General features: G+C 39.5%; 2 protein-coding genes and 1 pseudogene across 2 annotated transcripts; 1 reads left to right on the top strand and 2 right to left on the bottom strand.

Annotated features, from left to right (window-relative positions):
• Nucleotides 1-2558: 2558 nt before the first annotated feature.
• Nucleotides 2559-3393, bottom strand: LOC101128376 (ferritin light chain-like; annotated as a pseudogene).
• Nucleotides 3394-14060: 10667 nt separating this feature from the next.
• LOC101127646 (cyclin-dependent kinases regulatory subunit 1-like) lies at nucleotides 14061-14811 on the bottom strand. The gene has a single exon (XM_055375613.2). The coding sequence runs from the start codon at nucleotides 14783-14785 to the stop codon at nucleotides 14546-14548; it is 240 nt and encodes a 79-aa protein (XP_055231588.1). The 5' UTR covers nucleotides 14786-14811; the 3' UTR covers nucleotides 14061-14545.
• A 35644-nt stretch (nucleotides 14812-50455) lies between these two features.
• On the top strand, nucleotides 50456-69452 carry TASL (TLR adaptor interacting with endolysosomal SLC15A4). Its single transcript, XM_019019084.4, has 3 exons — nucleotides 50456-50637; nucleotides 51410-51521; nucleotides 67895-69452. The coding sequence occupies exon 3, from the start codon at nucleotides 67896-67898 to the stop codon at nucleotides 68799-68801; it is 906 nt and encodes a 301-aa protein (XP_018874629.1). The 5' UTR covers nucleotides 50456-50637; nucleotides 51410-51521; nucleotide 67895; the 3' UTR covers nucleotides 68802-69452.
• The last annotated feature ends 2637 nt before the right edge of the window (nucleotides 69453-72089 follow it).

Genomic DNA, 72089 nt, shown 5'->3' with positions numbered 1-72089 from the left:
TGGTGGCTCACGCCTGTGATCCCAACACTTTGGGAGGTGGAGGTGGGTGGATCACTTGAGCTCAGGAGTTTGAGACCAGCCTGGGCAACATGGTGAAACCTCATCTCTACCAAAAATACAAAAAATTAGCCAGGCATGGTGGCATACACCTGTGGTCCCAGCTACTCAGGAGGCTGAGGTGGGAGGATCTCTTGAGCTGGGGAGGCGGAGGTTGCAGTAAGCTGAGATTGCACCGCTGCACTGCAGCCTGGGTGACAGAGCAAGACCATGTCTCAATAATAATAATAAAATGAAAACATTACCTATTTAGGTACTAATCTAATGAGAGACATCTATGACTTGTAAAGAAGGATTCTGCAACTGTAAGAGCAGAAATAACTCTAAACACAAGAAGTAACACACGTGTTCTTCTTTGGGAAGACAATATGATAAAGAGATATTTCACAAGTTAATTTATAGATTCAATACATTACCAATTAAATTCTCAAGTACTTCACAGCACTTGAGTATCTGTAGTAAACTTTCTAAGAAAAATTATAATTCCAAGCTATATCTTTAGAAAAAAAGGTAGTGTAAGATTTACTCTGCCAAGGCCGGGCGCGGTGGCTCACGCCTGTAATCCCAGCACTTTGGGAGGCTGAGGCGGGCAGATCACGAGGTCAGGAGATCGAGACCATCCTGGCTAACACGGTGAAACCCTGTCTCTACTAAAAAATACAAAAAATTAGCTGGGCATGGTGGCGGGCTCCTGTAGTCTCAGCTACTCGGGAGGCTGAAGCAGGAGAATGGCATGAACCCGGGAGGCGGAGCTTGCAGTGAGCCGAGATCACGCCACTGCACTCCAGACTGGGTGACAGAGCGAGACCCCATCTCAAAAAAAAAAAAAAAAAAGAAAAGAAAAAAGAAAAGATTTACTCTGCCAAACTTTTAAAAAATCCTCATGATTTTTTGGTACTATCCTAAGTAGAGAAAATAGAATGATGATGTCGAATAGGTACAAAAAGTGCTCTAAAAACATTTTAAGATATATCAGTATATGGCAAATCAGACATTAAGTAATAAAAATGAATCACTAATAAACATATTAAGGAACATAGATACGAATATGGAGAAAAATAAATTTACAACAATATTTTTATTACATCCAAAATGTATTTCAAGTTAGTTAAAGTGTTAACTATTTAAAAAGCCATCTAAAAACAAAGCTAGAAAAAAATGGAATCATCGATCTTAGATCATTTTTGGAAGTGAGATAATTTCTTGACAACTAAAGTAATAAAAATGTTCATGGTAAGGCCATGTGCCAGGACGCCTGGCTAATTTTTGTATTTGTAGTAGAGACGGAGTTTTACCATGTTGTCCAGTCTGTTCTCGAACTCCTGACCTCAAGTGATCCACCCGCCTCAGCCTCCCAAAGTGATGAGATTACAGGTATGAGCCACTGAGCGCAGCCTGAACTCAATCTTTATAATGACATCAATCCCACCCATGAAGGTAGAGCCCTCATGGCCTAATCACTTCTTAAAGAACCCATCTCTTAATATCATTACAATGGCAATAAAATTTCAACATGAGCTTTGGAGAGACAAACGTCCAAACCATCGCACATCTGTGTGTGTGTGTGTGTGTGTGTGTGTAAAAATTCTAGAAGGAAACATAAGTAACTTTGAACAGTTATCTTTGGAGAGAGGAATGTGGAGGAAGGAAAAGAGGAAAGCTACTTAAAATTTTGTATCAATATGTACAGTATGGATTTTCTGCCCAGTAACATGTATTACTGATATTTAAAAATTGCCAACAGAGTTTATGTGGGCTGTGGACTCATGGGCCAATTATTTGTTTTTGTTTTTTGTTTTCCCTTTGTTTCTGCGTTCAACTGCAGACTTCTCTGTATATCTTCTCTGTATTTCTTTGCTAAAAAGAATAAGTATTTTAACTTTTATATTGAGTTATATCCTTGTGAATTGACCTGGAAAATGTCTGTGGAATAGTAAGTGAAGAAAGCAAGTTGCAGAGTAAAATTTTTCATTAAAAACAACCTGGGGAAGAATAACTGTTATAACTTCAGATGAGGAAGAACAGAAAACTACATTTCCTTTATGCATAATGAGCAACTTACAAAAATCTAATGAAGTAAAAAAAAATTAAAATATCACTAAGAGGTCATATAAGGCCTGTTTAGTTTCCTATAGGTGCTGTAACAAGTTGCCACCAATTTAGTGGATTAACACAACACACATTTATTATCTTACAGGTCTGAGGTCAGAAGTCCAAAATGGATCTCACTGAGCTAAAATCAAGGTGTTGGCAAGGCTGCATTCCTTTCTGGAAGCTCTAAGGGATAATTCATTTTCTTGCCTCTTCCTCTTCAGAAGAGGTATCTGCATTCATTCCTTGGTTCAGGCCATTTTCAAAGTCAATAATGGATAGTCTAGTCTTTTTCACATGATATCATTCTGACACTCTCCTTCTTGCACTTTTGAGGAGGACCCTTGTAATTACATTGGGCCCACAAGGTAATTCAGGATAATTTTCCTTTTTATTTATTATTATTATTATTTTGCATCAAAAAGCTTTATTTCCATTTGATCCAAGGCTTGTTAGGGTAGTTAAGAAAGCTGCCTAGTGGCTGGAGGGAGAGGCTTAGGCAGAGGCCCTGTTACTTTGCAAGGGGCCCTTCAGAAGTCGCTGGGCTCAGAAGGCTCTTAGTCCTGCTTGAGAGAGTGTCTTTCGAAGAGTTACTCGCCCAGCCCAGCCTCCGGGCCGGCCAGCCTGTGGAGGGTGGTCAGGTGGTCACCCATCTTCTTGATGAACTTCACTTACTCATCTAGGAAGTGACTCTCCAGGAAGTCACAGAGATGGGGGTCCGTGCGAGCAGAACCCAGGGCATGAAGATCCAAAAGAGCCTGATTCAGTTTTTTCTCTGGGGCCATGGCGGCTTTCATGGTGTCCGGGGTTTTACCCCACTCATCTTCAGCTGGCTTCTTGATGTCCTGGAAGAGAGCAAGGCTGCCACGCTGGTTTTGCATCTTCAGGAGACGCTCGTAGCCCTTGCACTTTTCCTCGGCCAATTCGCGGAAGAAGTGGCTCACGCCTTCCAGAGCCACACGATCGCCGTCGAAATAGAAGCCCAGAGAGAGGTAGGTGTAGGAGGCCTGCAGGTACAAATTGACCAGGCTGTTGACGGCTGCGTCCACGTCAGTGGAATAATTCTGACGAATCTGGGAGCTCATGGTTTGTCGGCAAGAAGGAGCTAACCACAAAAACGGTGCTGGCAGGTCCCAGAAGCAGGAGATGGCCAAGAAGATGGTCCTGGAGGTTGCAAGTGGAGAGGAAATAGGCGGGCGGTCGGAGGCTGGAAGAAAGAGTCCCCGGAACTGTTCCGTCCAAACACTGTTGAAGCAAGAGACAGACCCGTGGGACCGCCGAGCAGCAATTCAGGATAATTTTCCTATCGTAAGGTCATCTGATTAGCAACCTTAACTCAACTTGCAGCCTTAATTCCCTGTTGCCATGGAAGGTTACATATTCACAGATTCCAGGGATTCGAGCATGGACATTTTGGGGGTATCACTATTTTGCCTATCCCAGGACCTGAGAACAGTGGCCACTTCTGGGACTATACAGGGATGTTCCCAATTCCAGAGGAACTGGAATGCTAGTAATTTATCTGGAGAGGACAGATGTGGCTTCTTTATAATACCCCCTTGACAGTACTTCAGTTTACTGCAACCTGAAGGAAAACTTGCTATGTTAGTTTAGTACCTGAATTAAACCTGAGAAGCAATAAGATTCCTAACTGCTTAATTCCTTTACCTCTTTCCCTTCTTAATTTTGAGGTGTGTCTGCTGCCCCTGCTTCTGCATCAGTGCTTTTGCTCTTTTTTCCTTTTGTTTTGTTTGTTTGTTTTTAATTTTTTGAGACGGAGTTTTGCTCTGTCACCCAGGCTGGAGTGCAGTGGTGCGTGATCTCGGCTCACTGCAACCTCTGCCTCCCAGGTTCAAGCGATTCTCCTGCCTCAGCCTCCCGAGTAGCTGGGATTACAGGCGCCCACCACCACGCCCGGCTAGTTTTTGTATTTCTAGTAGAGACAGGGTTTCACCATGTTGGCCAGACTGGTCTCAAACTCCTGACCTCAGGTGATCCACCTCCTTGGCATCCCAAAGTGCTGACATTACAGGCATGAGCCCCCACTCCCAGCCAGTGCTTTTGCTCTTTTACAGAGTCCTTGATTTGCTGATACAACTATAGCCTTTGCAGATAGAGAGGGGTCTTCTTCAGATGCAGACCAAGTACTCTGTTCTTGGCACGCCTCCTGAGAAAGTTTTACCATCCCCCAGATCCCCTGCTATAACACATTTCTCCTCATCAACTCTTCATTGACAAAAAGTTTGAGTTAGCAACACTTACTGTGTGCATGTCACACAGATACACATACACAAAATTGACTCTGGCAGTTTACATGGAAAAAGAAACGAGAATACAATTTGGCTTATAATAGAAACCCTATGCAAAATTTAGTAATAGAAGCTAATTTGAGGATAATAGAAGAATTGCTTCTATAATTACATAAAATCATACTGTTCAGGAATATCAATTCTTTTCTAAGGTCTCAAATGCGCATTTTCATGACCAATTATATATTTGTCTCCTAAACTTAATCTTCCCTCCTGATTTCATGGCATTAGTAGTATCCAACCCAGAATTTGAGAACATCAGAAAAAAAATTATCATCCGAAGTGAAGCTAATATGAATCAAAATGAAGGAGATTACTAATGAACAAGAGTGACCTACATAGAGAGTTGATATGCGTTATTAGGGAACTGAGCCCGAACTTAAGTGCAAATCTTCGAACTTCTAAGTCCAGAAATTTTACTCTTTAAGGTAGAGACAAAATTCTGGCTTGTTGTATCTTGGAGGGATGGGCAAAACTTAAGGCTGAGCTGGCTGTTCACGTAGGAGAATCCCTCGTTGTCAAAGGACAGGGTTAGTCTCTTGTTTAGGAGGGCACTTCCTGTATTTGGTCTACCTGGCATTAAGTAAAGGTATGGCCTCATAATAGGCTCTCAGCAAATATTTGCTTGCTGCTTGAGAAGTGTTTTTTCTTCAGTATAATATTTTTTTAACCTGGTTTTGACCTAGGTGACAACCTCCACAATGGTTGGTTCTTAAGGAAATGGTATCAAAAGAATGAGTGCAGGGTGAGGAGGGTTTGGGGTTGGATTAGGAGTGGAAATTTTGCATGGCTTTGGGGATGTAAACACAGGGAAAGGCAGCTGAGAGACACACAATTATTGTGTCATTTTCAAGGCAATATAATGAGCTTCTTTCATCTGAATGGAGCTGCTTATGTAATGTGGGCGTGGGTGTTGGGTTGGGGGGATGAATAGGGAGCACGTTCATGCCTTTCTCCAAGCAGGCCTATAGGAACATTCCTGTCACCCCCTACCTCTTTCTCTCTTCTCCTTTCATTCTACCCACTAAGAGGAAAGACAGGAAGCAACAAAGTCCACTTCAAATCACACTAAGTAAAAAGCCAAGTATCCTTGTGTACTTAGCACATTATTTAAATACGTTGCTGCTGCTGATGACATACCCTGAAAAAGTTACATAATCTGGTTGTGAAATGCACAACAAAGAAAGGCAATATCTTCACTGGCAATTGTCTATAAGTTGCACACTGTAGGGACCAAGGGAAAACATTCCCTTCACCCTCTGAAGGTTTGCTGAAAATCACCGACAAAAGACAGACACAAATTTATTTGATCATAATTTTACATGAATGTGAGAGCATTCACAATGAAAACTCAAAGATACAGGAGAAACTGTCCATTTTTCTGCTAAGGTTCAACAAAGTACAGATAGCTGTGTAGAAATATGATTGGACAAAAAATGTGGGGAAACCAAGTAAGGCCTGTCTGTCTAAATTCTTCTTGGCCTCTGAGCATGCATTCCTTCCTTCTGGGTATGGGGCATGTCCCTGTCTGGAGTGGGGGGGTCTCATGACAGTCAAACAAGGTAGATTAGATAGTTTGTCTTCATGGCCAGTTTCTACACAGAAAGGCAGGGAGAAAGTTAGAGTAATAATTTTAGTTTTTATGGCTGGCTTTGGGAGAAAGGGGTTCTGGCTTCTGACTCATTTTGGGGAAGAGGGATTCTAGTTTCTGTAGCTAGCCTTGGGGGAGAATGAAAGGCCAGCGATAAGAGGGCAGGAGAAAGTCAGAGATAACTGCTCTGAGACCTTCATTTTGGGGTATCATTTTCTGAGACCCTACAACACCTATCTTTTCCTTTGCTCAGAGTTGAAAACCAACTTGCCCATCAACTTCAGAATTCACAAAAATGGGCACAGCAACTGAAAGACAGGTGTTATTATTCTTTTAAAATCCAAAGAAGGCCAATCCCAATGACCTTTATAAAGCTGTATTTCCTGAGTTAATGGAAAGAAAACTTTAGTATTAGAAATTTAATGGTGCCATGCTTTATTTTCTCTTATCCAAATAAGGTTTATTTCATAGCTTATCTTTCTTCTCTGTGTCCTAATTTTTGGAAGTTTTAAGTTTGTAGTACATTTATCCTGACTACAGATCAAATGCCCTTTAGTGAAGAAGAACATATTGAGAAATCACAAATCATTGCTGTGTTTACATTTCTATTATAAGAGTTAAACATTTGTTTTAAGTAAGGGATTATTACTCTTAGTTGCTTCCTAATGAAGGTTGTTTAGCAAAGCCACTTCAAAACTGTGAGAACATGAAAATTTTGCATCTTTCTCACTTTGTATTTTATAGCAGGAATCAAAGTTCAGTCAGTTCTCTAACTTGCAGAGACCTCCAACTTAGGTTAATAAAGAACTAGTTTTTTTGTGTGTATTTTGTCTTTGTTGGGCAATATTTAATGGACTTGCTAATAGTTCTTTGGAAATTGAAGAGTTAGTTATGGAAGACTGAGAGAAGGGCAGGGAAAACATTACTTAGGTGAAGTAGCCTGAAAACTTAGTTCTAAGGCCATAACTTATTAACTGAATGACCTTGGGCAAATCACCTTGCTGAACTGAATTATTGGAATTGCACTTGAATTGAGGAAAAGGTAGCTGAAAAACCCTAACATGGAACAATTAGTATATTGGTCCTGAGCAAGCACTCTGGAATCAGACTGCCTGGGTTCAAATTCCAGCTCGGTTGCCTACTGCATTTGACCTAGAGCAAGTTACTCAACCTTTCCATGTGTAAATTCAGTATCTATAAAATGTGGATGAAAATAGTACCTGCCACATAGAGTTGTATGATGGTTAAATGAGCTGGTATATGTAGAGCACATAGGAAGTTCTACTACTTTCATATAGGAGTTAGTATGCTTACAGTGGTCTTAATATTGAAATCGGTTAACGATCAGTTCACGTACAGGACAATTTGCCACATACGATGCTTGAATTTTTATGATCATCGTGAAGAAAAAGGCCTTATGGATGACAACCAAAACCATCTACACCCACAGAGCTCACTATTTACAATCATTAATGTAACTTTACTACTCCATCCTCCACTCTTTATTTTATTTTATTTTATTTTTTTGAGACAGAGTCTCGCTCTGTGGCCCAGGCTGGAGTGCAGTGGCATGATCTTGGCTCACTGCAAGCTCCGCCTCCCGGGTTCACACCATTCTCTTGCCTCAGCCTCCCAAGTAGCTGGGACCACAGGCGCCTGCCACCACACCTGGTTAATTTTTTTGTATTTTTAGTAGAGGCGGGGTTTCACTGTGTTAGCCAGGATGGTCTCGATCTCCTGACCTCGTGATCCACCCGCCTCGGCCTCCCAAAATGCTGGCATTACAGGCGTGAGCCACCGCACCCGGCCTCATTGTCTCTATTTTTAAAATTTTAAAATGTTTTTAAATTTTTTATTTTTTAAAAACATTTTATTTGAATTTTGGTGGGTACATAGTAGGTATATATAGATATATATATATATTTATGAGGTACATGAGATATTTTGTTACAGGCATGCAATGCATAATAATCACATCATGGAAAATGAGGTATCCATCCACTCAAGCATTTATTTATTCCTTGTGTTACAAACAATCCAATTCGACTCTTTTAGTGATTTTAAAATGTACAATTAAATTATTATTGACTACAGGCACCTTGTTGTGCTATCAAATACTCGGTTTTATTCGCTCTTTCTATTTTCTGTGTACTCATTAACCATTGGTAACTTGCCCCCACCACCCACCACTATCCTCTCCAGCCTCTGGTAACCATCCTTACATTCTCTATGTCCGTAAATTTCATTGTTTTGATATTGAGAGCCTACAAATAAGTGAGAACCTGCAATGTTTATCTTTCTTTGCTGGGTTTATTTCACTTAGCAGAATGACCTCCAGTTCCATCCATGTTGTTGCAAATGACAGGATCTCATTCTTTTTTGTTGCTGAATAGTACTCCATTGTGTATAAGTACCATACTTTCTTGATTCATTCCTCTGTTGATGGACACTTAGGTTGCTTCCAACCAGGCTGGAATGCAGTGGCATGATCTCAGCTCACTGCAAACTCCACCTCCCAGGTTCAAGTGATTCTTGTGCCTCAGCATCCCGAGTAGCTGGGATTACAGGTACCCACCACCACGCCCAGCTATTATTATTATTATTATTATTATTATTATTATTATTGTATTTTTAGTAGAGACAGGGTTTCAACATGTTGGCAAGGCTGGTCTTGAACTGCAGACCTCAGGTGATCTGCCCCCCTCGGCCTCCCAAAGTGCTGGGATTACAGGTGTGAACCACCGCTCCTGGTCTTTCTTTCCAATTGGATGCCCTTTATTTCTTTTTCTTCTCTGATTGCTGGAGCTAGGACTTTCAGTACTCTGAAAGAGACTCTCCTAAGAGACTCTTGCCCAAGAAGAACATAACTGCAAATAACTGTTGCTCATTCTGGGAAATTTTCGAAAAACATATTGACTCTTCTATAGAAAGCATCAAACAACGATTTATACCCCAGATATTTTGAATTCCTTTTCTTAAAATCCTCATCTTGCCTTTTCTACCAATCCTAAACTATTATTCTTACCCAATAATAAGACCCCTAATTGAAAGGCCTGCCTTAAGTCAGATTTCAAACTCTCATAAATATCTTAACTTTCCGTTCCCTGCCCAAGATTCTGTCATGGTTTCTTTCTTTTACTTCAATAAGAATAAAGTCAACTTTGTCTGATCAACAAGTCGTCTTGATGATATATATGGGAAGCCAGTCTTCCACTTGGATTAATGGAATTAGCTCTGGATTTGAGTTAGAAGTTAAGAGTTTAAGTCATAGTTCTGCTACTTGGTTCACTAATTTTCAGATACCTCTTCTGTAAAATGTATGTATATGAAATATATACATATATATAAAAGTGCCTAGTATAGTGTGTGATAAAGGATACTTAATAAATGTTTCTTACATTATCCTTACTTTTCTTTTTGGTTCCCTGCTGGAGAAGGGAAAGTCGGGGAAGTGAGTATACTGTTAGTCTGTTTAAGCCACCATCTCTGGGTAAGTGCTCCTTGGCCTTTAGTAACTAACCTTATAAATACAGCCAATGCTAGTTGAAGACCCTGGGGGATGGGCATACTTCTCTCTGCCAGGGCCACCATAGTTTTCTGAAAGCAGTGCACACAAGACCCAGAGCAAATACTAACTTTTCATACCTGCAGAGAACTAGTAGCTAATGCTTATCGATGGAGGGCTGAGGAGGACCAGCACTCAGCTACTTTCTATACATAAGAACCTTGTGTGTATGCAGGAGGTGTCCTATGTAGGCATTTATTAGGCCTTCCAAGGGTTTTCCCCATGAACATCATCTTGCTCACTGACTCCTCTCTGCTTGCTTTCTCACTTCCTGTGCCAGTTATTGATTCATTGACTCTGAGGTCCATATTCGCCCTTTTTGTCTGCTATGGGAAAATGGGTCTGGGCCCTTTAAATATGCTTCTTTTGCCAGCTGCACAAAGTTCATCTTTGTCAGTAGAAGGTGCTGGAGAGACATTGTAGGAGAAAAGTATTTAATTTCATGCTCTGGTATGCTTGCTCAGGCACTCTCCTGTAGGGCTCTGGGCTTCTCCAGTGTAGGCAGTTTCTCCAGTCCCCAGTCCCCACAGTGCACAGCTGCCAGCAGCATGTAGTGTCCAGCAGCTTCACCTGGCCCCCACCTTGGGTGGTTTTGTAGCAGAGTGCCTCTCATGAGAAACCTCCCTGTAAACATCTTCCTGGGAATCCTTGATGATGGATTTTTTTTTCTAGCAAGTTAACAGAAGGTGGGTTTCAGGCATTAAAGTATGAAATTTCAACAAATTGATTTTTAAAAATAGAATTGACTTTTATTAGCAATTTATGAACTGGGCATCATCCAGTCTACAAAATAGACAGAAACTCCACTGGGCATAGCAGAACAGTCAGTTTTTGTAAGATAACTTTGGCAGGAACAAGGAAGCAGCATAGTGCAAAAGGTGGATTGGTTAACAACAGGTTACTTTTCTTGTATGAGTTAAAGCAAAGGGGATTTTCTTATCCTGCTGGCTCAGGTTGCCTTGGCCCCTTTTGGTTGGTTGCTGTGAATCTCCTGTTTTTGTTTTAGAAAACTGGCCTGTTTGGGAATTTGGCTCTCATTTCTTTCCTGATTTCTTGGAAGGTCAAATCTTACAAGTAAACAGCTTAGGTTTCAGTTTGGTTACATGGAACCTTAGCATGAGTGATTCCATTTTGGGCTGGTCTATTGGGGTATAGTACAGCAGCTCTGTCCAACTCAATTGCCTTCCATAAATTTTATTTAACACCAGCAAGTTCTGCTGGTGAGACACCACAACTTCTCTGTCAGTGAGTCATAACCATGACTTGCTGACGAGGTCTGGATCTCATCCCTGGGTGAGGTAATCTTCCTTGGGAACTCTATTTTGGGACCTGGTGTGTCGACTTCTATATCTGCTGTTCTTATATTCTGTAGTGTTCTCCTTACCTTTTACTAGGCAGTCTCTCATTTCTCCAATCCTCTGTTATAGTTAATAATTGTTTTTTTATTTGTTTTGCTTTGTTTTGTCTTGTTTTGTTTTGTTTTGACAGTTTTGACAGTCTTGACTGTTTTGACTGTTTTGACAGTCTCACTCTGTCACCCGGGCTGGAGTGCAGTGGTGCAATCTCCTTTCACTGCAACCTCTGCCTCCCAGGTTCAAGTGATTCTTGTGCCTCAGTCTCCCAAGAAGCTGGGATTACAGGTGCCTGCCGCCACCCCCAGCTACATTTTTTTTATTTTTAGTAGAGACAGGGCTTCATTCACCATGTTGGCCAGGCTGGGCTCCAACTCCTGACCTCAAGTGATCCACCCACCTCGGCCTCCCGAAGTGGTGGGATTACAGGCGTGAGCCACCATGCCCAGCCAATAATTGTTTATAACATTTCTTTGTGTGTTTTTCCCCTGATTGAACCCAAACTGATATGCTTCTCAAGCCATTTCTTTATCTTATCCTCTTTGATTTAATGTGGTGTACTAGGTTGTTCTTGCATTGCTATAAACAAATACCTGAGACTGAGTAATTTATAATGAAAAGAGGTTTAATTTGCTCATGGTTCTGCAGGCTTTGCAGGAAGCATGCTGCTGGCATCTGCTTGGTTTCTAGAGAGGCATCAGGGAGCTTTTACTCATGTTGGAAGGTGAAGCAGGAGCAGACATTTCTCATAGTGAAAGCAGGAGCAAGAGAGAGAGAGAGAGAGAGCCGGGGAAAGTGCCACAGACTTTTAAATGACCAGATCCCCTGTAAACTCAGAGCAAGAGCTCATTTTATCACCAAGGGGATGGCCCAAGCAATTCTTGAGGGATCTGCCCTATGATCCAAACACCTCTCACCAGGCCCCACCTCCTACACTGAAGATTACATTTCAGCATGAGATTTGGGCCAGGATAAACATCCAAACTACATCATTGGGAAAGGAGACAAGGCCCTGCCCTAAGTATTTGCCAAATCCCCCATTAGAAATAACTAAATCACAGTACTCATCAGTCTTTTCCGGAGCTTTGGAGATTTTGCAGCTTCAAGTACCCCTAATTTCAATGTCTTTTTCTCCTCCTTCCAGTTACCGCTCCTCCAAGGCACAGTTGTAGAGCCTTGTAGTCTGTATTACGGAAAGAGGGTCATAGGGAAGGGGGGCATAAAGAAGAGGAGCTCTAGTTGATCTTCTAGAGAATTTGAGAGCAAACACATCCTGCCTTCACAGAAATTAATTTTCTTTGCAAATTTTCTCTACAAGAGGCAGAAGACCAAGTTATATAAGAAAAATCCATTGTTCCTTTTATTTATTGGGAGCTAGAATCCTGTCTGAATTACTTTAAAAGAGCATTTTGGGCCGTGCGCAGTGGCTCATGCCTGTAATCCCAGCACTTTGGGAGGCCGAGGCGGGTGGATCACGAGGTCAGGAGTTCAAGACCAGCCTGGCCAACATGGTGAAACCCTGTCTTTATTCAAAATACAAAAATTAGCTGGGCGTGGAGGCGCGCTCCAGTAATCCCAACTACTCGGGAAGCTGAGGCAGGAGAATCACTTGAACCCGGGAGGCGGAGGTTGCAGTGAGCCGAGATAGCGCCATTGCACTCCAGCCTGGGTGACAGGGTGAGACTTCGTCTCAAAAAAAAAAAAAAAAAAGAGCATTTTGCCTTCTCTCAGCCATAATTTACATTACAAGGCATGATACATTATCTGGTAATGTCTGGTCACAATGATTGCAATCTCGTTCCTCATTGAGATGTGCTGTGTGTGTATTTCCCTGTTTTTTAAATTTAAATGAAACAATCTCAAATTTCAAAAAATAAGACAGGCTACTAACAAAATACATTTAGAAATAATTTATGAAATTGAGAATGACTAGCATTTATTTATAAAATTGCTTCCCCTTTTTGTACTAACTTTTTACTCGATTGAAGTTATTTTCACATTCTTTTAACCCACAAGGCAGCTGCTATTTGACCATGTCCCTCATTCTGTTCATTACTTATGAGTGTTTGTAATCCTCTCCTGCATCTTCCATTCCAAGGCAACCACTGATCTGTTTTCTGCTGCTATTGATTAGTAAGCATATTCTAGAGTTTTATGGAAATGGAATCATATAGCAGGTACTCTTTTTTGTTTGACCTTTATCACACAGAAAAATTATTTTGAGATCCATCCATGTTGTATGCACTGCTAATCCATTCCTTTTTCAGTTCAGCAAATGTATTTCTCAGTTCAAAGATTTATTTTTATTTTAAATTATTTCAATCTCTTTGTTAAATTTCCCTGATAAGTTTCTGAATTGCTTTTCTCTGTTATCTTAGAGATCACTGAGTTTCCTTGAAGCTACTATTTTGAATTCTTGGTCAGAGAGGTCACATATCATCATCTCATTAGGGTCAGTTACTGGTTCTTTGCTTTGTCCATTTGGAGAGGTCATAGTTCCCTGTTTGTTGTTGTTTCCGGTGTTTATATGTCTATGTCTTTGCATTGAAGGATGAGTTATTTATTCCAGTCTTCTCTGTCTGGCTTTTTTTTTTTTTTAATTGGATATATTTGCTTAGAAGTTGTTTACTGCTAGGTCACTGTCTCCTTTTAGCTCTAGGTGGTGCTTTAAGCTCAAGTTCACCTCTGCTCTAGTAAACAATCGGCGCACTGCCCAATCCAAATGGGGGAGGTCCTAAAGGGGATATCCCAGCATTTTAGGAAGGCTGTCTAGTGGTTCATGCCCAGGGGATCTGTAGGATGAACCTCCTGTAGCATGGTGCTGCTGAGCAGCCACTCTGATTTGGCGTCATGCTGCTGAGCAGCCACTCTGATTTGGCGTCTCCTGCTTATGAGTTTTCAGGTCTGGGGATGGTAGTCCTGCCTCCCGCCTTTGTCACTGCCTGTCCTCAGGAATATTTTTCCCTTCAGGCACTCGCAATGCTTCCGGTGGGTTAAAGCAGAAACATCCTGCCTGGGAACCCAAGATGGTGGGGAAGTTGATTGTACACCTCAATCTTACTTTTTCCAGTGTAGAAACAGGGAGTTGGGGGAAATTGTTTTTTTTTTTTAGATTATAAAAACTTCCTCTTTAATCAAGGCTTTTAACATGAACAGATTTCTTGAATAAAATGGAAAGTTTCCAGTACACTGAAACATAAATCCACAAGTCACCATACATACAACACCCTGCAGGAAAAAACAAAAACAGCAAGTTTACATGATCCCTGTAACAGCCATGGTCTCAAACTCAGATGCTTCCTCCATCTGCCAAGTGTGTTCTGCATACAGAGCACATCGTGGCTTCTGGGGTCACACTCAGCTGAGGCTGTGGGTCCACAGAGCACTCATCTGGCTGGGCTATGGTGGTGGTGGCTCTACTCAAGAAGCAAAGCAGTTACCAGCACATTCAAACAGTGTGTTGAACATCTTTTAAATATCAAAGTGAGAAACAGAAGTCAACATAATAATGTTATCAGAAAGATGTTAGGAAGTAAGGACAGCTGTGTAAAGCTCGAGGCTGAAAAGTAGCTTGCCAGCTTCATTTCTTTGGCTTCTTGGGTAGTGGGCGCCGGAACAGCAAGACGTGCGGTTCTGGTTCATGGATCATATAATGGACCCATCCCTGACTCTGCTGAACGCCAAGGTTCCTCCATTCAGATTCAGACATCAAATGGGTTTCAGGGACCAGCTTGGCTATGTCCTTGGGCAGCATGACATGTCGATACTCAAACTCCTCGTCGTCGTATTTGTCCGAATAGTAAATTTGTTTGTGCAACATGATTGCTTGGTTTGCTAGCCTTCAGCCCTGCACCGCCAACCTCCAAGCAACTCCCAACAGCATGTGCTCTCACCCACTTTGGCCTCCAGTTGGGGGAAAATTTTCTATGCGCTTGGTGCCAGGCAGAATGGGGCAAGGGCACTGCACTGTGGATGTTGAAGTTTGATTCTCTTACCGTCGGCTCAGAGTTTTTTCACTTCTCTGCTGCCCTGGAAACGGTCTCATCTTCCTATATAAGATCTGGGATGTTTCTGCTGATAATCTTGGCAATGTATATTTGTTTTTGGTTTTCTGTGGGGAGGAGAATGAAGCGAGTTGGCTTCTATATCATTATTTTGGAACAAGAAGTCCCATTCTTTTTTATGGTTTAGTAATATTCCATTGCATGATGCATCACAATTTTTTTTTTTTTTTGAGATGGGGGTCTCTCTGTGTTGCTCAGACTGGTCTCAAACTCCTGGGCTCAAGCTATCCTCCCACCTCAGCCTCCAGAGTAACTGGGATTAGAGGCACATACCACGATGCCTGGCTTACATAATTTTTATTCATTCACTTGTTGATGGATATTTGCAATGTTTCCAGTTTTTGGCTATTGACAAGTAAAGCTGCTATGAACATTTGTATACAAATCTTGTGTATATATGCTTTGATTTCTCTTTCATTGGGCAAATACTTAGGTATATGTTTAACTATTTGATAAACTGCACAATTGTTTTCTGAAGTGGTTGTACCATTTTACATTTCCACCAGAAATTCATAATAGTTTCAGTTGTTCCACATTCTCACCAACACTTGGTATGATCAGTCATTTTAATTTTAGACATTTTAATAGGTGCGTATCAGTTGCTCATTGTGATTTTAATTTGCATTTCCCTTAACTAATGGTGTTGAATCATCTGTTAATGTGCTTATTTGACATCTATATATCTTCTTAGGTGAGGTGTCTATTCAAAATTTTCGCCCACTTTTAATTGAGTTGTTTCCTTTATATATTCTGGATGCTAGTTCTTTAACAGATATGCAATTTGCATACATATTATCCCAATCTGTGGTTTATCTTTCTATTCTCTTAGTATTTTTTTGAGGAGTGAAAGCTCTTAATATGGTCGAAGTCCAATTTACCATTTCTTTTATTTTATGTATCACGGTTTTGATGTTATATCTAAGAAATCACTGCCAAACCCAATGTAACAAAGATTTTCTCTTATTTTTTTCTAGAAGTTGTATAGTTATAGACTTTACCTTTGGGTCTCTGATATATTTTCAGTTAATTTTGTATATACTGCAAAGCGTGAATTTAAGTTTCTTTTTTGAATATGGTTGAATATCCAACTGTTCCAGCACAATTTGTTGAATAGACTAGATTTTCTCTGCTGAATTGCCATTGTACCTTTGTAAAAAGCCAATTGACTATATTGATATGGGTCTATTTTTGGATTCCCTATTCTGATCAACTGACCTATTTATCAAACTTTACACCAATACCAACTGCAACTTTATAGAGTAACTTGCTCTTATCCTCATTGTATATGTTCCAAGACCCCCAGTGGATGCCTGAAACCATGGATTTTACCAAACCTCATCTATACTATGTTTTTTCCTATGCATATAAAACTTTGATAATGTTTAATTTATAAATTAGGCAAATTAAGAGATTCATAAAAATAACTAATAATACAGTAGAATGATTACAACAATATACTGTAATAGAAGCTGTGTGAATGTGGTCTCTCTCAAAATATCCCTTTTTAAAAGTTTTATTTTATTTTTAATTGACACACAATAATTGTATTTGTGGGATACAATGTGATATTTTGATACATGTATATTCAAAATATCTTCTTGTACTATATACATCCTTCTTCTTTGGCATATCTGAATTGCCGGCATCACTACTCTTGCACTTTAGGGCCATTATTAAATAAAATAAAGGTTACTTGAACACAAGTACTGCCATACCATGACAGTCAATCCAATAACTGAGATGAATACTAAATGACTAATAAGTGGGTAGTGTATACAGCGTGGATACACTGAAAAAAGAAATGATTCACATCCCTGGCAGGAAGGCACAAGGTTTTATCATGCTTCTCATAATGATGTGCAATTTAAAACTTATGAATCGTTTATTTCTGAAATCTTCCATTTAATATTTTTGGACCATGGTTGACTGCAGGTAACTAAAACCACAGAAAGCAAAACCATGGATAAGGGGTCACTATTGAAGTCAAGTAATATGTCTTCCTACAAATCAAGTAATATAAGTAATATAAGTCCTCCAACTTGTTTCCTATTTTTCAAAGATATTTGAGGCATTCTAGGTTCTTTGCATTTCTATATTAATTTTAGAATCATCCTATTAAGCTTTAAAGACAGTCATGCTGACATCTTATTTGGGTTTGCTTCAAAGAGACGGCTTCAAAATATTGAGTCTTTCAATCAATGAATATGGTATATTTCTGCATTTATTTAGGTCTTCTTTCATTTATCTCAGCAATGTTTTTTAGTTTTCAGTGTGTAGGTATCACATGCACTTTGTCAGGTTTATCCCTAAGTATTTTATATATATATAAAATATATATATATATATACTTGAGATAGGGTCTCACTCTACTGCCCAGGCTGGAGTGCAGTGGTGTGATCATGGCCCACCACAGCCTTGACCACCTGGGCTCAGGTGACCCTCCCATCTCATCCTCCCAAGTACCTGAGACTACAGGTGCACACCGCCACACTAGGCTAATTTTTATTGGATTATTTTGTAGAGATAGGGTTTCACCATGTTGCCCAAGCTGGTCTCGAACTCCTGGGCTCAAGTGATCTGCCTGCCTTGGCCTCCCAAAATGCTGGGATTACAGACATGATAGTATTTTATATTTTTGTTGTCACTGTAAATGATATTGTTATAATTTATAACTTAAATTTCCCATTTTCATTGCTAGTATATAGAAAACACAATTTATTTTTCATTATTTATCTTGTATCCTACAACTTTGCTAAACTCATTTATTCTAGTATTTTTCTTGTAGATTTCACAGGACTTTCTGCATAGACAGGAATGTCATTTGTGAATAAAGACAGTTTTATTCTTCCCTTACAATATGAATGCCTTTCATTTTTGCCCTGTTTCACTGGCTGCAGCTTCCAGTATAATTTTGAATAGAATTGGTGAGAGTGGATCCTTGCCTTGTTCCTGATCTTAGGCAGAAAACATTCAGTCTTTCATCATTAATGAGGTTAACGGTAGGTTTTTCATAAATGCCTTTTATTAGGTTGAGGAAGTTCCCTTCTATTCCTAGTCTGTTGAGTTTTATTGATTAAGTTTTGAATGCTAAACCAATCTTGCATTCCTGGGATGAACCCCACTTGTTCATGATGTATTTTCCATTTTATATATAATTAGATTCAATTGCCTGGGGCAATTATAGGGCTCACTTAGTTTGTTTCCTGTTTCTCAGCGATGATTGTCCATTGCCCAATGTCCAATGTCTTGAAAACTGCTGTTTTACAGTTTTGTCCCTGTAAATTTGGTCCCCGTTACTCCATCTTGACTAGAAGCAGAAGTTCAAATGTTGCATTATTAACGTGAACTCTGGAGAAACTGTGATAAAAAACCTGTCTTTTCTGAATCATAAGCCAAAATGACGTGTATGTTTTCACACTAAATAGCGATAACAGAGACTCAGAAACGCAGCAAATAGAAATGGAAATCCAAGGCTCAAGAGGCATCTGTAAGTTTGAGAAAGTTTGCTATTTCATTTAAACAGCAAATTAAATATATTTTGTAAGGTTAGCAGAAACAGCTCTTTTTAAAATGATATTCATAATTTCTATTCTAAGAAAAGAAATCACTAGCGAGTGTGTATACACACACAGAGGAAGGAGGAAGCAGTGAAATTAAAATTTTTTAAAAAACCAACCTTTACATCAATTGGCGTATCTCATGCAGAGATCCTTTAAATTGAACCTAGGCACTCCCAAAAAGAAAATCAATCAAGAGTGGTATCTTCTTATAGGTTAAAAAGACATTCAATATTCATAGAATTGCTTATCTGCAAAACTTTATTTATTTATTTTTTTGAGACAGAGTCTCGCTCTGTCACCCAGGCTGTAGTGCAGTGGTGCAATCTCCGCTCACTGCAGGCTCCGCCTCCCGAGTTCACGCCACTCTCACGCCTCAGCCTCCTGAGTAGCTGGAACTGCAGTGCCGGCCACCATGCCCGGCTAATTTTTTGTTTTTGTATTTTTAGTAGAGACAGGGTTTCACCGTGTTAGCCAGGATGGTCTCGATCTCCTGACTTCGTGATCTGCCCGCCTCGACCTCCCAAAGTGCTGGGATTACAGGCGTGAGCCACCGCGCCTGGTCAAAACTTTAACTTTAAAGATAAGTATAATCGTTATGAGTTATCCCACAAGTTCAGGAATACTTTGAGAATATATTCCAATTTTTGCAATTCTTATTTTTTATTAATTTACAAGGGGAAGTTAAACCTTTTTAGCAGAAGTGGTAGCTCCAGAAACATCTGGTGTTTATAAACAGCAGCTTGTGGGTGGAGACTATGTCTCCCTAATTTGTCAGCAGTTCAATACTGCATTGATAGACAAGTTGAAGTGGCCTAAAAGCTAGAATTTTGAGAATTATGTTAGCCTAGTTGAGCTTTGGATCCATTGTTCTGGAGTATTGATTTTCTTTTCCCAGGGATCTTAATTTAGTTTAGTTTTAGTTTTCAATAAATTATTTGTTCATTCATATAATGGTGCTTTGAGAGAGGATTTGATATAACGTTTCAGGATCTATTCAAAGGCTCAGACCGAGCAGGAACAAAACACTGCTACAAGGACTTCCTCTAGACACACCTCTTTTCATCTCTGCAGCAATTCACTTTTCACACTATGGACTGGACTCCCTTTGAGTAACCAATAAATCACAAAAGGTGTGTGTAAACTGTTTTTGCTTCAGTCATACTTGACTGTTTTATTAGGCATAGATCCAAGTGTAGGCTACAATCATGATTTTTTTTTTTTTTTTTGAGATGGAGTTTTGCTCTTGTTGCCCAAGCTGGAGTGCAATGGTGCAATCTCGGCTCACTGCAACCTCGACCTCTGTCTCCTGGGTTCAAGCGATTCTCCTGTAGCTGGGATTACAGGTGCCCGCCACCAAGCCCAGCTAATTTTTGTACTTTTAGTAGAGACGGGGTTTTGCCCTGTTGGTCAGGCTGATCTTGAACTCCTGACCTCAGGTGATCCGCCCACCTCGGCCTCCCAAAGTGCTGGGATTACAGGCATGAGCCACTGCACCCAGCCTTACAATCATGATTTTTTAAATCTTAAATTTCATCTCCTAATTTAAGATTTCATCTCCTTTGAATAAAATAAAATCTCAGCTACTGGAGTACATTAATTAATGCACCACTTCATACACATAACAGTTTCCCATGTCAGTCTGAGATCTGACTTACATTTTCCTTCAAAACACTTTCCATTTTTTTCAAAATTTAATTATCTATGGAGCAGCTAAATCTCTCTGCTCAAAAGACCATTAGTAGAATGTCAATGTAATTTACAGAGGTGTTAACAAGATAGCATACCTTAAACTCTGGTTTCAGATTGAATTTAAATATTTATTGAATTTAAATATTGGTTTTATTAATTACCAGCTGTAGGACTGTGCCTCAGTTTCCTCTTTTTTTTGGGGAGACAGGGTCTCACTCTGTCACCCAGGCTGGAGTACAGTGGTGCTATCATCGCTCACTGCAGCCTCTACCTCCTGAGCTCAGGCGATCCTCCCACTCAGCCTCCTGAGCAGCTGGGACTACAGGCATGCACCACCATGCCCTGCTAATTTCGTTTATTTTTTTTTTGTAGAGATGAGGTCTTGCTATGTTGCCCAGGCTGGTCTCAAACTCCTAGACTCAAGTGATCCTCCTGCCTCAGCCTCCCAAATTGCTGGGATTATAGGTGCAAGCCACCGTGCCTGGCCTGGTTTTCTCTCTCTCTCTTTTTTTTTTTTTTTTTTTTTTTTTTTTGAGGAGTCTCGCTGTGTCGCCCAGCCTGGAGTGCAGCAGTGCAATCTCGGCTCACTGCAACCTCTGCCTCCAGCGTTCAAGTGATTCTCCTGCCTCAGCCTTCCAAGTAGCTGGGATTACAGGCGCCTGCCACCATGTCCCGCTAATTTTCGTACTCTTAGTAGAGACAGAGTTTCACCATGTTGGTTAGGCTGGTCTTGAACTCCTGACCTCAGGCGATCTGCCTGCCTCAGCCTCCCAAAATGCTGGGTTTATAGGCGTGAGCCACCATACCCGGCCAGTTTTCTCATTTTTAAAAATGGGATAAAGGCCGGACGCCCTGGCTCATGCCTGTAATCCCAGCATTTTGGGAGGGTGAGGCAGGCGGATCACCTGAGGTCAGGAGTTTGAAACCAGCCTGGCCAACAGGGTGAAATCCCATCTCTACTAAAAATACAAAAATAAGCCTGGTGTGTTGGCGCATGCCTGTAATCCCAGCTACTGGGGAGGCTGAGGCAGGAAAATCATTTGAGCCTGGGAGGCAGAAGCTGCAGTGAGCCAAGATAGCGTTATCGCACTCCAGCTTGGGTGACAGAGCAAGACTCTGTCTCCAAATAAATAAATAAAAATAAAAATGGGATAAGATTAGTAACTAACTCATAGGGTCGTGGAAGTGAGTAAATGAAATAAAACATATAAAGGGTGTAGTACTGTGCCCAACACATGGCAAATGCTTCACAAGTTGTTGTTTCTGCCTCAGATTAAAACCATTGGGAATGTTTTCAGTGGAGTGTAGGGTTTCTTTTAAAAAAAGATGGAAAATTTCTGATTTTGAGGGCTTCAATATTTAAAGGGGAAAAGCAGGCTGGAGGGGAAAGAGGGAGGGCATGGTCACATTACTGAATTTACATATTGCTAGAGAATAGGAGCAGGTAGGGGAATAGTCAATTATGTATTTGTCTAACGCTTAGTAAATCGGCACTTTACATAAGATAAGCTGAACATAGAGTAGTTACCTGTGGAGATATTTAACCTTTTATGTGTAGCTATTTGCTTCGAAACAAAAGGAAAGGCAGTTTCTTGCATGACTCAGCTTTTAGCTTAATTTTTTCCTTTGACACAGTGAATTGGGTTTCCAAGATTTTATTTTCCTTTTACACAGCACACCCAAAGTACATGACACAATCTAATTTCATGTGGGCAACAATAACTTTCACATTGAGCATATGAGAAATCCAGAGAGACTCATGGCATAGATTGTGATATAAATAGAATCCTTAAATTGTGGAGTGTACCCACCTATACATGAACTAAATCTATTTTTATGAGATCATCACTGACTCCATATTGAGCATATTAAGGAACCCAGAAACATCTGTGGAATAGAGTGTAATATGAAAGGTCTGCCTACAGCTGTGTAGTGCACCCAACTGTATATAGAATAAGTCTACTTTCATGGGGTCATCACTTCCTTCCACACTAAGAAAATTAGGAATTTAGAAAGATCCCTAGTATAGATTGTGGTGTGATTGCTGCCTCCTTGATTTGTGTAGTCCTCTCAACCATGCATAGACTAGGTCTACTTTGATATGACTATCACTAAATCACATTCACATATGAGTAGATCTGAATAATTTATGATATATACTGTGCTATAAATGGCAGCCCTTCAGTTGTGCAATGTAACAATCTCTGCATGGTAGACCTATTCTCTATAGTTATCCATTCTTTTTTCTTCCTTGAATTTTAAAGTACAGATTCCCTGAATTTTAGCTGAAGAAATGACCACCAAAATAAAGACAACATTTCTCAGCCACTTTTGTAACAAACTGTGGCTATGCAAATGCTAGACCATGTGTGTAAGACATGTGAAACTTCCAGGAAGTGTCTTTAAAGTGAGGTAGATGCTCTTCCAGAAAATTTGAATGAGATTGGATAGTTGAGCCTAAGAAGTCATATTCGGACATGAGGCAGAAGCTATGTGTGGAGGATAGTAGAGCAACAAACTGGAATGGGCGTGTTTCTTAATGACTGGAGGGTTACTATGCCATTCCTGGGCTGCTGACTTTGACTACTTACTTGAGAACTATCTTGTTTATAAGCCACTCCTTAATGTAAGATGTGAGTCCAACGTAGCCATTCCAAATCCCAACTGTTAGGGTTATTTTTATGTGTCAACTTGGCTAGGCTGTTATGCCCAGTTGTTGGTCAAATGCCAATCTAGATGTTGCTGTGAGGTTATTTTTTTAGATGTGATTGATATTTAAATCAGTAGATTTGAGTAAACAGATTACCCTCCATAATGTGGGAGGGCCTCATCCAATTAGTTGAAGGCCTTGAGAGAAAAGACGGGAAGGCTACTGAAGAAGAAGGAATAATGTTTCCAGATTGCCTTCAGACTCAGGACATCAACTTCTTGCTGGAATTTCCAGTCTGATCTGTGGGTTTGGGTCTTTTTAGCCCCCGCAATCATATGAGGCAATTCCTTAAAATAAATCTCACCATCTCTGTCTTTCTCCTTCTGTCTCTCCGTGTGTGTGTATACACACGTTCTGTTTTTCTGAAGAATCCTGACTAATCCATCAACTAATTCAGTTTTTGGTTTATTTTAGTTCATATATTCTATTCTGCTTCAAAGACCGCCTGCTTAAATACTATAAATAAATGTTGCAGAAACCAGCTATGAGCCAACAGTGTCACTTTCGGACAAGTGATTTTATACATCTATAATTAGGTACAAATAATTAGGTAATAATCCTCTGCATGTATCACAGAACTATTTTGAGGACAAAATAGCTGTGTTTGGAAAACAAAGGCAAAAAAAGTACTTTAAAAAATATAAAAGACTATAATTCTTGATATCCAGAACAAGTTATATATCAACTGTTGTGCTTAACAACTTACTCAACAGCTAAAAAGAACAGACTTTGCAGCTTGTAAAGAAATATGACTCAATTTTCAAGTCGAGCGCTTCGAACAGAACTTGAAACGTACGCCTGCAAAATTCCATTCATGACTGGGATATTTTGTCTGGTTATTGGGTCAAGTTAAATGGATAATTGCTTTACTAGGTGTGCATGCCTGGCAGCCCACTATTAGGGTTTTATGGGGATTTTGGGGTCTGTAGAAGCTGCATACAAGGAGGCACACTTTTCCTACCTTTACCTCTGTAGCTGAGCCTTAGCATCAGGAGTTTACTAGCTAGAAGAGAAAGCTTGTCCAACCCACTGCCCGCAGGCTACATGCGGCCAAGGACAGCTTTGAATGCAGCCCACCGCAAATCCATAAACTTTCTTAAAACATTATGAGATTTATTTTTTACAATTTTCTTTTTTAAGCTCATCAGCTATTGTTGGTGTTAGTGTATTTTATATGTGGTCCAAGACAATTCTTCTTCTTCCAATGTGGCCCAGGGAAGCCGAAAGATTGGACACCCTTATTAGAGCATCTCTTGTTCTTGACCCAAATGGTAGCATAAGTGACTATTCTATCGCTTATCTTTGTTATGAAGAAACCCCTTAAGTAATAAAACAAAACAAAAAACTTTTTTCTTTTTTGATGTAGTCCATGTACATAATTATCAATATTTGGAGTGTTGCCTCAACTGGTCCTTGTGGCAGCCCTAAACTTTTTTTTTTTTTTTTTTTTTGAGACAGGGTCTCACTCTGTCACCCAGGCTGGAGTGCAGTGGCTCAGTCTCAGCTTACTGCAACCTCTGCCTCCCTAGCTCAAGCAATCCTCCCACCTCAGCCTCCTGAGTAGCTGGGATTACAGGTGTGTGCCACCATGCCTGGCTAATTTTTGTATTTTTGGTAGAGATGGGGTTTTGCCATGCTGCCCAGGCTGGACTTGACCTCCTTGGCTCAAGCGATCCTCCAGCCTCCGCCTCCCACAGTGCTAGGATTACAAGCGTAAACCACCATGCCTGGCCTAAACTTCTTATGTTATAAGTCTTGATTAATTCTATCTGGACTCCAAATTCCCCTAACAGATACCATATTTATCTATTCTGTTAGCCCCATCGGTTTCTGCCATATAAATGTTTTCATCATTCCTCACTAACAAGTCTTTCTCACTATGCCACAGTGATTATACACTCATCATACTAAATCTTTTATTCTCTGGGATATGTCACTCTTTGGCATCTTTCCCGTGTCTATCTGTGTGTTTTTTCTTGCCTTTACATGTTCATAATTACTGTAGTATCTCCTAAGCAGGAATCTTTTTTGCAGGGCAAAGCTAGGTTTCAGCTTGCTTAATCTTAGGTATAATTGTGACTCTTGTTTCTCAGGCCATTCTTGCCATGGGGAAAAGGTTAAAGACCATCTCCTGAAAAGAGGTATTTGGAACAAGCCTGCAACAATTTTTTAAAATTTATTTTTTGGGGGAATATGTAATACAAATACATAGTACAAAAGGGCAAAAAGCTCCCTAGGCACCCAATTCCTCTCTCTGGAAAGTAAACAAAATTGTCAGTTTCATGTGACTCCTTCCAGAGATATTCTAGCATTTAAAAGATATACACAAAATAAAAAAAAATAGAAAAAGACACACAAACATATATACAAACACACACAAACATGAGAGAGAGAGGGAGAGAGAAGGGACGAGGGCATACTGCATGTACATTATATAACTCCTTTTTTTCACTTAATATATCTTGGGGAATGTTTTATATCAGTACACATAGAGCCATCTCATTCTTTTAAATAGCTGCATTATACTCCATTATATAGATGAGCCGTTATTTGTCCAATTCCTTACTGAGGAACACTTGGGTAATTTCCAATCTTTTGCTATAATAAAAAATGCTGTAATGAGTGTCCTTCTACATACATCATTTCACACACCTATGAAAATATCTCTATAATAACTAAGAGCAAAACTCCATAGTCAGAGGACCTGTGAAGTTACAATTTTTTATAGACATCTTTGACCATTAGTATAAGGGGAAAATGGAATCTCTTTGTAGTTTCCATTTGCATTTCTCTGATCACAGTGAAGTTGAGTATCTTCTCCTAGCAAATTGTTTTGTTTTTGTTTTTGTTTTGTTTTGCTGTGAGATGGAGTTTTGCTCTTGTTGCCCAGGCTGGAGCACAGTGGCACGATCTTTGCTCACTGCAACCTCCGTCTCCTGGGTTCAAGCGATTCTCATGCCTCAGCCTCCTGAGTAGCTGGGATTACAGGCGCCAGCCACCATGTCTGGCTAATTTTTGTATTTTTAGTAGAGACAGGGTTTCACTATGTTGGCCAGGCTGGTCTTGAACTTCTGACTTCGTGATCTGTCCGCCTCGGCCTCCTAAAGTGCTGTGATTACAGGCGTGAGCCACCGCACCCAGCCTCTTCTTAGGCTCTTAATGCTGAAAATCCTCAAGGTATCAATATATCACTTCATTCCCTAGAGTTCTTGATATGCCTATCAAAGCCAGGTGCTTTTTATATGCAGAAGTGATGAGAATGTCCATCCTCGCTCCCCTGTTGTTCCTTACCTCCTAGGCATTGACCCAGGCCCCTGTTTGTGTCTCAGTGACATTTGCTTTTTTTTTTTTTTTTTTTTGAGACAGAGTCTCACTCTGTTGCCCAGGCTTGAGTGCAGTGGCACGATCTTGGCTCACTGCAACCTCTGCCTCCCGGGTTCAAGCGATTCTCCTGCCTCAGCCTCCAGAGTAGCTGGGACTACAGGTGCATGCCACCACACCTGGCTAATTTTTGTATTTTTGTATTTTTTCTTTTTTTGAGACGGAGTTTTTCACTCTTGTTGCCCAGGCTGGAGTGCAATGGCGCGATCTCGGCTCACTGCAACCTCTGCCTCCCGGGTTCAAGCGATTCTCCTGCCTTAGCCTCCCGAGTAGCTGGGATTATAGGCATGCACCACCACACCCGGCTAATTTTTTGTATTTTTAGTAGAGACAGGGTTTCACCATGTTGGCCAGGCTGGTCTCGAACTCCTGGCCTCAAGTGATGCATCCACCTCGGCCTCCCAAAGTGCTGGGATCAAAGGCTTGAGCCGCCGCGCCCAGCCAACATTTCCTTTTAAAACCAGCTCCTCAGCTTCTGCCTACAGGACATATTCTCAAGGCAGGTCAGTCTGAGAGCAGGGAACCGATATCTGGGACAGACATCAGGCTGTCTTCTTCATTATCTGAAGCCATCCTGATACAAACAGAGTTCTCCTGACCTTACTCACCAGTATATCATGTAAGCCTGAATCCCAGTTCGGGTGAAACCTGGGGTCACAACTCTATAAGGCATGCTAGGTCCATCCCTGTGTGGGTCCCTACCCTGCTTTCTCCTTCTATTCCCTGTGCCTCCCGTCTTAAACCCCAACTCTAAGTCTCTGTGCTCTAAGTATAGTGGATTATTGGCTATTCCCTAAATGTGCATCAACTTTCACATCTCCTTAACTTTCCCCATGCTGATGTCTCTTCCTGGAATCTCCTTTCACCAATTTCTACTTGAAGATTGCTTCTTCATTCTTTATGACTCAGCTTTAACGTTCATTCACCTGTCAAATCTTCCTCAAGGCTCTTCCGCATTGCAGAGGCCTCTAGCATCCCCCCAGGCTCCTAAATGAATATCCAGTTATTTATTTTTTGTCTATAAATATTTTATAACTATCATACTATTTTAGTAGTGCTTTGTAAATAATTTTCCTACCAAAAAATTAATGATATTCTGACTTGGAACTATTTCTTAGTCAATCCTGGCAGTCTCTAACTGGGAAATCAAACACAGACAGTTGCTTGATGGTAGGAGTTATTTCCCAGGCACTAACACAGAAGGTATGGTCAAAAAGTATTGGCGATGTAGATGACTAAGTGATTGAATAGATAAGGTATGATGTGGCAGACAAGATGGCAAGCAGGGAGCAAATGGCAGTGCCACAGCTGGGGGCATGTAAAAATGACAAGTGTTTCCCTACTTCTGGGAGTGACAAATTACTTCAGAAAACTAAGAAGGGTATCTGTTGAAATACTTGACTCATAGGTTAAGGTGCCTTAATGGTACATTCAAGGAGAAGAGGCAGAGTTCCTGAAATCAGGACTTGACCTAGTCTGGGCAGTGGGTCAACTAGCTACCCTTGGGAAGGGGTGTATGTCCTAGATGATTCTGGACTAAGAATATCCTGAGGAGAGGGCTCTTACGTCTCTTGGACATATGAGGATACCTTGATAGACACAAAGATGTGCCTTGTGGGTGTGTATTTATAGTAAAAAATATGGCACTCAGTATATTTAGTGAACAAATAATAGAAAATAATTGTAGTTTCCAACTGGGCAGGTATTAGGAAGGTATGTATGGAATTGGGTATGGCATATTTCAGTGACAAGTCTGTTTTCCACTTTCCCTTGCTTTTTTCTTATTCCTTAAATTTATATAATTTTGTCTTTTATATATGGCAATTTTCCAATCATCTTATTTTCTACTTTATTTTAAATATACAAATAAAACATATTTATTATAAAAGTAGAAACCTCAAATAAGCAAAAATGGAGAGGGAGAAAAATTTTTCCCAAATATCATCTTTTGAAGATAACCACTGTTAAATTTTGGTGGCTACCCTTATGAAGACAAACATTTTTCTTAGTAATTTTTTTATAATATTGAGTAGAAAATAGCTTTTATCTCACACTATAATTTTATTTTTGAAATATTTACTCTCTTTTTGCATATCTTCCCAGAGATAATGTATTTAGAACTATAAATATATATAACATATAATCCGTTATATACATTATATTATATTAATATAATAATATAATTATTAATATAATATATATTTCATATATGTGTATATTTCATATATTCACTTATGTGGGATATATATCCCATGTAAGAAATATATAAAATATGATATATAAACACATACACACAGACACACATATATATGTGTGTGTGTATATGTATGCGTATATATTCATATATATGTGGAGTGTGCTATTCATTTATTTGGGATGAATAGCACACTCCAAATTCTTAGTTGAGAATCATCTAGGACATATATATATTTAGATATATGTATATGTATATATGTATATGCATACATATATGCATATGTTTATATACACACAAATACGTATATATATGCATATGTGTGTGTATATACATATGTGTGTATATATATGTGTGTGTGTGTATATATATATCCCACATAAATGAATAGCAGACTCCAAACATTATTTAACACCTTGTTTTTTTCTTATACTAGATCTTGGAGATCTATTACATTTCAGTTCACTGAAATTTCCAATGTTTTCTCTAGGTGGCAAAAACTATTAAAGTGAAAGACATCTTTTTTTGAGTGAGACTAATTAAAACAGACAAAGAGAAGGAAATATATTTTAAATGACACTCAGAACCCCGAATGTCACGAGGCACAGAGAACAGCAGTTAGGCAAAGAACAAGAGGTATGCAGTGGGTAGTAGGGGACTGGCTAGAGCTGGGAAATGGTGGTGATGGAATTGCTCAATTCTAGCTGGGAGGATAGACTGGGAAAAACAGGAGTGGCTGAGGTCAGCCACTAGAGATAGGAAGGGAAAGAAATTTATGGAGAATGAGCAAGAACTATTGAAATCCTTAAGAATCCCTGATTTTGTTCTACTCTGTGTATGTGGACAGAGGATATTTCTGCCTAGCTGCCATCCCCAGTTTATGCTTCACAGTACATCCTTGTAGCCTATCTTAGTTTCTGTCCTACTTGATTCTCCTGCCTCTTGCAGTTCTCTCCACAGCAGGGCTGCCCTGATGTGAGGCGACTCTCAAGGCCAGTCTGGGGCCTGTTTTCTCTGGCCTTGCTTGAGGTGGCTTCTTCACCATGGCTGATATAGAGGCCAGGAAGGACTCAACCTCTCCTCCCCTGAGACTCTCCTAGGGAATCCAGAATCCTCATTCAATATCTTTCCTATCACAGTGCTGTGTTGGAGCACTGGCTTTTCACAAATCCTTCTCTGTTCTTTGCCTAGAGGTGGAAAATCTTGGAGAATTAACAGCCACTCCCTGCTTTCTAAGGGAATGGTCTTCTGCTAACCTTCCGAGGGGCTCAGGTTATCCTTTGTGTAATAATTCTTGAGTTGGGGTGGGGATTTCTGCTTTCCTCCAGTGACAGTCTTCGACTTGGATCTAGGATTGGTCTTCTTCATGAAAGTAGAGGTTGTGTTTTGTACAATGCCTAAAATAGTCCTTAGGAGAATCTCTGTCTTCAGAAAAAATATGTGTCGAATGAGTGAGTGGATAAAAACGTAGTTAGGTTTCTAAGGTACCAGAAAAACTAACTTAAGCAGAGTGGAAGTGGAGTCTATGCTAAGAAAACTATGGATGAGAACCAATAAGTGTAGCAATGCTCGTAGGGGAAATGTCTTCAGAGATTCCTGACCCCTTGAGGCAGCTCTAACTGGGAGAGTACATCCTTTAGTTCCAAGCTTCCAGTGGAGTCCATCTGGGCAGAGACTGGAGTTCTAGAGTTAGGAAACAGAGACTCAAATAGACAGTGGGAAGGCCTGAGCAGGGAGAAGTCCATATTAGGTTTGGGCCTGAGGGGCTGGAGTAGGCATGAGGGAGTGGATGAGCCTGGGGAAATGAGGGTTCCTGTGGAAAGGACAGGTTGGTTGTCCCTTTCTTTTTCACTTATATCACTGGGGAGTTCTTAGATGGAATGAGCAGAGACTGAAACCTTAGAGTGGGCGGAAGAGGGTAAGTGGAAAGAGAGAGAGAGGAGAAGCAGCAGCAGTTAAAACGCTTGGAGCCCTTAGTTACAAAACAGGATTTTCACTTCTCTCTTTTTTTTTTTTTCTTGCTGGTAGATGCTGTTGCCCACTGAGGGAGGGTTTTCCTGTCCCCAAAGCCCCTTCCCTTCTTGCAGAGCCCCTTCGCCTTACTTTTACCTGGGAAAGCCAAGAAGGAGCCATCAGGACTCAGGAAGTAAGACAGAGAAAAGATGTAGATGTGGCAGGGAAACAGAGTCAGAGTCCACAGCAGGGTGTACAGTTAGGGACAGGGAGGTGATGAGGGAAGAACTTCTATTTCCCAACCCCAGCATGATCCAGAGGGAGGCAATTTCTGAGCACACAGGAAGGACCAAGTTGTTTGCCTTTGTGTGCTTTTTCATAAGTAAACATGAATAACCTTTCTTTCTAGATAAGGAGTCTTGCATTGGCTGAAGAAATGGAGTTCCATTTAGGAAAAGGAGCTCTTGTCTTGGAAGTTAACACATAAACCCATTTTAGAAGATTGAGTAACAACACCACTACCATTATTTTTAGAAAAAGGAAATACACCCCAAGACGACTAATTATTGTGATGGCAAATGAAGGAAATGGTTTTATTGTCAGACTCATGATTTTTCCAGTGCCCTGGTCTTCTCCAGGAGCAGGTGTGTTCTTCGATGGGTGTCTGTCATATGCTCAGTGTGACATAGACCACATTCCTTTCCCATCTGCAGACTTGACCACGACATCCTGATCTCAAGATCTGAAAATGTAAACTGAACTACACCCCTTTTAGGAATCTATTCTTAGTGATTTCTGTGAATTAACTTCTTGCTAAAATTTCCACACACTTAAGGTTTTTCCACACATGATTTTGTCTCTCCTCAAGGAAACGAAACAAATAAACCAAGGTCTTTTGATCACATGACATTTTAGATGCAAACAGGCAAAAGTATTTGTTTCAAGCATTGAAGTACTTCCTTTATTCAAGTAATAATTACCAGTATCTTAATTATAATTTTTTTATTCAGAGTTTTTCATTACTATTTTTACTTAGGAGATTCTGTGGGATTTTTTTTGTTTTGTTTTGTTTTGTTTTTTGAGATGGAGTTTCACTCTTGTTGCCCAGGCTGGAGTGCAATGGCGCGATCTCGGCTCACTGCAACCTTTGCCTCCCGGGTTCAAGCAATTCTCCTGCCTCAGCCTCCCGAGTAGCTGGGATTACAGGCATGCGCCACCACACCCGGCTAATTTTGTATTTTTAGTAGACATGGGGTTTCTCCATGTTGGTCAGGCTGGTCTCGAACTCCCGACCTCAGGTGATCCACCCGCCTCAGCTTCCCAAAGTGCTGGGATTACAGGCGTGAGCTACCATGCCTGGCCAGGAGATGTTTTAGTACTATGGTTTTGAAGCCATTCCTCTTGGGCTAAAATCTTAGCACCATAGTTACTAGCTGTGTCCTTGAGAAGTTCTTTGGGTCTCTGTTTCCCTATGTTCTAAAATAGGGTGTATATGGGTACCCGCCTGTTGGAAGGATTAAATAAGTTAATACATTTAAATTTCAACTGTTTTTAGTGCATAATAAATGCTTGATATGCCTTAATATCTATTATTTACACCCTAAACGGTTCAATAGAAGGAAAACAACTTGGCGTAGTGGCAACAGAGTAAGCTTAGAATCAGGAATATTTCGATCTAAATCCTGATCCTTGCTTGATCTTAGAAAATTATTTAGCTTTTCTGAGCTTCAATTTATTTATTTGTAAAATAGGAACAGTAACATATAGTTTGTGGATGTTACTGTGAATCTTAAGACAATAAATAAATAACCCAAGTATGGCGAATATTCTAATCTCAGCAATAAATAGGTAAATGCATGCTAAACTTGCCCCGCCTGCCTCCCCTACCAGTACTGCTTTATGTTCTTTTAGGTCAGCAGTTCTCAAAGTGTGCTTCCCAAGGCATTTCAGGGGAGTCCATATCAAAACATTCTCGTAATAATACCAAGATGCTGTTTTCCTTTTTCACTGTATTAACGATTGCACTGGTGGTGCAAAAGCAATAAACAAAATTCTGACTCCTTAGCGTGTATCAAGGCAGTGGTGCTAAACTTTACTAGTAATCATTGTATTTTTCATCCCCACACACTCACAGTTTTAAACTCACAGGTTGCAGTGAGCAGAGATCGTGCCACTGCACTCCACCTGGCGACAGAGTGGGACTCCATCTCAATAAAATAAAATAAAATAAAATATAAAAAATAAAGTTAAAAAATTTAAAAAAATTTAAAAGCCTCTCTCATTTAAGAATGTCCTTGATGAAACAGCAAGAATTATTAATTTTATTAAATCTTGACTCAAGTACACTTAAAAAACTTCCCTGCAATGAAATATGAGGCATGCATAAAGCACTTCTGCTGCACATTGAAGTAGAATAGATGCCGCCGGGAAAAGCATTTGAGTGATTGGGTTGATGGCTTAACTAGTGGCTTTTCTCGTGAAACACTACTTTTACTCCAAAGAGCAACTGGCAAACCATGGTTTTTCAGACTTGGAGATCTGGCAAACATTTGCTTGAAAATGAATGAAGTCTGTTTGTCACTTCAAGGAAAACAACTGACAGTATATATGTGGCCAACAATGAAACTCAAGTGTTCAAATGAATATTACAATTTTGAAAAACCTATTCCACTATTGGGATTTTGACAGCATCTCAGTACCTACTGACTCTCCTGATGAGACTGGTTGTGATATTAACAAATGTGATGTTTTGATATTATACAGTAGGAAATGTGCCAGCATTTGGAAGGGCTGCATAACTCAGGGAACTGATATTTTTTCAAATGACCAATGTATGATATAAAATCTTGCATGAGTAAATGATACATTAAAAGTATAAGATAGATCAATGGGTTTTAATATAATGAAGTACAAGAAGTTCATAATATACTTTCTGTTCCACATTACAAGCAACCTTTCAGAAATTGTCACTTGTCAAGTTTTGGTGTTGTGTCCAAGAGGAATATCCACAGTTATCTGAAAAGCTTTTAACACACTCTTTCCTTTTTCAACAGCATATTTCTGAGAGGCTGGATTTTCTTCATATACTTCAATCAAAAATTCTTCAATCAAAACAGCTTATCCCAATAGATTAAATGCAGAAACTAATTGTCTTCTATAAGCCAGGTGTTAAAGAGATTTGTAGAAATAGAAAAGGATGCTATTCTTCTCGTTAATTTTTTTGAAAAATAATTTTTAAATCAAAAGTACATTATTTATATTACCACATAATGGGTCTATTATTATAATTATTAAATGGGCCAATAAATGTTTCAAAATTTCTTAGTTTTAATTTTGTTTATGGACAATATCAATATAACCCACATAAGAGCTCTTTGAAATTCTCCATAATTTTGTTTGCTTGTTTTGTTTCTTTATAGACAGGGTCTTGCTTGTTGAGTGCAGTGACTATTCACAGGTGTAGTCGTAGCTCACTGCAGCCTTGAACTCCTGGGCTTAAGCAATCCTCCTGCCTCAGCCTCCCAAGTAACTGGGACTGAAGGCATGCACCACTCTCCACAATTTTCAAGTGTGTAAAGGAATCCTGACACCAAAACGTTTTATAACTGCTACTTTAGATCATTATTTCTGAACACTAGAATGGCTCAACACTAGAATCACCTAGGGAACTTTAAAAAATGACCAATGCTTGGCACCAACCCAGATAAATTAGAGTATTTCTGTTTGCAACCCAGGTATTAATATATATGTACTTTTAGAAACTCACCAGGTGGCGCACCTGTACTCCCAGCTACTAGTGGGGCTGAGGCAGGATGATCGCTTAAGCCCAGGAGGTTGAGGCTGCAGTGAGCTGTGATTGCACCACTGCACTCCAGCTTGGGTGACAGAATGAGACCCTGTTTCTAAAAAAAAAAAAAAAAAAAAAGCGAAAAAACTCCCCAGATATTACTAATGTACATCCAAAGTTAAAAACTATTGCTGTAGGGTAGTCTAATCATAAGAATCTTCTGAGGCAGTTGTTAAATGTGGCAGTCCCAGGTCCAAATCTAATGAACCAAATCTCCAGGGGAAGGGCCTAGAAAATCTGCATATTTAATAAGCACATCAGGTGATTCTTAAAATGAGATAATTTGGGAAACATTCCACCATTCTCTTCCCAACTTCCTCATTCTTGATGACAGGCTCATTAGTTGCTAACAAAGGCATTATTCAACTAAACTCGACCCACAGAAGTTGGGAGTATATGCCTTAAAACCTATCTTTTAATGTGAGATTTTGCTGCAGAAATGGCTTTACAACTTAAAGTTTTGAAAGTATAAAGACACAGTAGTTAGTTGTTTGACAAGGCACTATTCTCGTGTGGAAGGTCTCTTGTCCAGGCAACTCAAATTTCACAGTTTTGTGGGTGGCACTTTATGAATTTGAGTTGGGTAAATGAATAAATTCTGCATGGGCAGCTGACTCTTCACCTTAAATGTTCAGAGGGACCTACGTCAGAGGACCAGCAAGAACCAGTTTTTCTGACTTGATCATCTTGTAATTCAGATAAAAGCTTTGTAAATACAAAAAAACATGTCCTCATGAATTGCAAGAAGGCAAATAGACCCAAGGAGAGGTTCAAATGGATTACCTTGGAGTGCAGACTAGAAAGGGGTTTATGGGAATCACTTGAGAAGTGAAACTTGCCCGAATAGAATATATCCTCAAATTCCGACTTTTTCTCTTCTGGTGAAACAGGAAGAAGGCACTGCCAGTATTAAATAGTAATTTCCTGTCTGCAACACCACAGTCATTTTTTTTTCCTGATCAGAGAAGTCCCTGAACTACGAGCCTTTTGGAGGTAGAAATCAAACCTTAGTGGTTTTTATGTCTAAAATGCCTAATACCTGGCCCTTAATAAATGCTCAATAAGTATTTTCTGAATTGAATAAAGTAGTGATCAAGTCTAGATCTGGATGTTAAAAAGGTACAAAAATTCTATAATTGTACATGGAGCATTTCTTTTTTTTTCTTTTGAGACGGATTCTCACTTTGTTGCCCAGGCTGGAGTACTGTGGTGTGATCTTGGCTCACTGCAACCTCCACCTCCCAGGTTCAAAAGCAATTCTCCTGTCTCAGCTTCTCCAGTACTGGGACTATAGGCGCACACCACCACGCCCAGTTAATTTTCGTATTTTTAGTAGAGATGGGGTTTCACCATGTTGGCCAGGCTGGTCTTGAACTCCTGACCTCAGGTGATCCACCCGCCTCGGCCTCCCAAAGTGCTGGGATGACAGGCGTGAGTCACCGAGCCTGGCCTATATGGAACATTTCTTTAAGGTAACTTGTGTTCAACAAGGCTCACATTGAAAATTGTGAAAATTGTAAGAAAAACTTAGTTCTTCCAGAAAAGACACACATAAAATTGAAAACCATGTTTTCCTTTGGAAAGTGGAAATAAGGGAGTTAGGGGAGAAGACTTTTTTCTTTATAGCTCTGTACCATTATATATATTTTAAACCACGAGCAGGTAATTTATATAAATTATTTTTAAATGACAAGTTCAAAATTTGAATTGCATAATCATTTAAGTGGAGATGTTGAAGGGACTTTGGAAATCCCTCTCCCTTCCCCAGCCCCAACTCACAGAAAAGTTCCAACTGCCTCCTCACTGTTACCTACATGTGGCAGTTGTTAGAATGCCCACAGTTGTCCACTTCTTCCATCAAGAGGTAGATTAATGAGAGTTAATCCAAAGTAATTGTACAGAAATATATTAATTTTATCCTTTCCTATCCTATTACTATTTAATTAACTCAGTAATCTATACTTCTTTGATACTTGCACAATACCTTTAAAAACTGTAATTTATCTTTTTACATATTTGTCTGATTTCTGCCATCGTACTGTTGATTCTGAATGGCAGAAACTTTTTCTCATCTCTGTCTCAAAACGCTGTGTACTAGATGTTGTATATAATACATAGAGAATAGTCCTCTGGCTTTGGAGTCAGAAAAGCCTGGGTCCAAATTCCTGGCCCTGACTTCCTGTGTGACTTTGGACAAAGTAATTAGCCTCTCTGAAATCCAAACTTTTCTTATTTTAAAAAATAATCAAACATGCTCTATAGGATTATTTTGAGGATTAAATGACATAAATCATACCTTTTAGTCTATAATGCACGTATAGTAGGCATTCTGCAAATAAGAGCTTTTGCTATATAAAGGCTTAAGATGCAGAACATAGGTGCCTTGAAACCTTGTTACTCAAAGTGTAGTCCTCAGATGAGCACCATTGCCATCCCATGGGAGATTGTTAGAAATATGGAATGTCAGGGCACACCCCAGATCTACTGAATCTGGATTTAAACAGGATTCCCAGGTGATTCATATGCGTGTCAAAGTTTGAGAAGCATTGTCTTAAAAGACCATTCTTATTGTATATGTTTAAAGTGTACAGCATAATGTTTTAATATATTGATCTTAATATACATATACATAGTGATTACTGTAGTCAAGCAAATTAACATACCTAGCATCTCATAGTTACCTTCTTCCTTTTCTTTTTTTGTGGTAAGAGCACTTAAAGTCTAAGAGATTTTAAAGTAAAGCCAAGAGATTTGTAAATCAATTTGATATGAATCTGTGCAATTAAGCACTTACATCTACTGGATTAGATTCTCATTAGATTAGATTCTTATCTCATTGTTTGATGGGAATTTCTGATAATGAGCCCCCAATAGAAAGTTTGCATTGTCATATGCTTTGTAGTAATCCCTTCAAGAGACTTGATAGAAAGGATTTATTTTTGCTCTAAATTTTGAAACTAATTAGTTGACTTCTACTAAATGTGAATGTAGAGGGATTCATTAATTTAAAATTTATCTTGAAAGATGTTTTTCATTAACCTCAAGCATTGTTCTTCTCACCTCCAGGAGTTACAGAGCAAGGGAAAGAATTACAAAGAATAGGAATTGCTTTATTGTTATAAATGTGTGCCTGTAAATAGACAGAAGTTGCTTAAACAAAACTAGCTCTTCAATCTATAATCTGATATATACATTTGCTTGAATTTTACTCATAGAGGGACAGGACCCAAAGAGGGGTTTGATGTGGTCAGTTGGAGACAGAGATGAAAAATTTCTACCCCAGAAGCCTCTCCATAAAGAGAGGAAATCTGGAGTCTTAAGGGCTCAACGGCACTAATTTCACTTCTCCATTGCTTTGTGAAATAACATTACTTGGACTGAAGTTCCAGTTTCTCCTCCATAGGACTCATGTGTCCCTGACTGTCTTTATTAACATGAGCCAGTGCTATGGCATGATAAAAATAGAATCAAGGGGGAAAAAAAAACTAAGAAGCTTTCCAAAGAGAATGTAAATTGTAAAAAATTTGGAACTTTCTCTGGGGTGTATAAACCCCCTACTTGGCTTTGGAGTGTCTCGTCCCTTTTCCTTAAAAAATATGCCAAAATTGCACAATCTCGTGGGATTAGAGGACACCAAGATTATGCAGGTTTAATTTTTCCAGGCTCTTTTACCTCTGAATATAAGTCTGAGAACTGTTCAACTGGCTCTCACAAAGGAACCTCTGAACTTCTAACAACTATTTGATGACAGAAACTAAACTTTTCATAAAAACTTGTATAAAGAGCAATATTTAAACTGCTTGGAAGCTTTGCTCTCGAGAGCCACTGTCCTAAAACAGTCAAGTTGGAAGAGAGAGATGGTTTGGGGAGCCCACTATCATCTTTAGAGTTGAAGGTTTACCAAGCTCATTCTTTCTGTTATAGTTCAAATTATCTCAACATGCAGAGAAAAGGATGCTAAGGAAAACAGAATCCATATCTTACCTCAAAATACAGTGTTAACCTATTAGTTTAATGTGTCTTTTTCATGTAATTCAGTTCTTTACAGAGTACCATATTTTGGATGTTTCTCCCTTCCAAATCTCATGTTGAAATTTGATCCCCAATGTTGGAGGTGGGGGTCTAGTAGAGTTTGGGTTGTGGGTGCAGATCCCTTATGAATGACTTGGTGCTATTCCTGCAGTAATGAGTGAGTTCTCACTCTATGGGTTCTGTGACAGCTGGTTGTTAAAAAGCACCTCCCACCTCTTGCTTTCTCTCCTGCCATGTGATCTCTGCACACATCAGCTCACCTTCACCTTCTATCACGAGTAGAAGCAGCCTGAGGCTCTCACCAGATGCAGATGCCCGATCTTGAACTTTTCTAGATGTCAGAATCATGAGCCAAAAAACCTTTTTTTCTTTATAAATTACTTGGCCTCAGGTATTCCTTTATAGCAAGGCAAATGGACAAAGACAGAAAATGGGTACCAAGGAGTGGGTTGTTGCTATAAAGATACCTGAAAATGTGGAAGCAACTGTGAAACTAGGTAATGGAAATAAAGTCTCAGATGGAAATGAGGAACTTATTGGGAACTGGAGCAAAGGTCACCCTTGCTGCACAGCAAAGAACTTGGCTGCATTATGTCCTGTGCTCTATGGCTTTATGGAAGGCTAAATTTAAGAGTGATGACCTGGGGTATCTGGAAGAAAAAATTTCTAAGCAGCAAAGCCTTGAAGAAGTGGCATCGTTGCTTCGAACAGCTTATGATCAGATATGACAGCAAAAGAAGGATCTAAAGTTGGAATTTATAATTTAAAAAGAAGCAAAAATCAAAACTATAATGAGATATCAACTCACTCCAGTTAAAATGGTTTTTATCCAGAAGCATTGGATAAAATAACAAGTGCTGGCAAGGTGTGGAGAAAACGGAACCCTCATACACTGTTGGTGGGAATGCGAATTAGTATAACTGTTATGAAGAGCAGTTTAGAGGTTCCTCATAAAACTAAAAATAGAGCTACCATATGATCCAGCAATCCCACTGCTAGATATATACCCCAGAGAAAGGGAATCAGTATATCTAAGAGATAGCTATACTCCTATGTTTACTGCAGCACTGTTCACAATAGCTAAGGTTTGGAAGCAACCTGAGTGTCTGTCCATCAACAGATGAATGGATAAAGAAAATGTGGTACATACACACAATGGAGTACTGTTCAGCCATAAAAAAGAATGAGATCTTGTTATTTGCAAAAACATGAATGGAACTGGAGATCAGTATATTAAGTAAAATAAGCCAGGCCAGGCGCGTGGCTCATGCTTGTAATCCCAGCACTTTGCGAGGCTGAGGCGGGCAGATCATGAGGTCAGGAGTTCGAGACTAGCCTGGCCAATATGGTGAAGCTCTGTCTCTATTAAAAAATACAAAAATTAGCTGGGAGGTGGAGGTTGCAGTGAGTCAAGATTGTGCCACTGCACTCCAGCATGGGCGACAGAGCGAGAGTCCATCTCAAAAAAAAAAAAAAAAAAAAGAAAGAAGAAAGAAAGAAAGAGAGAAAGAAAGAAGCCAAGCACAGAAAGACAAACATCACATGTTCTCACTTAGCTGTGGGAGCTAAACATTAAAATAATTGAATTCATGAACATAAAGAGTAGAAGGATGATTAACAGAGGCTGGGAAGGGTAAGAAGGTGATGTTGGGGGGAGTTGGGGGTGGTTAATGGCTACAAAAAATAGAAAGAATGGGCTGGGTATGGTGGCTCATGCCTGTAATCCCAGCACTTTGGGAGGCTGAGGTTGGCAGATCACCTGAGGTCAGGAGTTTAAGACCAGCCTCGCCAACATGGTGAAACCCCGTCTCTACTAAAAAATACAAAAATTAGCCAGGTGTGGTGGCTGGCACCTGTAATCAGAGCTACTCAGGAGGCTGAGGCAGGGAGAACTGCTTGAACCCAGGAGTCAGAGTTTACAGTGAGCTACAGTGCCCACTACACTCTAGCTTGGGCAACAGAGTGAGACTCCGTCTCAAAAATAAATAAATAAATAAAAAGAATGAATAAGATCTAGTGTTTGCTAGTACAACAGGGTGACTATTGTGAATAATAATTTAATTGTGCATTTAAAAATAACTAAAAGAGTATAATTAGATTGTTTGTAACACAAAGGATAAACGTTTGAGGGAATGAACATCCCATTTACTCTGATGTGATTACACATTGTATTATTATCTATATCAAATTATCTCTTGCACCCCATAAATATATACCCTACTAACTACCCATAAAAATTAAAAATTAAAGACAATAACAATACAAAATATTTCCTTAAAGTAAAAAAAAAAGAAGCAGAACATCAAAATTTGGAAAATTCACAGTCTGATCATGAAGAAAGAGTGTTTTCAGGAGACAAATCTAAGGGTATTGTGGAGCAACCACTTGCTAAAGAGATTAGCATGGCTAAAAGGGAGGTAGGTGCTAATATTTAATACAATAGGATATAGGGCCTGAAGGCATTTCAGAAAATTTTGAGGCTGCTCCTCCCATCCACTGGCTCAGAGGCCTAGAAAGACAGAAAAGTTTTGGGGGAGATGCCAGGGTATTGCTGCCCTGTGCCACCTCAGGATGCTGCTCCCTGGATCCTGACCACTCCGAGTGGAGCAGCCATGGCTGAAATGGCCCCAGGTACATCTCCAGCTGACACTCCAGAGAATGCAAGCTGTACACTCTGGTGACATCCATGTGGTGCTAAGTCTGCAGGCATGCAAAATGCAAAAGCTGTACCTAGTGGAGCTGTAGGAGCAGGGCCACCACTCTCCAGATCTCAGAATTATAGAGCCATTAGTAGTGTGTAACTCCAGCCTGGAAAAGCCACAAGCCCAAATTCCAGTCCATCAGAACAGCCACCTGGGCTGTACCCAAAATAGCCATGGGGGTGGGGCTTCCCAAGGCTTTGGGAGCCCAACCCTCCCACCAATGTGCTCAGTATGTAGGAAATGGAGTTAAGGGAGATTATTTTGGAGCTTTAAGATATAATATCTGTCCTGCTGGGTTTCAGAATTGCTGTAGAGCCTGTTACCTTTTTCTTTGGGCCTATTTCTTCCTTTTAGAATGAAAATGTTTGCCCAATTACTATACAACCATTGTATTTTAGAAGTAAATAATTTATTTTTGAATTTACAGGCTCACAACTCTAAGGAACTTACTTTAAGTCTCAGATGAGACTTTGAACTTTTAAACTGGTGCTGAAACAAGCTAGAACTTTTGGGGACTATTGCTATGGAATGATTGTATTTTGCAATATGAGAAGGACGTGCTATTTGGGGGCTAGAAGCAGAATGGCATGGTTTGCATGTTTGTTGCCCCAAACCTTATGTTGAAATTTGATCCCCAGTGTTGGAGGTGGAGCCTTGTGGGAGATGTTTGGGTCATGGGGCAAATCCCTCATGAATGACTTGGTGCCATCTTTGCAGTAATGCATGTGTTCTCATGGAATTAGTTCTATGAATGCTGGTGGTTAAAAAGAGCCTGAAACTTCCCTCCCTTCTGTTGCTTCCTCTCTTGCCATGTGATCTCTATACAGCAGGCTACCCTTCCCCTTTGCCTTGAGTGGAAGTAGCCTGAGGCCCTCACCAGATGCAGATGCACAATCTTGAACTTTCCAGTCATCAGAATTGTCAGCCAAATAAGCCTTTTTTCTTTTGTTTATTTATTTTTGAGATGGAGTTTTGCTCTTGTAGCCCAGGCTGGAGTGCAATGGTGTGATCTCAGCTCACTGCAACCTTCACCTCCCAGGTTCAAGTGATTCTCCTACCTCACCCTCCCGAGTAGCTGGGATTACAGGCATGCACCACCATATCTGGCTAATTTTTTGTATTTTTAGTGGTGACAGGGTTTCTCCATGTTGGTTAGGCGGGTCTCGAACTCCCGACCTCAAGTGATCCACCTGCCTCTGCCTCCCAAAGTGCTGGGATTACAGGCGTGAACCACCGCACCCAGCCAACCATTTTTCTTTATAAATTACCCAGCCTCAGGCATTCCTTTATAACAATACAAACAGACTAAGACACAGAAGCACTAACAAGAAGAAATAGCAGCAGATTCAACTTTCCCTTTTCCTTTCTTCTTTTGAAAGGCACACAGCAGAAAGGGTAATGATAGACTTGGGTTTAGGATAACAATCAATGTATGAAAACTGAGATTCTGTACAAATTTGGTTGAGTCTTTGGCCTCCTGGTCTTAACAGAAGTAAATTATTATGAGGCCAAGGCACAGTTCATACAAATACTCATTTGTACAAGCTTCAAAGAATAGGTAAATACACAGCATAAGTACAATGAAAATTCTCAGTTGTTCAACTATCAAACAGAGCAAGTGTTTTCTCTTTAATATCAATTTATGATAGAAGGAATAAAGCATTATCTTGGCTTGAGGAGGAAGTGTCTCTGTGTCCCAAAACCTGAAAATCAGACGGGGAGAGGGATAAGAGGTTAAAAAAGGAAAATATGGGTGGTGGGAGGGGGGAGGAATAGCATTAGGAGATATACCTAATGCTAAATGACAAGTTAATGGGTGCAGCACACCAACATGGCACTTGTATACATATGTAACAAACCTGCACGTTGTGCACATGTACCCTAAAACTTAAAGTATCATAATAATAAAATTAAAAAAATAAAAAGGGAAAATATAAAAACTAGGGAAGTGGGGCAGAAGTTTGTCAAAATGGGCTTAAAAGAAACAAGCCCTTGTAGCAAAAACTCTGTCAAGTATTTCCAGGGGCTGATTTACCTTAGAGTTAATAATAGAGATTTGAGTTTTGGTGTTAGAGATTTTTGCGAGATTGTTAAAGCAGGTAATGTTAGGTAAAAGCAAAGGGTGACAATTAGAAAGCAGAAATCAAAACATTTCATGAGACTGCCAATTCCTTCAGCATTCAGGTATTTGTTTTACTGACTCTGAATAATGCCAACTAAAGGGTAATGGCCAAAAAAAGAGGAGCTATTCTATGTACTGTACGTGGCCTTAAAATAAAACGTATGGGGATTACATTCAATTTCCCCTTTAACTTATATCATATTTCATTATAAATCATTTTTCACCTGAAAAAAATTAAAAAATGCTTCAGAAACTTTACAAATGCCATAATCATATTATTTGATGCTGAAATGAAAATCTCTCTGAGTTGGAAAATGGGAGTTATTCAAGAGCAGACAGTATACATTACAATCAATTACATCCTAAACAACAAAATCTCTAGCGCACAAGAAGCCATTACAGCTTCATAGAAATTCAGAATGTTGTACTTAATAAAGCAGTTATAATCTGTCATCCCATCCTCAAGATAAGCAGCATTGCTCTAGAGCTTACTTGATGGATTTCTTTGGTATAAATTAGACCTACTTAAGTATAACTAAGAATTTTTAAATGTCATATTAATTTTACCCTACGGGATATGTAACATGTTCCTAAATTCTAATATGTTCATGTTAATTTTTATAGAACGTCAATTAAAATTAATCTTCTGCAGAGGAAGTTCATTAATACCTTATATGTAATACTGTAATTGTGTCTGCAGGCAATAGCGTTTATAAAAATTACTAAGGTAAACTATGAAAGTGAATACGGGATAATAGGGTTGTGTTTTTAAAGATGTAATGTTAAACATTATTATGAAAAAAACTTTACTTTTATATCATTATGTAATCTCATATGGGCACCAGCACTTTTTGTTTTGTTCACTTTTCTTTTCTTTTTTTTTTTTTTGAGACAGAGGCTCGCTCTGTCACCCAGGCTGGAGTGCAGTGGGGCAATCTCCACTCACTGCAACCTCTGCCTCCCGGGTTCAAGCGATTCTCCTGCCTCAGTCTCCCGAGTAGCTGGGACTACTGGTCTGCGCCACCACGCCCAGCTAATTTTTGTATTTTCAGTAGAGATGGGGTTTCACCATGTTGGCCAGGATGGTCTCCATCTCTTGACCTCGTGATCCGCCCACCTTGGCCTCTCAAAGTGCTGGCATTACAGGCGTGAACCACCATGCCCGGCTGTTTTGTTCACTTTTCTTAGAGGCATTTCTGATGTTATGACAGCTATGATGTCACTAGGCAATAGGAATTTTTCGACTCCATTATAATCTTATAGGACCACCGTGGTGTACACTGTCACGTATGCGGTCTATTGTTGACCAAAACGTCGTTAGGCAGCACATGACTGTACAGTGAAAATTATTATTATTATTATTTTGAGATAGAGTTTCACTCTTGTTGCCCAGGCTGGAGTGCAATGCGTGATCTCAGCTCACTGCAACCTCCACCTCCTGAGTTCAAGCGATTCTCCTGACTCAGCCTCTCAAGTAGCTAGGATTACAGGCGCCCGCCACCATGGCCGGCTAATTTTTGTATTTGCAGTAGAGACGGGGTTTCACCATGTTGGCTAGTCAGGTCTTGAGCTCCTGACCTAGATGATCCACCTGCCTCAGCCTCCCAAAGTGCTGGGATTGCAGGCATGAGCCACCGCGACCGGCCCTGTCTAGTGAAAATTAAACCTCTCTTCCTGACATTTGTCTCTCAGATCTCCTCCCCAGAGGCAATCACTGTTGTCACCTTCTTGTGCATGAATCCAAAAATTATAAGTAGTAGTGTGCAATGACACAATATCAACTGGGTGGTGGTGTGGTGACCTTCCTAAAGGAGTGGCTACATCAATAAAGAACTTGTTAAATACATTATTGTTGGAACATCCAAAACCTGGAAGTCTAAGTAGTTATTTAAAAGGATGAGGTCAGTCAGCAAGTACTAATGGTGAAAAATTATACAAAAAAGGTAAGAGAATAGCACATGTAGTATCCTACCATTTGTATACAAAGAAGGATATATATAATTTTTGGATTGATACACAAGGAGCTGACAATAGCAATTGCCTTTGGGGAGGAGATCTGAGAGATAAAGATCAGATAGGAAGAGAGGTTTAATTTTCACTGGACGGTCATGTGCCGCATAATGACGTTTCAGTCAACAATGGACAGTGTACATGACAGTGGTCCTATAAGGTTATAATGGAGCTGAAAAATTCCTATTGCCTAATGACGTCATAGCTGTCATAGCATAATGTCATAGAACAATTATTTTATTTTAAAAATAAAACACGTGTAGCCTAACTGCACAGTATTTATAAAGTCTACAATAGTGCCCAGTAATGTCCGAGGCCTTTACATTCACTCACCACACACTCACTTACTCACCCAGAGCAACTTCAAGTCCTGTATCCTCTATTCTTGGCAATTGCCCTGTACAGCTGTACCACTTTTCATCTTTTATACCATGTTTGTACTGTACCTTTTCTATGTTTAGGTATGTTTAGATACACAAATACTTACCACTGTGTTACATTTGCCTACAGTATTCAGTACAGTCACATGCAGTATAGGTCTGTAGCCTAGGAGCAATAGGCTACACCATATAGCGTAGGTGTGCACTAGGCTCTACCATCTAGATTTGTGTAAGTACACTCTGCGATGTTCGTACAATGAAATCACCAAATGCTGCATTTCTCAGAATGTATCCCTGTTGTTAAATGATGCAAAACTATATTTTTGTACCATTTACAGTTTTTAAAAACACGTATATAATTTTTTTAAAGAAACAAACTATTGAAAAAGCGAAGGGAATAGTGAACAGTGTCAAATACTATAGAAATGTCAAAGAGGATATAGGCTGAGATAAAGGCTATTAGACTTGATGATTAAGGGGCTTTGGTAACTTTGAGAAAATAGGTTTAGTTGAGTCATTTGAGTATTGAGAGTGGTCAGAGAGTATGCTTCAGAAAGACAAATAATTTATCCTGAGATAGTTGAAGTCTGATGGAATAAATCTGTGATTGGTCTGTTGTGTGTGTGTGTGTGTATATATATATATATATATATGCTTAATATATACTTATAGATATATATATACTTAATATATACTTATATATATACCTTTCTCTGGTTATGGGAAGGCAATAATGGATTTTTTTTTTGAGATGGAGTCTTGCTCTGTTGTCCAGGTTGGAGTGCAATGGCGCGATCTCCTCTCACTGCAACCGCCACCTCCCAGCTTCAAGCGATTCTCCTCCCAAGTAGCTGGGATTACAGGTGCATGCCACCATGCCCGGCTAATTTTTGTATTTTTAGTAGAGACAGGGTTTCACTATGTTGGCCAGGCTGGTCTTGAACTCCTGACCTCAGGTGATCGGCCCATCTTGGCCTCCCAAAGTGCTGGGATTACATGTGTGAGCCATCGTGCCCGGCCAGGCAATAATGGTTTTATATGGGACTGGAAATTGGCAAGTAGGATGTGACAGAAAGACATATTGTTGTGGAATTTAGAGTGCTACTAGGAGCACTGAGAGGTGAATAGAGGGTAGCCAGGGTGGAGGAAACCTGGTGAGGATTGAGAGTGAGCTAGGAGGGATTCTATCATAATGGAAATAACTTGGAGGGTGTTTTGTACAGCAGGAAAAGTAATTGAATAATAGGAATAATGTCCATTTAGAGGCACAGATATAGAGGCAATAACTTTTACCTACTATTCAGCAGATTAATAGAAAATCATATTATAAGATTTCAGCTACAAGGGATATAATTCTATTTTATTTTAACCAGTAAAGAAAAAGCTGTTTAAAGCTGATTTTGTATGCTCAGGTTTTATCAAATGAGAAATAGTAGAAATAGTAGGCTAGCTTGGCATAGTGCCCATTTTTTCATCACAGAATCTTTTTTCTGCAAAGGAGGTTTTTCCATCAAAGGGGTAACTTTAGAGACAAAATCAAGAGTGGGCATAATCAAAATTCTGCATATTGTATTTGAATAAAACAGTAAGTGTGACTTAAGACAACGTGGAGAAGATGGAATCACCCCACAATGGTTATTTCATTGTACTTCCAGGCAAGTTCTTGGTAACCCACCATAAAGTGTTTCTGGAGGTAGGTAAGACCTACTGTACGGTGTCTCGTGACTGTGGATGAAGCTACACTAAAGTGAAATAAATCAATGTTTGGCCCTACAGGTGCTATGGTCTCTTGATCACAGCTAAATCCTTGATGAGCTAAAAATGCCTGAAGACATCACTGAACCTGATTTTGTAAGATTACACTGTAACTGAATTTGCCCCTGGGGCAATGAGTCTGGTGTTTCCTGTGATGGTAGGTCAAGTCAGATTCAGGACTAGTTGAGAAACTGTCCTTATCATGGCTCATACATGAGAGCATGCCTTCTAAAGTGGATTTAAATAATGTTTCATGAAAAAATAATGCAGAAAATCATGACTAACAAAAATAAAAATGCTAGTATACTTTAAAATATATGACATTTTAAGTCATTGAACAAAATTAAACAAAATCAAACCCATTAAGTGGAAATGTTCACCTCTTAAGGGTTTGGAACTTAGCTTTGTTTTTTGTTTTGCTTTGTTTTGTTTTGTTTTTTGTATCCATAGAACTTAGTTTTGATTGGAGTTAGGTAGAAAAAGACAGTGAAGTAGTTATGATTTGGGCAGGCTTATTCTTTGTTGGTTAACTTGAAGCAGTCAGGGTAAACCAGATAAATGATTTTGAAACCCTTAATTTTTCTGCTTTTGGGCAAGAAGAACTGACCCATTTGCAGATAGACTTGTCTGTCCTCCAGAAAAGACATAGATTATAATACATTTGGGCCGTACAATCAAAGTTAAATATGACTTAAGAATACTAGTTTTTAAAATGAAAAAGTAATACATACACATAGAAATTTCAAAAGGGTATAGAATGAAAAATGAGTCTTGTTTCTGAAACACAATTGCTTATTTCTGATTTCTTGTGTGTAGCATAGAAAAAGAAATATTCTAGAAAGGCTATAACAAATGCTGGTGAGGATAGGGAGAAAAGGGAACTCTCATACACTGTTGGTGGGAATGTAAATTAGTACAGCCACTATGGAGAACACTTTGGAGGTTCCTCAAAAAACTAAAAATTGAGCGACCATAAGATCCAGCAATCGGACTGCTGGGTATCTACCCAAAAGAAAGGACAGCAGTATATTGAAGAGATATCTGCACTCCTATGTTTGTGGCAGCACTGTTCACCATAGCTAAGATTTGGAAGCAACTTCAGTGTCCATCAACAGATAAATGGATAAAGAAAATGTGATACATATACACAACAGAGTACTATTCAGCCACAAAAAAGAATAAGATCCTGTCATTTGCAACGACACGGATGGAACCAGAGGTCATTATGTTAAGTGAAATAAGCCAGAAACGGAAAGTCAAACATCACATGTTCTCACTTATTTGTGATATCTAAAAATCAAAACAATTGAACTCATGCACATAGAGAGTAGAAGCATGGTTACCAGAGGCTGGGAAGGGTAGTGGAGGGCTGGTGGAGCAGGTAGGGATGGTTAATGGGTGCAAAAACTAGTTAGAAAGAATGAATAAGACAAAGTATTTAACAGCACAACAGGGATACTGTAGTGAATAATAACTTAATTTTACATTTTAGTATAACTAAAATAGTATAATTAGATTTTTTGTAACACAAAAGATAAATGTTTGAGGGGATGGATACCTCATTTTTCATGATGTAATTATTATGCATCATATGCGTGTATCGAAACATCTTATGTACCCCATAAATATATACACCTACTGTATACCTACAAAAATTAAAATACAAAATTTTAAAAAGAAATATTCTATTACATAAGCATGTATATACATATATTCCTTAAAAATACAAACTGGAAAATGAGTTCTTGCTAAACAATATATGTTAGAGATCTTTTTTTTTCTTTTTTTTTTTTTGAGATGGAGTCTCGCTCTGTCACCCTGGCTGGAGTGCAGTGGCACAATCTCAGCTCACTGTGACCTCCACCTCCCGGGTTCAAGGGATCCTCATGCCTCAGCCTCCGAGTAGCTGGGATTACAGGTGCCCACCACCACGCGTGGCTAAGTTTTGTATTTTTAGTAGAGACAAGGTTTCACCATGTTGGCCAGGCTGGTCTCAAACTTCTGACCTCAAGTGATCCACCCGCCTCGGCCTCCCAAAGTGCTAGGATTACAGGCGTGAGCCACCGCACACAACCTACATAGGATTTTAAGTATGCATACGTTCTCATTTATTTGGCCAATATCTTATGTATGGATATAATTTTTTCTAGTCATTTATTTTCTCAAGCAATGCTGCAACAAATATCTTTTCACATAAGTCTTTGTGTACAAGTGTAAACATATAGCTTGGATAAATTTATAAAAATACAATTGTTGGGTCAAAGGGTATGAATATTTGTATTTGAGAGATACTGGAAAATTGCCCTCTAAATATGTTTACAATCTCTTCAGTAGTGTTTGAGAGTGCTTGTTTCTTCACAACTTTGCCCACACCATGTATTACTGTTTTGACTTTTGGTATTTGGAGAGGGAAAACTTTTTTCTTTTTTTTTTCTTTTGAGACGGAGTCTTGTTCTGTCGCCCAGGCTGGAGTGCAGTGGCGCGATCTCGGCTCACTGCAAGCTCCACTTCCCGGGTTCACGCCGTTCTCCCGCCTCAGCCTCCCGAGTAGCTGGGACCACAGGTGCCCGCCACCATGCCTGGCTAATTTTTTGTATTTTTAGGAGAGACGAGGTTTCACCGTGTTTGCCAGGATGGTCTCGATTTCCTGACCTCCTGATCCGCCTGCCTCGGCCTCCCAAAGTGCTGGGATTACAGGCGTGAGCCACTGCGCCCGGCCGAGAAAATTTTTTTCATTTACATTTTTAAAAATTATAAGTACCATTGAGAAATAATACTTCTTAAAAATTATAGATTAGTAATGAAACAGAATTTCCTAAAGTCATATGTGACTTTGGCTTTCTTTTGGGTGAAGGATCCCAGATAATGTACTTTTCTAGAAAGGAAATTTAATTCTGTTGCTAGGGTTCTTACAAAATGTGTAACCATAAACTATTTTAATAAGAGACAGTTTCGTAGATAGGTTTCATTTTTCAAAAAAGGGGAAGAAACACCATTCTGTGGCTTGATGTGGCTTTGTCAGTTACTGCCTCCCCACCTCCCGGGACTTCCCACTGCCTCTTTAGCACAAATCAGACTTGAACAAAAACAACTCTTTTTCCATGGGATCAATTATAAAAAGAATGGCTTTGCACTGAGCAGCTCAGTCTACTGGTCTCATCAGTGAAAGGCTTGTGAAAATTTCTGGAAAGAGCATTGGCTGGCTTGTTCATCTCTCTGTTTGGTCAATTGCTGTGTTTCTGCGGGATCAGATGAGCAGATTGGTTAGTGAAGGTAAGAAAAAGAAAGCAAAGGACCCTAGAACTCCGCTATTATTTTTTTGTCATCTGTCTTCTCACGCTTTCTTAGCCCTTTATCACCAGAGCGCTGATCCATTCTTATGACATCTAAAATGCTTTTCTAGCTTACCATATCAGAGACAAGTGGGAGTTTAAACAAGCATTCAGTGGAGTTGAAAAATAAAGAGAAATTAAGCCCAATACTTCCTTTTCTTACCTCCTCGTGTCCACATTCTAAGCATTTCTAAAATACTTATATTTTTACCTACAATTTTTGACTGATCAGATCAAATATTTATTGTATTATTTTTGCAGTCCTCTTTCACTAATTGCCACACTGGTTTAGCTTCTGCATTTTTAAAAGAAGGCCTAAAAACCTAAGCAGAGTTTTGCAGGGACAACACAGCTCTTGAATTCAGTTACGGTGATGCAGTTTTAGAGACGAAAACAATCACAATCCTTTCCAATTGGATTTGACTCTCAATTATTCAGTTCAGCAAGCTTGTGATAGTGTTTTTCTGTGTGGCAGGATGTATTCAAAATGAATGCGATCTATAGTGAGGATGCTTTTCGACTTTCATCTGGGTGATTTGGGGAAAGCTTCCCTTTTGGTATTAAAGATAGCGCATGTACGAGTGGACTTTTGTTTGAATTATCTTTAGACTCGCTCAAACATTCTTTGTCTTGCGCATATGAATCTGTGCTTAAATATAGACCTGGTTTGGACAGAATATTTATATTGATATTTTATAACATGTCTTGCATAGGTCAGTGTGAGAAGATTGTTTCTGAGCTTGAGAAGCTTCTGGAGGATTGAAGAGTATTTGAAGTCTGTGTCAAACATCCATATCATAAGTGGAATTTTGGAGATATTCAAAGGTAGTACACTAATTCTATTATCTCAGAGCAAAGTGATGTTTGAAGTATTTATATCAAGTCACTGAGACATTTCTCATCACATATGTAGTGATTATTTTAGATATATAAGATATTGTCCCTCCAGGCTCTTAATAAACATTATACAATGTAAATATGCCTTCATTAACTAAATATGGTTTTTTCCCCTCCCAATTTTCATTTAGAAATGTTTCAAATCTATATAAAAATTGAAAGAATAGTACAATGAACACCCATATTTTCATCATGTGTATTAATCAGTGGTATCTTTTTACCACATTTACTTTCTCTCTCGCTTTGTCTTTCTCTGTCTCTGCCTATCCTTTTCTCTCTCTCTCTATGTGTGTGTGTATATATATATATATATATATATATATATATTCACACACACGCATGCACATATGCACAGTTTTTTCCCTGAATGGTTTGAAAGTATGTTGCTGACTTTAGGACACATGTCACCCCTAAATTCTTGAGCATGTATCTCCTAAAAATAAGGGCAGTCTTCTATAACACATTACAACACCACGGAAACATAACATCAACACAATACTATTATCTAAGATGTGATACACATTCAAATTTTCCCAATTATCCACATGTCCTTTAGAATCTTTTTATGTTTTAAATCCAGGATCCAATCAAGAATCTTGCATTGCATTTGTAGTTGACATGCCTACAATTAAGTAAATGTTAATGAAATTGGCATAATTAACATGATTAACAATGATTAACAATTATAACACCAAGGAAATTTATATCAGTACAATACTATTATGATAGGTTTTCTTATTTTTTTAGTCCTCTCATTTTGCATCAAAATACATTGAAAGTGATTCAAAAAATGATCCAAAAGGTTTAATTTTTCAATTTATGATATATCAAGAAGGAATATAAAGAAAAATCCAAACTATGATAAAATATATTTACTAATATTTCTGCACCAAAGTTTACATTTTCTGAACTAAGAAAATTCACACATCAGATCGTCCTTGGAAGTAGCCATTAACTTTGGTCATAAGAATCTAAGCAGAACCAAACACAAAATTATTTATTTACTTGGTAATATTAATATGAAGAAGAGAGGGCTTTTGATTTATGATTGTATTATCTCAGCCATCAAGTTATACTTTCAGAAATTAATTTGTTAAGTAAGAATCGCTTCATATTTGATACAAGAATAGACAATCCCAAATTATATGATTTGTAACAGAAATTGAAATATTAATGAGAAATATTTTAGAGCATTCATCAATAAATTCAATACAAGCTGAAATAATAGGGATATAATCTAAGATATGTGATTAAGTGATTATTTCCAGCTCTAAGGAACAGGTATTTTTAAAGATAAGAGTAAGGAAACTGCAGATGCTATTTTATACAGGGAGGTCCTTCCTAAAGAAGCTTTTTGTTTAGATAAAGGTCTAGCATCATTCACTGAAAAAAAACTGGAACATGTAATACAGATTTGGTTACATTATCATAATTAAATCATGAACAAAACAATATTCAAGTTTTTCAGTGATCACTTTTCAGCAATTTACCTGCAAGTCCCCCACATCAAGAAAGTCTTAAAAAGTTTACTTTGGAATTATGGGATTTAGAATTTATATTATAGGGTAATATAATATAGAGGTAAAGAGATGAAATACAGGATTTTGAGTTTTGCAGGCATTAAAAAATAACACATGACCTACATATGATTTTAACAAGACTCTCTAATTTGAGACAAACATAAATTAGCTCATTTGATTGGAAAATTAAAAAAAAAATAATGTGCTAAGGAATGTCAATGAAAACAATCTCAAACATTGCTGGTGAGAGAATAAATTGATCCAAGCTACTTGAAAGGAAATTTGGCAATAGCTTTGATCTGGTAATTCTGCTCCTCCAAATCTGGCCTGTGGAAATATTCACGGAGGCACATGCAATAATTACACATAGTGGAAAAGCAAGACTAACCTCAGTGCCCCTCAAGAGAAATGATTTACTAAAATAAGATGTGTCTTTAGATGTACTATTTCAAAACTCTTAAAAATTATATCTCTGTAAGCAGACATGTTGACAGGTAGAAGCCAAACTGTACCCCTGCTAGCTAGGCTCAAGATCACAAATGTTTTCCTGTCTGTAATTCCAAGATGTTGTAGCCCATGATGGTGGAAGGCAGTCCCATCCCATTGCCTCCATTTGTGTGTGGCCACTAATAGTTTTTGCGTCCATCTCAATCCAGCCTCTTTGGGTGTCTTAGTTTGCACACCTCCAAAATGTTCTTCAAGGGGCGGGATCTGTTTTGCCACATCATCCAAAACTGCCACACTCCCCACCAATCCTCAGTCTTGTTTTCCTTTTGCTCGTGTCAATTTTTCCTTCTTTCCAAAGACTATTCCAGTGATTTATCTTTTCTGTTTTATTAAAGTTTCATGCAATCCTGATGAACACCTTGGGGTAGGGGAGAGAAGAGCCAAGAACCCTTTTCTAATTCAGATTCAATGATTGTGAGTAGATGGCCAAGGGTTCTGAAATGTTAACATAGGAGGTGAGACTTGAAGGTTATGGGTGGTGGACCAGAGGATGGATAGGGAACCAGAACTCTCAGGACGGAAGACAAAAAATGCACAGATCCCTGGGATAGGCATGGGGCTCAGGTGAACTGGGAAGGGATCAGCATGACTGGGGTCCTGGGTCCTGTGTGGAACAGGCAGAGATGAAATGAGGAAGACAGACAGGGAGCACACATCACAGGCCTACCCTGTATGGACTTTATCCCTGAGGTGATGGGAAGTGGTTTGTATTTAAACAGAGGATCTGTATTATTTATTTATTTATTTATTTATTTATTTAATTTATTTATTTTTTATTTTTGAGATGGAGTCTCGCTCTGTCACCCAGGCTAGAGTGCAGTGGTGTGATCATGACTCACTGCAACCTCTGCCTCCTGGGTTCAAGCAATTCTCCTGTCTCAGCCTCCCGAGTAGCTGGGACTACAGGTGCTCACCACCACACCAGGCTAATTTTTGTGTTTTTAGTAGAGACAGGGTTTCACCATATTGGTCAGGCTGGTCTTGAACTTCTAACCTCAGGTGATCCACCCACCTCAGCCTCCCAAAGTGCTGGGATTACAGGCATGAGCCACCGCGTGCAGCCTGTAATATTAAATCACCCTGTGAAAGATGGTTGCAAAATTAAAGATGAGGCGATGCCAGGCTATAGCAGTGTCATGGTTTAGGAAAATGTTCATATGGTTAGATTAAAAAAAAGAGGATAAATTAATTGTATTCCTCAAAGACATATGAGCATCGATACATAATTGGGACATATGTGTAGTCATCTGGGCCACCCCTCTGGGGTGAGTGCTGACTTTCCCCTGGAGCCTTCCTTTCTGCACTTCACTGCACCTTCCTTCTTTTATTTGGCAAGTGCTGTTGTTACTACATGGAATCAGGGCTGATGCCCTTTTCCTGGAAGGACTAATTGCTTGTTATTATGACTGCGTGATACTAACTGCTCTTAACTGTACAATAGTGTGATATGTTCTAAGAACAGAACACACACTTTGGAGGTTGTAAACTTGGGCTTGAATCTTGCCTATAGTACTTAGTAGCTGTGTGGCCTTGGAAGGGGTATTTGTCATATCTGAAACTCAGTTTTCTCATTTGGAAAATCTAGATAATGATAAAGAGAAAAAAAATTAAAAGATTTTTAAAAGGATATGATCATATCTAGATTATGATAATATCTAATCTGCAGTGTTGTTGGAAGGTTAAGGGCTATGCCTGGAAAGCACTCGGCATACAGCTGTCATTATTATGATGCGTATCCCATTTATTGCATCTGCTTTTTGACTTAGGTCAAGGGTAGGTAAGCCACAGCCCAGGACCAAATTGGCCCCCTGCGTGTTTTTGTAAACTTTAGTAGGAGCCCAGACACAATCATTTGTTTACATATTGTGTATGGTTACTTTCCTGCTATGCCAGCAGGGCTGCAACAGAGTTTGTATGATTTGCAAAGTCTAAAATATTAACTCTCTGGCCTTGTATAAAAAAAGTTTGCTGATCCCTAACTTAGGTGTTTTAAACGTTCCCCCTTATAAAGTTCTTCTTTCGTTAGGTTTTCTCTTTGACTCCACGCTTGTGTTGTTTAGATGTAAATTAAAAGTGTGTCCTTTGATCAGCATGCTCAAAGGATACAAAATTACAGTTATATAGAAGGAATAAGTTCAAAGGATCTCTTGTACAGCATGGTGACTATAGTTGATTATCTATCATATTCTTGAGAAATGATAAGAAACTGAATATAAGTATTCTCACCACAAAAATAATAACTGTGAGCTAATATATATGTTAATTAGATAGATTTTGCCATTTCACAATATACACACTTCAAAATACCATATTATACATGAGAAATTCATACAATTTTATCTGTCGATTTTAAAAAATCAATCAAAAATGTGTCTATGTGAAGAAGTGATAACAACAGCTTTCTGAAAAACTAAATGCTCATCTAGAAAGAGAACTTACATTGCAGTTTCTTCTGAAAAGCAAGTAAATGATTTAACAAGGCACTGCACTTTAGCACATATTTCTAAGTTGTGAATTTGCACATAAGGTTAATTTTGGCATTCCCCTATCTGTTAATGATTAATGTGGGCTAAAATTGCCTATAACATCTCCTCTGCAAATATTCTCAGGTGTCTTTTCCTTCATGCCTAACCAATCAGGGAGAATATTATACATTTTATATATGTATATTTTATATGTAATATATATAGCTTTACATATATATAGCTTTCTCTAAGATGAGAAACAAGAATTCAAGTGACAAAATATCATTGAACAATTAAAGTAATCCGTTGGGTTAAATTTTGATGTCTCAGATGAAATCAAGTCTAACAAATATGTTAACATCTGTTTGAAGTGTACCTTTTATATACCCTTGAAGAGACCCAGTGATATCTTATTAGAATTTCAAAAATAATAGAAAATTATTAAGAAAAATGCAAAAATCAGTCAAAATAAACCCAATTAACTTTTCTTGATGTCTCTACTCTAAAATTTTAGGATATTGTGATGTGCAATGCTGTCTTTATTCTAGTGGTGCATTAAAGGGTGCAGTAATGGCCCCCCCTTTTTTTTTTGAGATGGAGTCTCGTTCTATCGTCCCGGCTGAAGGGCAGTGGCCCGATCTCAGCTCACTGCAACCTCTGCCCATGACCCCACCCCGTTCAAGCAATTCTCCTGCCTCAGCCTCCTGAGTAGCTGGGATTACAGGCACGTGCCACCACGCCCTGCTAATTTTTTTGTATTTTTAGTAAAGATGGGGTTTTGTCATGTTGGCCAGGCTGGTCTCGAACTCCTGACCTCAGGTGATCCACCTGCCTTGGCCTCCCAAAGTGTTGAGATTACAGGCGTGAGCCACCACGCCTGGCCAAATGGGTTTCTTTCTTTCTTTCTTTCTCTCTTTCTTTTTTCCTTTCTTTTTCTTTTTCCTTCCTTCCTTCCTTCCTTCTTTCTTTCCTTCTTTCCTTCTTTCTTTCTTTCTTTTTCTGAGACTAAATTTTGCTCTTGTTGTCCAGGCTGGAATGCAATGGCGCAATCTCAGCTCACCGCAACCTCCACCTCCCGGGTTCAAGCGATTCTCCTGCCTCAGCCTCCCGAGTAGCTGGGATTACAGGCATGTGCCACCACGCCAGACTAATTTTGTATTTTTAGGAGAAATGGGGTTTCTCCATGTTGATCAGGCTGGTCTCGAACTCCCGACCTCAGGTGATCCACCCACCTCGGCCTCCCAAAGTGCTGGGATTACAGGTGTGAGCCACTGCACCCGGCCTTGAATGGGCCCTTTTAAGTGCATTAAAGTGGAAGATGAATTGAAGCAAAGGGCCTAAACTAGGAAATTAATTATGAAGATTAAATGTGTTAATATATGTATTTTTGTTTATAAGTTTTATGTATTATTACTCTGCATAGCTTTAGAAAGGTCTTTTAAAAGCCTCCTTAGTGTGCTCTCTGCTGCCCTCTGCTGCTAATTTTCAGAAATTAATTTTGATTCTGATTAATGCTCACTTTATTCTTCATAATCTCATTCAAAATTAAAGTTTGATAGTACTCTAGACATAATTTAATCCCACATTCTCAACTTACAGATGATAAGTTGAGTGTCTGAGAGGTTAAGAACATGAACTTGGGCTCTGTTTCCTGACTGCTGGTGATTTTGGACACTACTCAATTTTGTCATCTGTAAAATGAGCATAATAATAGTACCTAAATATTAGAGTTTCTTTGTGATGATCAATTAATTTAGTACATAAAAAGCACTTAGAATATTATCTGGGTTGTAGCTAGTACTATGTTAGCTATTTTATAGATCTGGCAACAACTAAACTAAAACCACTGCTAGTGACAAGATCAGAGTTAGAACTCTGGTCTCTTAAATACTAGTGCGTGCTCTCTCTCTTTCTCTTCATATATATGTGTGTGTGTGTGTGTGTGTGTGAGAGAGTATTTATGTACACATACATATATATTTTATAAAATATATACAATTCTCCATGATTTGTTAAGTGTGAAGGAAAAGACACTGGAAGACGTTTGTAGATGAGATGTTCTAGGTAACATACATATATTTATATATATACACCACATATGTATATTGCCTGAATGAGTATGAAATTAAATTTTGCCTTCAAATATAGATTTTTTTTTCTTTTTAGACAGAGTCTTGCTCTGTCACCAGGCTGGAGTGCAGTGGCGCTATCTGGGCTCACTGCAATCTCCACCTCCTGGGTTCAAGTGATTCTCCTGCCTCAGCCTCCCGAGCAGCTGGGATTATAGGCGCATGCCACCACCCCCAGCTAATTTTTGTATTTTTAGTAGAGACGGGGTTTCACCATGTTGGCCAGGATGGTCTCGAACTCCTGACCTTGTGATCCATCCACCTCGGCCTCCCAAAGTGCTGGGATTACAGGCGTGAGCCACCGTGCCCGGCCCGAATATAGATTTTTAAAATGTGACTTGTTCAATGCATCCAAAGCTCTTGTAGTCTTTACAAAGCCCTTGCTGCTGCTCCTTCCTCCTTGTACTGTTCCAGGTAGGCTCCCCACAGAAGAAGTTACAAACCTAGAAAGCTCCTCAAGCCCGCAATATAAATTCCTACTGCCTGCAAGTGGAAGGTGACTTCACTGTGGACTTTAAGTAGCTTCTCTAATGAGCTGCCTACCTGAATCTCCAATGGACAATTACACACTTGCACCCAGACAGTCTATCTCTTGTCAGGCTCAAGAAGAGCTAAGCTAAACCCATTGCTTCCTCCACAGCTCCTCCTGATCTTCCCATTTTGGTCAATGATGGTGCCATTTCCCCTACATACCCACACTCAGAGTTACTTTTGGCTCCTCTCTCTCCTTCACTTCCATGTCTGGGGGTCTTGGTCTCTCAAATGCGTTCCTTCTCTTTCTTTTCTCCTACCTCCCTCCTGGTTCCTGTCCCAGTCATCTCAGGCTGGGATGAATCCAACAGCCTCCTAACTTGGGTCCTTAATACCAATCTCACTCTGCTGAAATTAATTTTGCACTTTATTGCTATATTATATCATGTGGTGAATCAGCTTCCTTACCTGCCAGAACGTTGCAGTGCCTACAGGATGAATCAAATGTACTCAGTCTTGGATGTCCCAACTTACTTCCCTGACCTGACCTTATCTCCCACTCCTCCCTCTCAGAAATCTTTTTTCCTTTTTTTTGCTGGGGACGTGTCTATCCCTAGACACTAGGATGCACTTTCTGCTTTTCCGTCATCAGACCCACCACTTTACTGGTCTGTCTTGGGTCCTACACATCAGAATGATAGGGTTCTTATTCTGCCAGAATTAAGATACCAGCAAACCTCTCAGTTGACAACGAATAGGAAAAGGGGCCCATTACTGTACTCAAAATAAAATTCTAGGCCCTTTTCCTTCATTGTTATGAAGGAGTGTGGAGATTATCCGGAGTACTTATAAAACTCATCTGCATACAATGAAAGAAGACTCTGTTAGGGTTGATTGTTTAATATGAAGAGAAATAAGATAAACAGTGGGAGACTTGGGGTGTGTCTGAATGGGGATAAGGGGTCCTAAAGGGGGGATTCGGCAAACTGGGACATTTCAAGAAAGGCTCTTAGGTGAGCATGACACTGACAAACAATGCGTGCACCCCACCTACATTGGTGTCTGTTACTGACCCACATGAAATTGACAACACAAACCTCTTCACTTTTATTGCCCTTCTCTCCTCTGTCTGCAATGTTTTCCCTCTTTTCACTGCCCATTGGAATCCTTTCTGTCTGTAGGGCCAAATAAAGGTTAACCTGTCACACAGTCATCTCTCTCTCTTCTTCACCCTTAGAATATGCAATATCTTTAACCACAAACAGCTGTACAGGAAATGCCATCTTCTTCTCCCCCCACCCCCTTAGTTACTATTTATTTATTTATTTGAGACAGAGCCTCACTCTGTCATCCAGGCTGGAGTGCAGTGGCACGATCTCGACTCACTGCAACCTCCGCCTCCCCAGTTCAAGTGATTCTCCTGCCTCAGCCTCCTGAGTAGCTGGGATTACAGGCGTCTGCCACCACACCCGGCTAATTTATGTATTTTTTAGTAGAGATGGGGTTTCATCATATTGGCCAGGCTGGTCTCTAACTCCTGACCTCGGGTGATCCGCCCTCCTTGGCCTCCCAAAGTGCTGGGATTACAGGTGTGAGCCACCGTACCTGGCCCTTAGTTACTTTAAAATATTTATCTTTAGTTTTTATTTTAATTAAAAATTTAATCACAGTTATACTTGCACATAAATTGGGTCAAATAATTCTGAGAAGTTTGTTATGAAAAACTGCTGTCCTTGCCTCCTTTTCCAGAAGCAACTACTTTTATCTCCCTTAACTAATTACTTGATATTTACCATCATTTCTTTAAATAGCATGCTGTGTTGCAACTTTTGGATTTTTCAGTTTGGGGCATTATTTCTTGACTTGTCATCATGAAGAGGAGGATTTATTTCTCCTTCCTCCCCTGGCTTCACCAAGGATATACAACTTTGTCCGCTTCCTCTCACTATATGGAGTGGCGGCCTAGTCTGGACTCACAGGCAAATGCCTAGGATGATTTTTATGGGTATCAATGTACTATATGTATGTTAAAATAGTATTTTATATATACATGATATTCTGCTATATATGATAAAAATATTTTATCTTTGTGTACTGACTTCATGGTCGCCCTGTGGTTATATTTTAAATTGAGTTAGATCTATTTTCAGTGCTTTATATTATCATGTGCTATATTATCATGACTATATAAAAGCTATTTATAACTCAGCCATATAGTAGACCATGGGTTGTTTTTGTTTTGCTTTGTTTTTTCACAACACAACTTTCTTTCTTTTTTTTTTTTCTTGAGACATGGTCTGGCTCTGTTGCCCAGCCTGGAGTGCAGTGGCACAATCACAGCTCACTGCTGCCTCAAACTCCTGGGCTCAAGCGATCCTCCCACCTCAGCCTGCCAAGTAGCTGGGACCACCACGCCTGGCTAATTTTTGAATTTCTTGTAGAGATATGATCTCCCTATATTGCCCAGGCTGGTCTCAAACTCCTGGGTTTAAGTGATTCTCCCGCCTCAGCCTCCCAAAGTGCTTGGATAACAGGCATGAGCCACTGTGCCTGGTTTTACTGCTACACAACTTTCTTAAAATTATCAGTTGGAGATTATAATTGTCTAGATCTGTGATGTCTATATGGCAGCTACTAGCCAAATGTGGCTATTTAAATTAAATTATATTAAATCAAATTAAAATTTCAGTCACAGTAGCCACATTTTAAGTGGCTATTGGCTATCATATTGGAAAGCACAGATATTGGACATTTTCATCACTTCAAGACATTCTATTGGATAGCACTTTTGTCACCTCAGAGATGACCTAAGAGAATGCACAATTAAAATGAAAATATCTTTACAATTTTTCGTTGAACAATTCACACAGGCATTCCAGACTTCTCCAAATAGAAGCATTTCAAAAACTTTAAAAGAAATTCTGTATCATCCTTGGTTCAAAATAGTGAAACAAAAAAAAGTCTCAAATAAGTGTTCTAATCCCATTTCATTACCCGACATCTAATAGTTTATGCTCTGGCTTTACCATCTCTCTTTTTTTTATTTGTTTGTTTTTGAGACAGAGTTTCACTCTGCCATCCAGGCTGGAGTGCAGTGGCTCAATCTCGGCTCACTGCAACCTCCACCTCCTGGGTTCAAGCGATTCTCCTGCCTCATCCTCCTGAGTAGCTGGGATTGCAGGCATGCGCCACCATGCCTGGCTAATTTTTGTATTTTTAGTAAAGACGGGGTTTCACTATGTTGGCCAGGCTGGTCTCAAACTTCTGACCTCATGTGATCCACCTGCCTCGGCTTCCCAAAGTGCTGGGATTACAGGCATGAGCCACCACGCCCGGCCTGGCTTTACTATCTTTTGTTAGCTCCTTTCTGACATCCCTTGAAAGGAATACAGAAACAAATTAATTACTCAGATGTTACTTTAGTATGCTAAAAATAACTGTCATAGTATGCTATGATGGCGATCAACCAATGAACTTTAAATTGCAATTATAGGCTGGGTGCAGTGGCTCATGCCTGTAATCCCAGCACTTTGGGAGGCCAAGGCAGGTGGATCGCTTCAGGTCAGGAGTTCGAGACCAGCCTGGCCAACATGGTGAAACCTCATCTCTACTAAGAATACAAAAATTAGCTGGGAGTGGTGGCGTGCACCTGTGGTCCCAGCTACTCGGGAGGCTGAGGCACGAGAATCACTTGAACCCGGGAGGTGGAGGTTACAGTGAGCCGAGATCACACCACTGCATTCCAGCCTAGGTGAAGGAGTGAGACTGTCTCAAAAAACAAAAAAACAAAAAAAAAACAAAAAAACAACAAAAAAATACTGCAGTTATAATTAGCAATCTTCAGTATTTAAAAATTTTATGTTATCACCTTCACTATTTTCTAAGTCTGCTGTTCCATAGAGTAGTCATGTGACAATTAAAATTAATTTAAATTAAATTAAATTAATAATTGAGTTGCCTTAGCCATATTACAAGTACCCAATAACTACGTGTGGCTATTGGATGCCATTTTAGACAACACAGATATAGATCATTCCATCATCCCAGGAAGCTCTGTTGGACAGTGCTGGTCTAGATTTTTCATTTGCTTAGCTTTTTCTAATTTATCCCCAAAGTTTGTAGTCAATTGTATAAATTGTATTTCATGATGGTCACACCTTTTCAGTTGTCTTCAATTTTATCTTGAGCTTCAGAAGCCTTCCGATCTGTTCTAATCAGCCTGGTTGCCTTTTAAGCCTGTTACATATGCAGCTTTCATCCCGGAATGTCTTTTCACTGTCATCATGGGTAGGTCTCCTCTTCACAACTTCTGGGCCTAGGACAAAAAATGGGGAGCCTCAGTCTTCAGCCCTTCCATCTTCTTTTCCCAGTCCTGGCTATCCTTGACATTCAGCCCATACACCTAAGCTCTGTCTACAGCCCTCACTAAAAACCACCTTTTCATCATCTTTTGGGCCTAGGGGTGTGTGCATGTTCAGTTTCCCCAAGTCTGCCCTAATCATGATGGATTTGGGGAGGAGCCTGTGCAGACTCTGTAATTGGGTCTGCCATCTGAGCAGGGAATTCTGAGGTCCTGAATACTAGAAGTGTGAGATAGAAGGCAGCAGTATAGAGGCTGGGTGGCCTCCCATCATGTTGGACTCTAGAACTCCTTACCCTGTTGGGAGAGGTGCAACTTAAGGAGGGCCAGAGTGAGGCCCTTTACATTGCAGGGTTTAGAACAAGGGCTCAGGCTATCCTAGTTTAAGGGCTGTTTGTTTCTCTCCTGTGCTGGATTTCCTGTTTCCTGTATCCTTTGTCTCCATTTTATTGTTTTACTTACTCCTTTCAGTGGAGCACATAGTCTATTGACTTTCTGAGAAAGGTGCTTGGAAAATCAGCTATTTGAGACTTGTAACCTAGAAATATAATTATTCTATCATCATACTTAATTGATAACTTGGTCTCGGTTGAAAATAACTAGTTGAATGAAAATTCAGAATTTGTAGACATTTTTTCATTGTCTTATTGTTTCTTATGTTGCTGCTGAGAAGTCTGAAGATTCTGGTTCTTGGTCTTTTTTTGTGACTCTTTTTTTCATTCTGGAAGCTTATAGGATCTTCTCTTTGTCCCAAGTGTTCTGTCATTTCACATTCATGAGAGGAGGTATAGATCGATTTTCCTTCACTATTTTGATAACTTATGTCTTTCCATTCTGGGAAATATTCTTAAATTGTGTCTTTGAATTTCTCCTCTGTTTTCTCTGGTCTCTCTTTCTGAACCTCCTATTATTCAGATAATAGATCTCCTGGACTGGTCCTCTCTAGTTTTATTTTCCATCTTGTAATTTTGTTCTGCTTTCAAAATAATAATTTCCCTCAACTTTACTTTTCAATCCTTCCATTGAGGTTTAAAATTATCATGTTTAATTTCTAACAGCTTCAGAATTCTTCTTTTTTATAGCATCCAATTTGTAATTCATGATTATATTATACCTTAACTCTTTAAGAATATTGATGGTAGAATCTGCCACCTCCTTCACCCTACCCTAAGTTTGTTTCCTCCAAATGACTATTTTGGTCTTTCTCATATCAGACTTTTCCTCAGATGTTTCAGAATTCTACTCATACTTAAGGATAAAGATCCAAAAAGCTCAATAGGCTCTATTAATTGTGGGCTTAAATAAAGGATGATCTGGTTGCCTGTTGAGTTGGGGAACCTCTGATGTCAATTGCTCTTCTTCTCAGACAAGTCAGATTCCCCAAAACATTCTTCCCAGTATCCTGCCTAGAAGGTGGATACTCCTCTTGCTAGCATTCTTGGAGCTGAGTGAGGGGAGAGAGGTCATGGATCTCAGCAAAAATATGCGTATGTTTATTTAATTGATCTATTATCAATTCAGTAACTTTACCCTCAACTGGTATTCCCTACTCCAGAGACCCTCTGTTTCACTCTTTAGAGACTACATTTCAAGTTTTTCTTTGGGGTTAAGGATGGGGAGTGTCACCTGGCTGCATGGCCAGGTGTGAAAGATGATCTGGGTTTCTGACTGCTTTTTAAATAGATTTTCGATATTTCTTACTTTAGGTATATCCCCTTTACTCTCATTCCAAAAAGGCATCTGGTACCACCAATTCCTCAACATTTAGGGTAATTTAAGTCAGATTGGCTCTTCGCTTTCCCCATGTGTATTAGTCCATTCTCATGCTGCTTTAAAGAACTGCCTGAGACTGGGTAATTTATAAAGGAAAGAGGTTTAATTGACTCAGTTCTGCAGGGCTGGGGAGCCTCAGGAAACACAATCATGGTGGTAGGCACCTCTTCACAGGGTGGCAGGAGAGAGAATGAGTGCCCAGAGAAGGGGAAAATCCCTTATAAAACCATTGGATCTCGTGAGAACTCACTCACTATCACGAGAACAGGATGGGGGAAACCACCTCCATGATTCAATGATCTCCACATGGTCCCTCCCACGACACATGGGGATTGTGGGAACTACAATTCAAGATGAGATTTGGGTGGGGACACAGCAAACCATATCACCATGGCTCTTGTAAGATTCAGTTTTCTTAGGTCTCCTGTCATTAATCCTCAATCTCCTGCTTCTCAGCTTCTAAAATGTTGCTGTACTGGTCTCTTCTCCTGTTGTTTTTTTTTGTGTGTGTATTTGTGTGTGTGTGTGTGTGTGTGTGTGTATTATACCTTTTTAAAAACCATTTATTGTTGTTTTAGTGAAGTTTGGAAAGGAAGAAAAAATACATGCATGTGCCTATTCTGCTATCTTTTCTAGGGATCCTTGCTTTCTTCAACCTCAGTTGGATATCTTTTTTGAGCTCACTTTCTCCAGAGTGGTGGGAAAGTACTCACTGTCAATCAGGATTTCCTCAGTCACTTCAGGGCTCCCTCCTCCTTGGATGTGCGTCTAAGTTTTAGATTGTCTATATAAAACCATAGGGTCAGCTGAGGATGGGAGTGGGTGGGGGATATCTTTGGTTGTCATCATGTAGCCATACTGGTATCCATGGCAACTTACCATTCATCTGGTCCCTGGTTTGTAGTCTATGGAGATCATGTCTGCGATCTTTCCACCCCAACTGTAGGTCTTCTCCAGGATTTGAGGCTCTCAGCAGCATGCTGATGTGTGAGAAGACTTGATGAGGCAGCCTCATGCCGGCCTGCCCAGGTGATCTGTGTGGCTCTCTCCTTCTGCTCCTGCACCATGCCGGGCATGAGATAATTTTGCAAACCTGTCTACTCTTGGCTCCCAAATCTCTCTGGAGACATACTTTTTCCCTCCATGGGGGACTCAGTCTACTTAAGTTTATTATTAGTGCATAAATATTATGCCTTAAGTCCTTCATGGTTCTGGATTCTGAGGTGTAAAAGCTCAGGTTATGGTTTCTCAAAAGTCATTTCTCCCAAACGATTATTTCTGCCAGGAGTTTCTAAAGCCCATTTAGATACTCAAAAGTCAACAGATCGTTTATGCTCTGATTTTCCACAATGATATTCTGAGGACTTGAAGGCAGAATGCTCTAGCTAAAGCCTAGGTGGGGGTAGGGTGTTGAGGGCCAGGAAGTAAGTGCATCCCCATTAGTTCTTTATGATAAACTCTTTCTCTGTTTCTTATCTTTCCATGTAGGTAAGATTGGCCTTTTCACCTGCAATTAGGTTTGAGGGCAGAACTTCACATAGATTTTAAAGGAGAGGACAACTTTTTTTTTTTAATCCTTATAAGTGTGTTCAGCATACAGAAATTACTTCATGGATTTGTTGAAGACCTTTAGCTTAGTGTCTTCATGGCACATAACTGTGCCCAGAATATAGTAAACATTAAAAAAATTGAGATTTGCTAAATAAACCAGGAATAGTTCCAAAAGAGAAAAAAAATTTACTATCTTACCCTTATACAATTTTTAAAAAAGGGAAACATTTTATTTACCTGGGAAACAATAATTACATGAATGTAAAAGAGACGTTAACAATTTTTAAAAGGACCTTTATGTATGGTTAAAAAAATCCTTCTTTTCTTATTTGACATTTCAAGTTCAGGCTCAAGTTGACAGGTCTGTTTCAGAAGCCCAGCTCTCGAGGCCCAAGAGGACCAGTTTTCCTTGCTGTTGCCTTTTGCCCCAGTGCCGGGAATGCCAGTGTGTTCTGTTTTTAGAAAATGCAGCTGCTGGTTTCTAGCCTGTTCTAGCCACTCTAGACCAGTGACAATTGCTGGGGGTAGGGAGGGGAGGCAGATGTGGGGAAAGTCTATGGTCAGGAAAGCTCCTTGGTAACTAGGAGGTAAACACATCAGTTAGATACAGAGACATTTTCAGGATGTATTCTGAGAACTGGGAGGGAGGGAGAAGGAAATTTATTCTGGGACACAAAGGCAGGGTAGGCTTTGTGGTACTTCATGATGTGTTGAGCACAAATTAATTTCATACCATGTCATTGTTGAAAATTCTTTAACTCAAATGAACAAATACCTTTCGAGTCTCTGTAGAAATGCAAATAACTGTGCTAGCTCCTAGGGATCCAATACAAAGTTAAGTAAGACACAGCACTTGTTTTCAGTAGAATTTGCCACAGATTTTCTCATTGTTTTGCTCATAATCCACTAGCCATGTTTCTCTCCAATCTGCAACTTCTAGATCACTGTTCATTTCCTATGGGGCAGAATGTAAATGCTTTTGCCTGACTGCCAAGGCTCTTCACGATCCAATTTCAGCCTATTTTCCCAATTCCTTCTGCTTGTGCTCAGCTTCTTTGTATGTGGTGAGTAGGTCATGCCACCATATTATCTTATAAGCCTGTTCCTATGGCTGGAACTCCTAATTACTCTTTACCATTCAGCTGAAATATCACCTTCCCTATGACACATCCTGTGACTTCTCCCCCTTTGCCCCAGGCTAAGTTAGGGACCCCCCCCACCCCCGTACTTCCTTTTTACCTATCACTATTATAATCCTCAGTGATACAATGTTGGAATTGTTTATATCTAGTTGATTTTTTCCTATAGTGGGAAACTTCCTGAAGGATGGAATTGTATGCTTTTCATTTTTATATCCTTAGCACATGCCATAGTCCTGGTACACAGTAGGCACAGAATTAGTACGAGCTTGGTGAATGAATAAAGTGAATTTATTCATTGTCCTTATTTTTTGATATATCAAGTGCCAACTTCTAAAATTTCAGTATTCTTTTTCCCCATTCTTACTCATCAATTCTCTTTCCAGAATGCTGTCAGAAGGGTATCTCAGTGGACTTGAGTACTGGAATGACATCCACTGGAGTTGTGCCTCTTATAATGAGCAGGTGGCTGGGGAAAAGGAAGAGGAGACAAATTCTGTTGCTACCCTTTCCTATTCCTCTGTGGATGAAACACAAGTCAGAAGTCTGTACGTGAGCTGCAAATCATCTGGCAAGTTTATCTCTTCAGTGCATTCAAGAGAGAGCCAACATAGCAGAAGTCAGAGAGTCACAGTGCTGCAGACAAACCCCAATCCTGTGTTTGAAAGCCCAAACTTGGCTGCAGTTGAAATATGTAGAGATGCCAGCAGAGAGACCTACTTGGTTCCATCTTCTTGCAAAAGTATTTGCAAGAATTATAATGACTTACAGATTGCAGGGGGCCAGGTGATGGCCATTAATTCAGTGACAACAGATTTTCCCTCTGAGAGCAGTTTTGAATATGGCCCTTTGCTGAAGTCATCTGAGATTCCTTTACCCATGGAGGATTCCATTTCTACTCAGCCCAGTGACTTTCCCCAAAAACCTATCCAGCGGTACTCATCCTATTGGAGAATAACAAGCATCAAAGAGAAAAGCAGCTTGCAAATGCAGAATCCTATTTCTAATGCAGTGCTGAATGAGTACCTGGAGCAGAAGGTTGTGGAGTTATATAAACAGTACATTATGGACACCGTGTTTCATGACAGTTCTCCTACCCAGATTCTGGCGTCTGAACTCATCATGACAAGTGTAGACCAAATCAGTCTTCAAGTGTCTAGAGAGAAGAATCTGGAGACCTCAAAAGCCAGAGATATAGTCTTTAGCCGCCTATTGCAATTGATGTCAACTGAAATTACTGAAATTAGCACTCCTAGTCTCCATATTTCTCAGTATAGCAATGTAAATCCATAGAGAGGATGCTTCCATTACTGTCTCTCATTTACTTAAACATGAAGCAACACTTTATCCATTTATTCTGAGAATGTGCAGGAGGGGTTAGTGAAGGGGAATTAAGGGCTAGAGAAGTAAAGATCAGCTGGAAGTCATGTGTGAATCATGGAGAAATCTCATAATATTACACTTGATGAAGGAATACGGTAAGAGGAGCCATAAGGAATGATTTCAAAGAGAGGTGTGTACAGCAAGGAAGCAAAAATAAAAATGATCAAAAAAGAAAAGGTTAATTCATTTGAAGAAACATAGGAATTAAAAAAGAAGACAGTCAAATGAGATGAAACAAAAAGGCCAAAAGGTAGCCGGGTGTAGTGGCTCACGCCTGCAATCCCAGCATTTGGGAGGCTGATGTGGGTGGATTACCTGACGTCAGGAATTCGAGACCAGCCTGGCCAATATGGTGAAACCCCCTCTCTACTAAAAATACAAAAAATTAGCCAGGCATGGTGGTGGGTACCTGTAATCCCAGCTACTCGGGAGGCTGAGGCAGGAGAATCTCTTGAACCTGAGAGGCAGAGGTTGCAGTGAGCCGAGGTCGCTCCGTTGCACTCCAGCCTGGGCAACAAGAGTGAGACTCCCGTCTCAAAAAAAAAAAAAAAAAAGTCAAAAGGTTTCAGGGTAAAGAGTTAAGAATATATTTGTTACCCAAATAAATTCATCCAACTTGTTTCTTTTTGAAGGAGATGGACTGTAGAAGGCTGCTATATTTGGGTAGAAAGATAGGGTCAGTTTTCAAAATATGTTTATCTCTCCTTTGTCTATTCTGTATCAGATCATTTAAAGGTATATTGTTTGTAAATATTAAAACTGTAACAAATTATAATTGTGTTTTTATTTTTGAATGGTTTCTTAGTTACAGACACAGCCACAAAACAGCCACTCAAATCTCCTACATCTGTTTCCTGGTAGAGATGAAGTTGTCTAAATGAAAAACACCACATAGCACTAAACCATTTAGTGTTATTTTGCTGTGTTTGATTTTCTTGGTACTAAGCTTCAAAAGAAATTATGAGACCAGGTGCAGTGGCTCATGCCTGTAACCCCAGCACTTTGGGAGGCCGAGGCGGGTGGATCACCTGAGGTCAGGAGTTTGAGACCAGCCTGGCCAACATGGTGAAACCCTGTCTCTACTAAAAATACAAAAATTAACCGGGCATGGTGGCAGGCGCCTGTAATCCCATCTGCTTGGGAGGCTGAGGCAGGAGAATTGCTTGAACCCAGGAGGCGGAGGTTGCAGTGAGCCAAGATTGCACCATTGCACTCCAGCCTGGGCGACAAGAGCGAAACTCTGTCTCAAAAAAAAAGAAAGAAAGAAATTATGAATCTTATTGTTTCCCTTTTTTTACCTCTTCCTTTTCTCCATGCCCTCTTGACCTGGAGCCAGGAAGGGGTCTTCCATGTCCTTGGAACAAGGTTACAAGCTGTAGGGTCCCATGATATCAAATTCTGTAAACTCATTCACTAGAATAGTAGCTTCACTGCTCTGCATCGCATCTTTCCTCTGGCTCAGGGATTGTCAAACTATGGCCCATTGACCAGATCTAGCCTGCTGCCTGCTTTTGAACTCCCACGAGCAAAGAATGGTTTTTCCAATTTTTAAATGGTTGAAAAAAAAAAAAGCAAAATAAGAACGGTATTTTGCGATGGGTGAAAATTATATAAAATTCAAATTCAGTGTCCATAAAATAAAGTTTTATTGGAACACAGCAGTGCCCATTTGTTTATGTGTTGTCTCTGGCTGCTTTCACACTAGAATGGCAGAGTTGAGTAAAAGTGATAGAGAATATGGCTCACCAAAGCCTAAAACCCTTACTGCCTGGTCCTTGACGGAAGAAGCTTGCCAACCCTGCCTAACAGTAGTGCGTTGTCCATATAGTGTTTACTTGGCTTAATTCAGGTTCGCTGGGAAGGCAGACTCTGAGATGGAGATTGATAAGTTCCTTGAGGAGTGGTCTTGGGAACAATGTCTGTGATGGAGTGAAGGAAGCAGAAGAGATTTCCACAGAGGCTTCCGCCCGTCTCACAGGGAGCCCTGGAGCTAGGGTGACCCTTCAAAATGGTTACAAATGGAAACAAGAGGGTCAGCTTTTATACTCCAGCATCTACCAGGAGCGGAGTGTAACCTTAGCCTAGGCAGTTCAGTGGAGGGCAATCCCCAAAGTAGGAATCGACTGTGTCTTCGGCAGCCAAATTCCAAGCAGCTACTGGGGGAATGAGCTCCTCACCCCGAAAGAGCAATCTGGGTGGAGCAATCCTCTGCATTTAGCAGTATTTGTATTTGTAGAGTGAATGGATATATATATATATATTGGATATATGTTTTTTCACAATATATGCTATTGTGTAAGGAAATCTGGTTTTGAAATAATTATTAGAAATCTTATTCACTGTTTTAAAACTATCACAATAATAAATGCAATGTACTAATTGCTTGCTCTGTGTCTAGCACCATGTTAAGAATTTTACAAGAATTATCTTACATAATTCTTATAATAATCTTATGAGGTGGAATGTCTATTATTATCCCCATTTTACAGATGAGCCTGCTGGGCTCAGGGAAACTAAATAATTTGTCCAAGGGCACACAGTAAATAGTGGAATTGGCTTTGAGTTCAGTTTTATTTAACCTGAAAGCCCTGGTTCTTAACCACTATCACCTGCTTTTTCTGTTCACCACTCTATTTGTCTCACTAAAGATTTTTTTCTGCTCTGAGTGGAGTCAACTCATTAATTTCTTATGTTATCTCATCTTTCCTTTTTAGTGTTTTGCTTGATATACTATTTATTTGTATGTCTTCCTGCCCAGAACATGAACTTTGATTTATCCACATGCTTTTCCACATCCTAAACATTACTTGCACACAGCAGGCAACCATTTCATATTTGTTAAATGGATAAATATGTTTTGGTCATGTTGGCTACTGCATTTGGTGATTGAAGTAAAAGACCATCAATATGAAAACCAGATAATTCTGACTAGAAAAAAAATGCTATTGAGGTTTTCTCAAGGCATAAACTAACTAAATAAATGAGCCTAATTTATTATAGCAGGTTAATAAATGGTACAATAGAATGCATGGTTATTTTCCGTTGCTTCCCAAGATATAATTTGTTACAAAGTAGGCTGCATCAGTTTTTTTAATGAATATTTATTTGATGTTGTGTTTTTGTTTTGCTTTGTTTTGATTTTTGAGTTGGAGCACTGTGTATTAAGCATATGGAGGGAAGACATACGTGTGTATACAC

The sequence above is a fragment of the Gorilla gorilla genome, chromosome X, assembly GCF_029281585.2.
Source record: "Gorilla gorilla gorilla isolate KB3781 chromosome X, NHGRI_mGorGor1-v2.1_pri, whole genome shotgun sequence".
Taxonomy (NCBI): Eukaryota; Metazoa; Chordata; class Mammalia; order Primates; family Hominidae; genus Gorilla; species Gorilla gorilla.
The sequence above is the reverse complement of the archived record's forward strand: the minus strand, read 5'-3'. Positions and strand labels throughout refer to the sequence as shown.

Excerpts from the sequence above, each read along its gene's own strand:
- TASL (XM_019019084.4), top strand. The coding sequence starts at position 67,896 with ATGCTGTCAGAAGGGTATCTCAGTGGACTTGAGTACTGGAATGACATC.
- LOC101127646 (XM_055375613.2), bottom strand. The coding sequence starts at position 14,785 with ATGTTGCACAAACAAATTTACTATTCGGACAAATACGACGACGAGGAG.